Source organism: Benincasa hispida, chromosome 2 (assembly GCF_027475165.1).
Source record: "Benincasa hispida cultivar pf3 chromosome 2, pf3_genome.v1.1, whole genome shotgun sequence".
NCBI lineage: Eukaryota > Viridiplantae > Streptophyta > Magnoliopsida > Cucurbitales > Cucurbitaceae > Benincasa > Benincasa hispida.
The window spans coordinates 35,667,081-35,739,169 of record NC_143479.1 but is presented as its reverse complement, the minus strand read 5'-3'; the positions used below and the strand labels follow the sequence as shown (position 1 = coordinate 35,739,169).

At 35.9% G+C, this 72,089-nt stretch overlaps 2 protein-coding genes, 1 long non-coding RNA gene and 1 other non-coding gene across 9 annotated transcripts; all 4 read right to left on the bottom strand.

Annotated features, from left to right (window-relative positions):
* Positions 1 to 4,874: 4,874 nt before the first annotated feature.
* Positions 4,875 to 9,246, bottom strand: GONST3 (golgi nucleotide sugar transporter 3). Of its 4 annotated transcripts, none has more exons than XM_039023574.2 (3): positions 8,920 to 9,083; positions 6,849 to 6,907; positions 4,875 to 6,196 (listed from the first exon to the last, which is right to left on the bottom strand). In XM_039023574.2, the coding sequence occupies exon 3, from the start codon at positions 6,194 to 6,196 to the stop codon at positions 5,051 to 5,053; it is 1,146 nt and encodes a 381-aa protein (XP_038879502.1). In that variant the 5' UTR covers positions 6,849 to 6,907; positions 8,920 to 9,083; the 3' UTR covers positions 4,875 to 5,050. The 4 variants fall into 4 exon arrangements, with proteins under 4 accessions (XP_038879502.1, XP_038879504.1, XP_038879503.1 ...); XM_039023576.2 differs by lacking the exon at positions 6,849 to 6,907 and having other exon boundaries at positions 4,875 to 5,562; positions 5,686 to 6,196; XM_039023575.2 differs by lacking the exon at positions 6,849 to 6,907 and having other exon boundaries at positions 8,908 to 9,246.
* A 22,596-nt stretch (positions 9,247 to 31,842) lies between these two features.
* LOC120071509 (F-box protein At3g07870) lies at positions 31,843 to 32,811 on the bottom strand. Its single transcript, XM_039023832.2, has one exon. The coding sequence runs from the start codon at positions 32,809 to 32,811 to the stop codon at positions 31,843 to 31,845; it is 969 nt and encodes a 322-aa protein (XP_038879760.1).
* A 24,935-nt stretch (positions 32,812 to 57,746) lies between these two features.
* On the bottom strand, positions 57,747 to 57,853 carry LOC120072436 (small nucleolar RNA R71). Its single transcript, XR_005480495.1, has one exon. It is a non-coding gene; the product is annotated as a small nucleolar RNA R71 (small nucleolar RNA).
* A 1,570-nt stretch (positions 57,854 to 59,423) lies between these two features.
* Positions 59,424 to 62,157, bottom strand: LOC120071675 (uncharacterized). Of its 3 annotated transcripts, none has more exons than XR_005480309.2 (3): positions 61,821 to 62,157; positions 59,786 to 61,724; positions 59,424 to 59,637 (listed from the first exon to the last, which is right to left on the bottom strand). It is a non-coding gene; the product is annotated as an uncharacterized LOC120071675 (long non-coding RNA). The 3 variants fall into 3 exon arrangements; XR_005480310.2 differs by having other exon boundaries at positions 61,223 to 61,724; XR_016527654.1 differs by having other exon boundaries at positions 59,424 to 61,724.
* Positions 62,158 to 72,089: the final 9,932 nt, after the last annotated feature.

The window sequence follows — 72,089 nt, the reverse complement described above, 5'->3', positions numbered from 1 at the left end:
AAGATAGCACATTATTTTAGCCATACAAACATATTATAACTTTAATAAAAAAATGCTATCAAATGTTTTTATAGCATAGTATATAAGCTGTATCTTCATACTTTATAATAGCATCTTTAGAAAAACGTTATAAAAAGTCTCAGACTTTTAATAACATGGGTTGTTAGGACTTTCGGAAAATGCTATAAAAAGTCTATTATAGCTTTTTTCGTTAGTTGTCGTATATGTTATTTCTTGTAGTGACAAATTCTAGATATTTATCTAATCCACACAAAGCTAGATCTCAAATAGGTTACCTGTTCACATGTGAGGAACTACTATATCATGGCAATCGGTGAAACAGACCATAATGACCGCTTCCTCAAATCATGCTGAAATTCTTGCAATTCATGAGACTAGTAAAAAATGTGTATGGCTAAGATCAATGACTCAACAGTTCGTGAAACATGTGGCTTGTCTTCTAATAAAAATCTTCCAATAATATTATACGAAGACACCACAGCTTGAATAACCCAAATCAAAGGAGAATATATTAAAGGAGATAGAACAAAACAAATTTCACCGAAGCATTTCTACACTCATGATCTTGAAGAAAATGATGACATCACTGTACAAAAAGATTGTTCGAAGGATAACCTAACATACTTATTTACAAAGGCATTACCAACCGCAACTTTTGAAAAATTGGTGCACAACATTGGAATGTGACGATTCAGAGATCTTAAGTGATGTTTTCGTGAGGGAGAGTAAATATATTGTATTCTTTTAGGAGTATATATAATATGAAATATGTACTCTTGTTTTTACTATGGTTTTTTCCTATTGGGTTTTTTCTAGTAAGATTTTAACAAGGTATATTTCATATATATATATGGGCATCTAAGGGGAAGTATTATAAATATTATAAAAATAGATGTCCAATGCTTAGTGTCCTAAAAGCCATGTATCAATCTTCGTGTTGTCCATGTGTCTTGTAGTTATTCATGCTTGGTGTCCATGTAAGACCACATTCTACTTGCCACTTTGACTATAAATAGTGGCATTTGTAGATCTTAAAAAACACACACATTGGTGAGAAAATTCACTTCGAAATTTCACTCATATTTTCATATTATCTAATTTTCATAATTTTAGTTAATTATTTAATTATAATATTATATTATATTTATTTATTTATTTATTATATTTATATATATTATTATTATATTATATTTTCTTCATATCTGTGTTCCGGTTGTACTCCTCAATTTTACAACAAAATTATACTTTTTCTTCTCTACTTTGAGCCTAGAGCAGCTAATCCCAATCTCCATCGCTAGGTTCATGGCAATACTTTTTTTTGGTAATGGTCAAGAACTCAAATGATAACATGGGCGTAATCAAGGTTTAAAATGTTGACTTCGACGGAAATATCGGGACCTTAGTTTCGAAAATATTGATAAAACGTTGATTTTGATGGATATTATTAAAACAAAAAGTTAATTTATAATAGTAAATTAATATTTTATAATTTTTAAACATGTTAAGATGTCTATTATTTAGGATTAGTTGCATAAATGGAATTCAAGCCCGAAATAATAGAATATGTAGTACATGGATAAAATAATTGCATATATAGAACAAGAAATGCTAAAAGACTAAAAAACTCATGCCTAGCCACCATTTTGCTCGCTTCTTCCCGATTTCTCAAATTGAAAGCTATCATTAATAGTAACTATCAATGATAGCCACTGATAGCTAATATCAATTGCTATTACTGAGAGTTGCTATCAGTGGTAGGTTTTAATTTGAGAAATATTAATACAATCTTGAAATATTAGCTTTTAATTTTCTATTAGTTATCAGTGGTTATTATTGATATATTTTCATCAATTGGAATCAACCTTGAAATGTTAACATTTAAGGTTATCAGTGACTATCAACGATAGACTTTTATAAGTAGTTGTCAACATTGAAAGAAGACCAACAACTTTGAAAGATTGAGCTATACCAGTGATGGAAAATTATTAGTGGCTATCACTGATACACCTTCATAAATGACTATCAACTTTGAAAAATTAACAAATAGCTATCATTAATAATCTTCTATCATGGCTATCATTGATAGCAGCTATTAGTCACTATCACCGATAAACTTTCATCAATTAGAATCAACCTTGAAATATTAACACTTAATGCTAGCAATGATAGATTTCTACAACTAGTTTTGAACTTTGAAAGAAACTCGATATATAGTTATCACCTAAGTTCTATCACTAATATCACTAATATCACTAATATCACTCATATCGTGGTTATCAATGATATTTTTTTCATTGATAATATCACTAATAAGATGACATCAATGATGTCACTGATATCATGCTATCGATGATCTCATTGATATCATGCTATCAGTGGTAGCTTCTATCACCGATAATATGCTATTAGTGGTAGCTTCTATCACGGATAACGTGCTACCAGTTAAGTAGTCTGTTAGTGATAGAAGCCTATCATTGAGAGACTATGACTTAGTCTATCGGTGATATCATAGGCTATTAATGATAATAGTTTATTACTAATAGACTTCTTACTTCTAAAGTCCTACAAAAAGAAAAATAAACTAAAAATTATGGACTTGTTTGATAATATTCTCGTTTCTCATTTTTTTTAGAAACAAACTTGTTTGATCAATATTATTTTGTTTCTTATTTCAAAATTTTGAAAAGCATTTCTAAAAAATGTGCAAGTTTGATAACTAAAAATAAGTAATTTCTTTCACATTCGTTTTTATTTGGTATTTATATTTAATATTTTTTTAAAATATAAAATTCAATAATTGGCTCGTTGGTGTTAAAGCACTTGTGAAAATGATTACAAACTCTTAAATCTTGGTTCAAGACTAAAACTTGTCTTTTTATTTTTTTAAAAAAATAATGATAGTAATTACTTTTTAAGAAAAAAAGAAAGATGCTTTTATAAAGGAGAGAGAAGGAGATAAAACTAGAAGTTAGAAGTAGGGGTGGTCATTCAAACTGCAAAAATCGTACCATTTCTAAAAACCGAATCGAACTGAACCGAAAACTCAGTGAAATCGAAAAATGCGGTTCAATCCAGTTTGAAGATATTTTGAAACCGAATTAATTCGGTTCGGTTCGGTTTCATTTTCGAAAACCGAATTTGAAACTGAACCGAACCGTTTTTAACTAATATATATATAATAAGAGTAAAACCGAATTTAAAACCGAACCGCTTTTAATTTAAAGAACAAAATCGAATTTAAAACGAACCGAACCGAACCGTTTTTAATTAAAAAAGAATAAAACATGGTTTTTTAAAAAATGCCAAAACCGGATTTGAAACTGAACCGAACCACATATATACGGTTTGGTTTGACCACCAAACCGAACCGTTTTCACCCCTAGTTAGAACTAAAAGGGAGAGAGGGAGATAAAATTGGGGGACAGAATCAGGAGTGAGAGAGAAGGAGATAAAATCGAGAGTGAGAGAGAGAGGAGATAAAATCAGTGAAAGAGAGAGAGAATAAGATAAAATCATGTAAAAGGAGATCAATCGGTGAGGGAAGCTAGGGAGACAAAAGGGCAAATTTTATAATATTTAAAAAAATTAAAAGTTGATAGATCAGTTTGTAATATATCTGCAAATATTTTAAAGATGGATTATATCTTTAATTATTTTTACGCGATTTTAATATCTACTATAATTTCCCTATTATGTATGTTATGTGTATTTTTTTTATGATTCATGAGTTTTTCAACAAAAGCAAAAGCTAATATAAGAAAGAATAAGATATAGAGAAAAACTAACCTTAAATGGAAGCCACATAAGTAAAATCTTAGTAGAAAGAGAACAGAAGAAGAGAGGTTTTCATTTGGTCAAAATGAGGATGAAAGGATGAGGGTAGTTCGAGGGGTATTTTAGTCCTTTTAATATAATATCAAATTTCATAAGGATTCTCGATCACCACAAATTCAAACACTTCAAAACCTAATCCAAGCACGCTTTTATACTTCTTTTTGTAATGAGAAAAAAGAAAAGGACTAAGGTATAATTTCCCAATTATAATAAAATCTTATTAATGTTTTAGACTCAAATCCATCTTATTAACTTTTTAGGCTCGAATCGACTAAACTATTCTTCATTCTGATAACATTGATAATCTTTAACAAAGAGCTGTTGCTACCTTGGACTAGACATGTGTCTCATAAGCTAGCTTATTAATTGTAATATCAACCTACTTTCTTACACTTCTTTTTTTTAAAAAAAAATGTCTAATTAAATATAGTAATTTATCTAGTTGCCCTTTCTAGTATTAATTAAAAGTGTAAAGAGTTGAGCTAATATTAGAAGTTGCAAGACAACAACATTAACGTAACTAGTACAAATATGACAAGTTGCAAGACAACAATGTTAATCTAACTAATAAAACCGACTATAGATTTAAAAATTACCCAAAAATTTTCAAAACTTTTGATGATGAAATTAACTCATCATTTCCCAACGAACTTTTTTGTTTCTAGTTTCCATTTCCTGAAAAATCATAAACTGAAGTAAAATTATAGGATTGAATTATATGCATTTTCTCTATATGTTTCCTTGGTATATCATTTTGACCTTTGCATTTTAAATTTTAATCTTAGTCCCTGTACATTTGTTAAATCTTATTCATTCATAATCTTTGGTAACTGCTCTGATAAAAGATTGAATTAGACAGGTAAACTAAGATTTAGAGGGTCTTTCTCCTAGAAAGAAAAAATGCTGATAAAAAAATGGCAATGGCAACAGACTTAAAGTGGGATTTTAAGTTCTAAACAAGCATCATCAACTCATCTCATGCAATATTAAGATACATGTATATTCACTTCCATGTAGGATTTTGAAGGAAAAAAGAACAATTTCAATGAATAGAATAAGATATACATCAAATGCAACTAACTGCTGTCAAAGAGCCTTGTAAAAAACTAAATTGCCATGTTACAAGTGATAAATTTGAATCCCAAAATGCAACCAAATACAATTTTCTATAAAAGCATTACCGTTTGTAAACACCTCATGATTTCCCATCCTCTGACTGGCTAACTTTGTTCTCCGCATTGTCGCTATCTGAAACACTTTGCATTTCAAGTAGTTTTTGTTGCTCTTCGTCCACTGTTTCGTCTACTCTTACCTCTTTCGTGGCTGCCTTCGGCTTTGAGCTTGTTGATTGTTGGTACAAGATTCCACCGAACATACATATCAACAGCCCCACGGTTCCAATGAATGTTGAATGCTTATCCCAGATTACTAAATTGATCACAACAGTCAGGAGTTTATTCACGATCCCAAGTACAGTGAATCCAGTTGCAGAAATCGCCCTTCGACAAGAGAACCCAAAGAAAGAGATCGACAAACCAAATAAGCATGATAACCCAACAGGCAAAACCACCGCAAACGAGTGCCAATCAGATTCATCTGAGATTTCCTGCTTGATTTTCTTGAGTTCACCCATGATAAGAAGTTCCAATGGAAACAAAAGAAGTGCCTCTAAGTTGTTGTACAGCACAAGGCCCCATGTATTCAGCCCTATGGTCATAACAACATGCTTTATGTATACAAAATCGATGGACATGCTTATGAGATAAGCCAAAGCCCAAAAGTAAGCAGTCAATGTGAATTGATAATCTGTCAGTACATAAAGAACGCTACCAGCGAGGATCGTAGCAAGTGAGAACCATGTCTTCATTGATGGCCAAGGCTGGTGCAGGAAAAGGGTCTCACCAATGGCAACAAAAATTGGTACTACCGAGCGGAAAACGATGAATGTATCAACATTGGCATGCAAGAGAAGCTCGCTGTTGGTGAATAGGGAAAGATAAAATATAATTGCAGCAGGTAGGAACCGCCACATTGTCAAGAGATCAAGACGATCGTGTTCAATAAATCCAGCACAACCACAAACAAAAACTCCAGCTGCACTAGTGAAGTATTGTAGGGCAGTCAATGCACCTGGGTAAGGGAACTTCATGACTGCCCATTTATTGATGATGGAAAGCAGGGATGCAGAAACACAGTACCCGACTGCAACACCATATACTGAGACTTGCTGCAGAACAATAGCGTACCAGTTTGATGGGCTCTCACCCGATAATGCAGAAGCCCCTAGCCCTTCCTGGACCATATCAGCTTTGGAGCTCTCAATATCATCTTTATTAGACATCTATCAAGAATGAGAAACATAGAGTGATGGAGATGAACTAAGAGACGAAGGAAAAACATAGACCCTTAGCCCAATATGCCAAAACCTCATGGATATAAATTGCAGAATACAGTTTTCAAGTCAGTATCTCAATATAACATGTTCAGATATAATCATAGAGATCTTACAAGTTCAAACAGTTTTGGACAAATGACCACATACATATAAGATAAGACTGAACATAAGCATAATAAGATAAGAAGAGTTGCAGTATCACAAATGAAGATTTTACGGTATAAATGATATGGGTCGATAGCACATTGTCAATTGTCACATGCGAAGTTAATTCTAGAGATGAAAAGGCTATAGTAATGGCATGAGCTAATGTTTTGCCAGAATACTGTAAAACTCATTCACAGTGTTCCTAAAACGAACATGCAAGGAGTTGGCAAGTTTTCAATCTCGAAATTGAGTTGTAATCAACTCAACTCAATATTTTGCATGTTCAATCTTAGGGATTGGTTACAAAATCTAGAGTATTGCCAGAAATGTACATTATAGATGTTAAAATATCTGTAGAGGAATTTGGCATCAATGAGATTGTAAAAAGAAAGTGACAGATTTAGATCCCAATGCTTTTAAAGTAGCATAAACAGTTGGAAGAAATTTTTACCTTTCAGGGGACAATCAAATGCTTGTTTGGCTGAATCAAAACCGTTACTTGGCCTACACCTTAAAGAACATATGTACTTTCAGAGCAATGCAATTATAAGGTTTTGATAGACTACCACTAGCTGGAAAGTCTATGGTTGAGCGGTTGTAGACAGTGGTGAGGAAAATCAGGAATTAACTATACTTTTCACTGTTTGTGTTTACTTTTCATACTTTGATTTCTACATAAGTTTTTAAATAATAAAATAAAGGGATTTCCAATTGGAAACTAAATAAGAAAGACTCAAATATTTAAAAGGTTGCTTAGATTTGCACCAATAACAATAATATCATATTATAGTATTATATATTCTTGTAGTTGGTGGGGTGATTCTGAATTCTCGGTGAAGTTCTTAATTAGAAAATTATATTATAGTACTATATTATATATTATTTTATTCATTTCCAGTGGGAGGGTTGAGAAATTTCTTAAGTTTAGTTTCTAGTCTCAATATTTTATTTGAAACATCATATTGAAACTTTTTTGCATGTTACTTCTTCAACAGTTGCATCTAGGTCAATTTCAAAAGGTTAGTACTTTAGTTTCTATTATTTTATTTTATCTAGGTGATTTTTTATTTTGTTTCTAAGTAAGTTTTTTTTCATTGTTCATCTTAACAACTTTAGTATTACCAGATTTTATTGACATTTGGATATTTTTACTATTTAGTATTAATCTTTAAGGTTTTAATAGTCTACATGTCTATATTATATAATTTATGTTCTCTATAAATATATTATTTGTTTATTTATTGTGCCTCACTTCACGCCTTTTTGTCGCCTCTCGTTTGCAGGCGATCAAGAGACTTATCGCTTGAGGTGCGCCTTGCACTTAGAAGACACTAGTAACAGTCACTCTTCATGGAATTACAAACTTCAGATTTAATGCCCGACAAAATTTATGAAATCCTTCACTTTCTATAAACCTAAATGGCAATTCCTCTAATATGCCCATACAAGCAAGCATTATTCTACAATTTTTTTGAGTGAAGGATGCAGCCACCAAACTACCTTCAGAATTTCCCTCTCCTTGAACAGAATCTTCTGACTTATTTGTATACTTCTTATATTTTCCTAAATGTCTTTTTAGATTAGTTGTACCATTTCTTTTCGAATCACAAGCATGTGTAGCCCCACAGTACTTACAAGTAACCCTAGGATATTCAGGAACACATCCTTCTACTTTATAAAATGTTCTCATCCCGATGAAGCTAGCTCAATAGGTTTTCTTTTTCCTAACAATCTTACTGGACTAGAATGACTTTGTTTTGAAGTCTCATTTGCAAACGATCAAGTCATCCAATAAAAAATAAAATTAAACACACTATTTTTAAAGCTTTAACTAAGATGTCAAAATCTATGACAAAGCAGCACAAACATGAACACAGACACGAGATACAAACATGAATATGATACAACATAGACACAATAACAAGTTATTTCTAATCAAATCTAAGATACAAACACAGTAAGGATAAGAACATAAACGTTGATTAACATAGCTGGTAATCAATTAATGTAAATTACTTTCTTTTACTTTCTAAACTTTTCCATTTCAGTCTTTCTTCCTTTGCATTCTACTCCTTCATCTCTTTCATATTTTCATTTTAAAAAATCGTATTCCAATACGAAACAGCTAAATTCAATTGTAATCAATAAAATAATCGAAAATAAACACTGAGGTATTCATCTTGAACCATCTAAACTTCTCTCTGTTTTCAGTTATCCCACAAATTCTTCCCCCATTTTCCTCAAATTTCAGAAAGAATTGGAAGAAAAATTACACAATCAAACAAACCCAGAAATAAAATTGAAATCCAAGCATGACCCAAATCGCAAGAGATCGCTATGAAACATAAGGCAAAAGGGAAATCAATCATCATTGAAAACTATTCATTAGGAACAACTCAAACCCACATCCCCTAAAACAGAAAAGATAGTAATCCATGAAAGTCAAGAGACCATATGATCCAAAACCACTCAGAAATGCAAAAGAATTGAATAAGGAACGGAATTATAACCTAACTGGGTACCTAGAAAATCCTCTTATCTAGCTGATAAGAGTAAAGTGGAAGTGGAAGTGGAAGAAGACCGAACGGAAGGCAAGCGGCATACGGAGGCGAGCGGCCGACGGAAGCTGAGAGAGAGAGAGGCAATGGTAACAGAGCAGTCGGCAAGTTGCCAACTGAGTGAGAAGGAGACAAATCCCTCCATTACCCTCGTATAAGCGGGCCGGTCGAAGTATTGAACCGAACCGACCATATCGGCTGGTCCGGTTCGATGCAATTCAGTTTCTTACAAACCTAAATTACTCGGGATGCATTATTTAAATAAAAGGTAATTTTATTTGTTCTCTATTCAAAGACAAAAGATAAAGATATAGCATATTATTTATTAGAACTGTATGTTGATCAAAATCGTTGGTGTGTCGTAGAATGACTACTGCTTTGAGAGCAATTATGGTACGAATTTGGTGCTAATAATCTCATGAGTCATGCAGGTATTCTTCAATTAGTTAGGTAATTTTACAAAATTATTATTATTTTATTATGAGCGCATTGCTTAAATGAAAACTATTTTTTTTTCTTCATTCCAAGACAAAAGATAAAGGTATAGCATATTGTTCGTTAGAACTGCACTTTGACCCGAAATTTTAAAAATTTGTGTTTTATTCTTAGAATTTAACTAAAAATGCAACTTTTTTTTATTTAAAATTGATAAATTAATAACGAAATGATTATCATACGAGTGCTTATTTAACGAAAAATTGTGTGGTGCGTATTAATTAAATTTTTTAAAAACACACCTATACACAATTTTTATTTATGTTTTGAATATTTGGAAATAGGACACAGGAAAAACCCGGATTTCATGATTAAAAATTTTGCATTCAATCTTGATAATCATTTTCTTAAGGAGACGAGAAGCAAAAATTTATTGTCAATTACACATGTTTCTTAAGAATTGAAAACAAAACTAAGAAGGGAGAAAAGAGAAATGAGAAAAAATTATCTTACAACCAAGGTTCGAAATATCGAGGTCTCGATTTTATAAAGATATCGATATTGATGGAAATTTCGAGAAACTTGATTGAAGTTGATGGAAATTGTTATAATTTGTCACACCCCCTTTCAGATTTACCTCTTTCACCTAAGAGGAGGCGTGAAGAAAATACCACTTTTTTGTGATACTTACTATCCGCCTTGATCTGTTTTGCCCAACAACTTATAAAACCAAGTAGATAACTTAATTTGGAAATTAATTATTTTATTATAGACAGCTTAAAGTTTACACAACTTATATGTTCGTACAAATTGTTTTACGAACTCCAAACCCAACTTCACACTACCCAAACTTCCCATAAAACTTATAAAAAGAACATTAATTTTATGGTGTGATAGACCTCATCCTTGTGTGGTGCATGAAAATCAACTCTTTCCGCTACCTAGGGGAAAAACAAAACATTTGGAAAACATGAGCTGGGAAGTCCAATGAGTGGTGATTTTATTACAAACATAGGTTTTTCTTTCAAAAACATTTATGAAATCGTTCATAACGTAAACCAGCAACCCAATATTGAAGTAGCCAGATAAATCCCAAAATATGAGCATCAACATATAAAATATTGCAAACAGTAAAATGATGTGATTGTAACTTTACTCAAACATATCTAAGAATCAAATCCACATAAATCTTATACAGGATACGAAAACCATAACAAGCCTTATACCCAAATCTTAGTTGGGGTAGAGTGAATCCACTACACCAATGTCAATGTCTCGATCTACATACACATGGTCATGCCCCCAAAAGGTTAAAAACCCCTGCACATGTTCTAAAGTCTACATTTGTACTAAGGTGGGTCCCAAAGCCCTGTACTTCTCGGATACCTTTATCTTCTTGAGTATCGGGAGCTCTGCATTTCCTCTATACCTTTTCCTCGTCCTTGAGTATAGGGAATCCTTATTTTAAGGTACATAGTTTGAAAACCATTTTTACATTTTAAAAACCACCATAAATACGAGTTTTCAAACCAAACCAAGAGACTTTAATCCAAATCGTTATTTCGAAAGAAATTAAATAGTAGGTAAATTTTGTTGTAAAACATGCTTTCTTGCATATTCGGAGATAAAACATATTATCAGTAGAGAAATATGTAAAATAAATCATGCCAAGTTTTTCCTCAAACATACTTACTATAATAGTATATACATAGAATATAGATTAAAGTATTTGAAAGTAAAACAACTCACTATTTATTGGTGAGGATTCTTCTTTCTCCAAGTCTTCCTAGCTTCCTAGTCTACTCTTGAATTCCCGGTTTTCTCCAATCATCAACGTTCCTGAATTTATCAAAAGTTTTCTTAGAATCCCATAGTTAAGGCTAAAATAACCTTAGAATACCTTATTGGCCCTAACTTTAGCTTACCAACTCCAATGAATGTAAAACTAGGGTTTTATCAACCCAAGACAGTTGTGGGCACATAGATGGACTTATTCAGACCTTTTGGACATGCAGTCAGTCTTCCCCAACTAGGTTGGACACATCCCTCCTCCAGTTGGATGCTTAATCGACCTTAGCTTATACTCGCCTTGTTGGATGCCTCTTGCTCCTTAGTTGAAACGCATAGCTTGTCGACAAATGATGTCAGTGATGGTTTGCCTCCTCTTTCTCACCTCAATTTCCTAAGTTCTTCCTCTCACACCTCTCTCTTGAATTTCTCAAGGGCTTCACGAGATTATGAAGTAAAATTAACTCTCCTTCTTGGTATTTATAGACTTTTCCAAGTCATCCTTGTCACCTTTTCTTCATCTCTTTGGTTGATAGCTCCTAGCAATTTTGTCTAAGCGTCAACTCTTAAAGCATTCTCACCCCAGAGTTAGCCACTTCACCTGCATGCACCAACTCATGTTTCTAAGTCTCAATCACCTCAGAGTCGACCACCTCTCTTATACTTAGCCAATTTTTCTTCTCCTTTTGCCACCTTCTACTTCCAACTCCAACCTATATGGCTTCAATTCCCGATTGAGTGATCAAATTTGGACGCATAGTCCATACCATGCGTCCACCCTCCATTTTTTCTCATTTTCTTGGTTTTTTCCTCCCTTTCGACACATGGTTTCTCCCTTATTTATTTTTCCTAAGTGTCCAAGCACACTCATCCTCCTTATTCTTTAAGCATGCGCCCAAGCATAGTCTTCTTATGCGTCCAAGATGTCTTTATGTGTCCAAGACATACCAAAGTTAACCCCTTGAGGTCATGCATCTAAGATGACCTCCCCTCTCTTGTCTAATGTTGATATCTAGTGCATCATTCCCAAACTATGCGCCTAAGCTCATATATTCTCCAAGTATGCATCCAAGTGCTTCACTTAGGGTTTCATAGTACAACTCTCCTCAAGGTAGATGTTCTATACTTGTTAACCTCTCATGTGTCAAGATATTGTCCAAGAATATCCTTCTATGCATCCAATCGTGCATTCAAAGTTATACTATACAACCCTCTATTTATTTACCAAGTTTAATGAGTTGATCATACTCTTATTCTGTCCAACACTTTGCCAAATTTTTATTCTTAACCAACCATGTGTCCACAACGCTCCTTCTATGCGCCCAACTATGTTCCCAATGCATCATTCCTTTAGATGAAGTATCCAAGACCAATCTCTTAAGATCAAGTGCTCAAAGTGTCCCATCATGTGTCCTAGGTAGAGTCCTATGCACTTAGAATTGCCCTATCATGTGCCCAACACTTAACTAACTCTTAACACTTAAGATTCCAGTCATAATTTCCCCTCATATGTCCAACCAAGCTTCCTAGATGAGCATTTTCTTTGTCTACAAGGTATGAGTCCAAAACTTCTCAACTACGCTTCCAACCTTAGGATGATGAATTGTTAGGATTGGTGTCCTAATTCTCCCGGAGTACACATTGTTTAATCAATAAAAATAAGTATTATTTAATTCTAGAATTTACTCATATCCAATAAACAAAGCTCCTTGGTTATCTTATGTGAACTTAAGCATGTATATGTGATATACAAGTGGATCATGCCTTAAATGATAACCTAAATAGGTCTGTAGTATAAGAATTAAAGTGGGATACCTGATCCTGTGACACTATGGATACGACCCACTTTGTAGAGGTTTATAAGTGTTGTAAACTACTACAGATGGTTGATCCGACCATTCATGTGGAGACGTGCGAGCGAGGGTGTCCTATACAAAGAGTTTGTATAAGACCTGAACCACGAGATGACTAGAATCTGTATATAACGCCGTTGATACTAGAGACTTGCATCTCACCTAAACGACCATAAGTGACACGACCTCAATACTGAGTGTTTTGGGAACTCCTGCCTTTGAGGGCGGTCCTTTGATTAGTAGGGTGAAAGCGGCTAGATTGCCAACTCAATATACCTACCTTTTTGGGGACTTGTCTGATCTAGGAGTTGGGAACTCAATCCACAAGATGAAATTCACTCCTTTCCCAAAGCAGGGATAAGTAGAGAGATTGTTCCCTTAAGGGTTGATTCCGGGGCTTGAACATAGTGGCCACAACTTCTCTTTGGAAGAGAAGACTCAGTCATAGTAGGATTATGACTTATGTTCATTAGAGGGATCAGTGGTACTTAAGGAGACAGATGTAATTACAGGGGCATAACGGTTATTGGCTCAACTGTACTTACGAGCGATCTGTGAAAGGTTGTCGCACTGCTAATTGGTTAAGATGGACACATAATATATTTGTGGTAAGGAGAGTTCAGCTGTTAATCTTTAGGGAGTGTCTGGCAGTTAACGGATGATAGATCATGTAACTACAGAGTTTAGTCAGTTATTCACATACCGTTGGAGCTTTAAGCTATAGGTCCATGAGGTTCCCTTGGTAGTTCAATGGATTCAGTTAAGGATTAGTTCTTGGTGTTGATTTGAAATGTTCAAATTGGCAAGAGGTTTTTTTATTATATATGATATAATCGGTATGATGTATGAGATATACCTAGTGGAGGATTGATGTAAATGAGATTTACATTAAGTACCATGGAATTGAAAAAGAACTATGGTTTATATGTTTCATGAGATGAAATATTAAAACTATAGATTATAAATATAGTATGATAAGTTGGTTATCATTTATATTTATAATAATATTAATTATTGGATAATTAATTCTTTTTCTTTAATAACCAAATGAGTGGGTGGTTATTAGATTCATGGTAACCATGAGTTTAAAAGGAAAATGGTTTTCCTAATTTTAAAAAGTTTTACAAAGGCTTAAAAGTTTTTCCCAAAAAGTTTTTGAGATTTCTCTCTCGCGCAAAAGAAACTCACGGAGTCATTAAGTAAATACAGATTTACTAAACGATGACTAGGGCGAGCTAAACAATCGTGTAGTGGTGAGCTAAACGATCGTACAGTATTTACCAAACGATCGCATAGTTTTACTAGACGATTGCTTGCCCAAAATAAACGATCCTGTAATGTCTGTAGACAACAAACTGAGCTAAACGATCACATAACTTTTGCTAGACAATCGCTTAGCTTTATCTAAACAATTGGGCATCGACCTATACGATAGGTCTCCACCATCTCCCACTTCCCAGTCGTGTACACGATCGGTGTTTCCTCCTTCGTCTGCCTCATACCAAGTCCGAACAGAGCCCACCCTCTAGATTTTCACACCGAGAATACCAAGGTAGACTTGTTGGTGGTGTCATACATAACTCGACACTGTCGAGGTTTTATGGAGGCCATTCGTGGTGCTGTGGAAGCCGTTCGTGTTGCTGAGGAGTTCGTGACCGAGGCGATCGTTGAGGATGAGTGCAAAGAGTTCGTGCTGTGTTGTGGTCGTGTAAATCAAGTGTTCGAGGTTGCTATTGTTCGAGTGGTCGTGCACGAAGGAGCGTGGAGATGCATCTTCAAATGTGTGTAGAGTTTGTTCTTTGTGCATTTGTATTTTTCATGCTGTAATTTCTGTAAGAATTGTATAACCGCTTGTTTGTAAGTTGACTGTAAATGTAATATTCATTCATTGTGATTTGGAATAATCTTGTTTCTGCTGCTCATGGAAATCTCGAATCCGATTTCCTTTAGAGTTGAAGTTGTCCATACTCCCAATAAAGATTTAAGTTTCACTCCTTCTCTACTAACACTTAATCAAATTGCCAGACTCCTTTGTGCCATGCATCCAACTTTATCCTACTAACACTTAATCCATTTTTCTCCTCATTCTCTTCTAGCCAACATAAGCTCCACTCCTAAGATAAGTGATAGCACTAAAAATGTGCTATCTTCTTCTGCTTAACTCAAGGTTGTTTAGCTACTTAATTTGGTTAAATTGATTATTTTGTAGGACTCGAGTGTACAAATAGTTGGATTAAATGTTCGAGACAAAAAGGCGCTAAAATGATGAAGTTGGGAGCTAAATTGATCAAATGGCGAAGGAATGAAGGATGTTGTCTTGTCAACCGTTGCAATGCTCTCATTAAACCTAAGTCCAATGCCAACTTAATGCTATTGGACAGAATGCTCAGATGTAGGGCAGCATTGCCCCAAGCATTGCAACGCTCCGGAGATAACCCAATGCCACCGTTGTATCCCCAATGCCACCATTGAATCGCTCACCAACACCGCCTTCCAACACTCTAAGACAAAATAGACAGCGTTGCAATGCTCCTCTAGAGCGTTGCAATACTACGTGGTTTGATGGGCATTCAACCTTAGTGCACGCGCAACATAACGTCAAGGAAATGCTGTAACGCTCGGCCAATTTGCGTCGCAGCATTGCAACGCTTTTCCTGATGTTGTGACACTGCGACAGTTTTATAAAAGAACAATTTGGATCAGCCGACTACATCATACCAAGTACACCTGATCTTGAGCACTGCCACTTTGTTCCAACCTTGTTTTAGTTCCCTTTTGCACTAAAATTCTGTAAAAATTTCTTCCCCTTTGCCAATTGTATTGATTTCGAACATGTTTTGAGGCTAAGGGGTAAGAAATTAGCTTGAATTAGTTAGTTTAATTTCGTTCCAATTCAATTCTTGAGACTTGTATTGTAATTCTGTGAGTTTATTATGAATTTATGAGATTTATCTTGAGCATATTCTTCAATTTTTGTGTATGGGATAATCTGAAAAATTAGTTATGCATGTTTAATTGATTACTTTGATTGGCTCTAATTTGTAATCGTTAGGTAGTTGTCACCTAGAAGCATGAGTTAAGTTAGTTTGTTGTATGAAATTGAGATTTCATTTAGCAAGCATTTACTTTCTAACTTAGATAAATCTCGCTGAATTAATTGGTTAGACGATGGAAATCGATTAATTGGCTTAGCTTTACCTTGAATCTTAATGCCTGTTTGTTGATTGATTGGTTGAGGATTCTCGCTTTTCCTATTAATTAACTTGATTTTTGGGACTACAGGTTAGGATTCCAATTGAGTAGGCTAAGTTTTAATTCGAATATTTTCATGCATCTTTTGAATAGTCTATGATAGAGTTGATGAGGAATGAATTAAACCATAAATACCCAAGCTAAGTAATTTGTTCGATTGATTATCCACACATTCGTTTGCATTGTGCACTTTTCGTTTTCGCAATTTTATTTCACCATTCTTCAGAACCCCTCCTTCCCTCCCCCCTCCTCGATATTGCCTGATGAAGTCAACCGTACAGAGAGAAGCGCATAGCTTTACGCACACAAATTCCTTAGTCCTTCGATTTTTCTTTAAGTTTTGTTGTATGAATTACCAAATAATATTGATTGCTAATGATATTGATTACTATTTAATTATTGACGGATCACGATTTGATAATGATTATTAATGATAAAACCAAAATTAAGACCCTATTAACGAAATGTACACCCTCAATCTCTTCAAAATCACATTGTTATCTTATTGAATAAGAAGCCAAACTTGGAATCCACCTCGCATTACCAACCAGTTTCATAAGTCTGTTCAAAATCTTAATAAATTAATTATATTTTATTTTATATCATGAAAAGAAATGAAATGAAATTGTATAGTGTTTCTTCTTGATTTAGGCAACAAGAAAGAGGAATCAGAGATGACAAAGAGATCAAAGGTAGATGCATACTCCATGGCCTGAATCTACATTTTTTCGTACATGTCAATTTCTTTCATGGCGTCCTTGCCTTCCGACATCTTTATTTGTGGCTTCTTTCTTTCTTTTGTGTGTAATTTATGAATGAAGGAAATTAAAAAAGGAATGTAAATCTATAGCTGCCAAATTGAAATGAGAATGGAATTACATTAGTCAAAATGAGAAATTAAAAATACTTACTTGATGATGATTGATAACGGGCAGAAACGCATGTTATCATAGTGCTAAGTTCTTAAACAATATTGGCTTGCGTTGATAAAATATATTAAATTTCATCCAAAAAGTAGCAGATTCATAATATTGCGGTCGCATGCGTTCATTGCATTAGAACAGTTGATTTTTGTATTTTTGTGCAGAATATGCGATGACGCAAGGAGAAATTGCGATCATAGGAAATTATTGGTTGAGCGCAGCATCACCACAAGGCTTTACGATGATTGTGTTCACAAACATTTTCTCAAGAAGGATTGCCGCAACTTGGTCGACGCAACATGGCGAGCACATCTGGGTGAAAGGTTAATTAATCGCGATGGAACAGAAAGTTGATGACAGTCGAATCCGAATTAAGTTGACAGCCGCTAACGATAACAAGTACATTTAGCTTTTCGGTGACAAATATTCGGCGCATCAATCAGGGAATTAAAGCCGTCCCATTTGTGCAATCATGCCACCGTTCACCCTGGATGTTCTATAAATACCAAAGGCATCCTTCAGAAATGGAGTTCATCGTTCCATCAGTTCATGAGTTCACCATCTTACGAGTTTAGCTTGGCTCTTAGATTTTCTTTTACTTCAAGGCGGACGTGAGAGAGGACAGATCATTCCGGTAAGCTTGGGAGAGTGTTGGAAGCTGCAAGGATAGGGAGAGGGCCAACGCCTGTGGAAGCAGGAACATCTTTGGAACAAAATAAAGATTTACAGTATAAAAGCCTCGGTCAGCAAGGAGTTGCTACCAGACTCTCTACCTTTAACTTCCATTGTTATTTTGTACTCCACTCATTTATTGAAATGGAATCTACTTCTCTATATCTGTTCACTCTCTGTTATTTACGCATGAGGCTAAATCAGTTGAATGGGTTGAGAAGTATTTAGCTAGCACAACTAGGGAATCTTCATTCCATATGATTATCTTGTATTATGTATGCTTCATTCGTCCATTAGAGATACTCGGGAGGGTAGTCTAAGGACATGATCTAGGCTTGGGAAGATCAGGTTAGAATCTAGGCTTGGGAGAGCTAAATTAGAAAGCATAATCAAGAGATAGGAGCTTAGGAATAAACACTGTTTGCTATTAACGCATCACATGCATCCTAGAGATAGAATATGATTGTGTGCGGTCACCTTGCCTTTATGCATTTGCATCATCGCATAGGAAAAGAGTAGAGACTTAGGAATAAGCTCTATGGATACTTTTGCATTCAACACATGCATCCTAAACTTAGGAGCATCGTATTTGCATTGGAAAATGACTTGCTCTGCATGGTTGTAGCATGATTGCATAGTTTGACGCATTCCCAAGTAACGCTAGCTGAAGACCTTTTCAACCCGTTCACCGCATACTTAGTGCATCTATCTTACAACTGACTTTTCTCAAATTTGCAGCATTTGTTTATTTTTCATTAACGCAAACAACAATCCCAACAATTTATTTATTTATCCGGTTCTTCCAAAGTTTTCATAAAAGTTACCAACGTAACCTGTTTTCACAAATCACTGAGTTCAACCCTGGACTTACCAGGAAACTCAGTGGAATTTACACTTGGACTCCGCTGAGGAAACTTGAGTGCTCAACGCAATTTCACCATCGTATATCATCCATAATTCACTCCATAAAATCAAGCATCAATGATCAAGGAAGACAAAAGAGATAAATGATAAAGAAGAAGGAAAATTAAAAGATTGATATTTAGTTATATCAATCAATTAATATTTTTAAAATGATGTATATCAGTTATGTGATACTACAAAAACGGAAAGCAGAGAGAAAAAAATAGGAAAAGATTTTTGTTTACTAAAATGGGAAAAATTAGAATAAACAATAAACGAAAATTAGGGTAAAATTAAAAAATATAGTGATTTTTCAAACTAATGACAAAAATGGTAGATAGGAAAGAATTTTAAAAAATAGGTGAGAATGGAAAGTATTGAAAAAATAGGATAGTTTTTTGGGGAGGATAATCGTGTACCCAGTACATGATTAGCTTTCAATCCAGTCAGCACTGTTGGGGTTAATGCCTTAAATCTCGTAGGGTCCTGTAGTTTGTAAACATTTGTATGAACAAACAGTTTTGTGATTTATAATATGAGATATTTTATTCACTTCAATCTATAAAATATGAGATATTTTAGTTTCATTAACCACAAACCAATAAACTAAGATCCCTGGTTATCGTTGTAACTTAAGCATATATGTAGAGACATACAAGTAGATCATGCTTTAAGTGATAACCTAAATGGTCTATAGTATATGGATAAAGGAGGGAAACCTTATCCTGGTGACACTACAAGTATGACCCGCTTTGTAGGTGTTACAAGTATTGTAAAGTGCTACAAATGGTCTGGATTAGACCATTCGTGTATTAGACATGCGAGCGGGGATGCTCTAGATAAAGGAGTTTGTATAAGACCGGACCACGAAATGTTTAGTCACGTTATATAACGTCGTTCATGATAGCGACTTTCATTTCACTAGGATGACCACAAGTAACATGACCTTAATCCTGAGTGAGTTGGGAACTCTTGCCTATGAGGGCGGTCCTTTGATTTACATGGGTGCAAGTGGCCAAATCACCAACTCAAACCTACCACTTTGGGGATTCGTCTGATTGGAGAGTTGGGAACTCAGCTACACAAAACGGAATTCACTTCTTCCCCGAAGTAGGGGTAATAGATTAATTGCTCCCTTAAGGGCAAATTTCAGGGCTTGAATAATGTGGCACCATATCTTCTCATGGCCCAAGAAGGGTTTACTCATAGTGGGACTATGATGTATTGTTCATTAGAGGAATCAGTGGTACTTAAGGATTTAAATGTAACTGTAGGGGCAAAACGGTAAATTGGTCCAGCTATACGTACGATCGATTTGTGAAGGGTCATCGTACTGTTGATCGATTATATCCAATGGACACAGAAATATATCTGTAGTGCAAAGAGTGCAGCTATCGGTCTTTAATGAAGTGCCCGGTAGTTAATGGATGGCGGATATCGTGATTAAAGAGTTTAGTCAGTTATTCACGTACTGTTGGAGCTTCAAGCTACAGGTCTAAAGGTCCCCTTGGTAGCTCACTAAATGCAAGTTGAGAATAAGTTTCTGAGTTAGTTTGAAATGTTCAAATTAACAAGAGGGAATTTAATTATATATGACATAATTAAATTAATTTAATTATATGTGATATAATTGATTTGATGTATTTGATACATTAATTGGATGAAGGAATTAATATAAATATGATTTATTTAAATGCCATAAAGGAGAAAAAAAACTATGGTTTATATATTACATATGATGTGATATTAAAACTATAGGTTATAAATATAATATGATAAATTAGTTATTATATTTATTTATAACAAATTAATTTTAAAATAATTTGTTATTTTTTTCTCAAATAACAAACTTAATGGGAAGTTATAATCAGTTTTTTATAATTGATGGATAAAATAAAAAACGTTTTCATTTTTTTCGTAATCCAACGTGAATAAAGCAAGTCTATACGATAGCTTTGAGAGAGTAAATGATCAAGGAACGAGTATCCTATACGATAGTCATTCTCTACTAAATGATCGAGTACCCAAGTCTATATGATAGACTTTCTCATTCTCCCACTTACTAGATCGTTTACTTGATTGTCCAATTCCTCCTTCCCTCTTCCAAATCCATATAGAGCCCACACCTCCAAGATTTTCACACCGAGAATACCAAGGTAGCCTCATGGTAGTATCGAGTTTGCATTCAAAGGTTGAGGATCGAGGATCTTACAGTTCGTGTTGTTCACTGGTTTGCTCATGTTGCGTTGCGCTGTTGGACACATTGCTGAGTTCGATCGAGGAAACACTAGAAGAAATAGTTCTTCAAAGGTATGTTCACCTGATACTTTGTATTTTATTCTTGAAGTGTTGTAATTTAGATTCGATGCATAACTATTCTGTTAGAATGTAAATGTTCATGTTCTTTCACAATGGGATTTGGAACGATCTGCTTCCACTCATGGGTTCTCTAAATTTAGAGTTCTTTTAAGCACCAAGTCAGCACCATGTCAGCATCAATGGACCGGTCAAAGACATACCATAGACCGGGTCCACGATTTGCCTTTGTGTTTTTTTTTTTTTTCGATTTTGATTTTTTTTTATTTTTTAACTAACAAATTTCTTCATTACTAAACTTAATTATATATATAATCTGCAATGAAAACTTAATTAGTCTACACCCATATTAAAAATAAAATTTTGACTTGACTAAGTAGTACATCTCTCTACAAATAAAAAAAATAGATAAACGAGAAATGAGTTCTTTAATTTCAAAATAGAAATTTACATGAAGTTTAAGACAACCCCCCTAGTGCTTACCCCACACAGGGTTGTCTTTATGTGCCTCTAAATTAGCTTCGTCTTGATACCATTGTCGTCTACGACGAATACGTCTTTGATTAGTGTCAGTCGTTTTGTTTGTTGAATAATACTTTCTACGTTAACCAATGGTTGGTCACACATTGTACCCAACTCTGGTAAGTTGTGTTGTACTGAATATTATTGTACATCTTCAATAAAATTATTTTGTATGATGAAAAAAATAATATTAAATAATATTCATATCATATATTTGGGAAATGTAAAATTATAATCTCTTACCATGCAGTAATAGTAAGTGCCGCCAGGTGGGATAAATCGCCTCGTGATTGAATTGTACGAGGGAAAATAGTCATCTGATACAACTGGTCCATTTTTTATTTCTCCCTGTGCACAACAATCATGAATGCACGCTAATAGGATATATATTTTGCGTGAATTCGACGCCAGTCTTGGTCGTGCTTACCTCTCAAATCAATCTAGTGTAGTGTCCAGTGTGTATAACACAACGAAAATACCGTTTGTCGCAGACCGAACTGTCTCAACACATAGTCTGAATGATGTCACTCTACTATATGGAAGCATATAAGAGGGCTATCGGTCAACCGGATGTCTTGACCATCATGATAATAATCAGGTAGTGATGACCAAATATCTTTCGTGTATGGCATCCAATTAATCTGACAAAAAAAAAAAAAAAAAAAGAAAGATAATTATACAACTAAAAAATTTTAAATATTCATTTATATATACATTTATTACCTAAGTCTATCAAATATTTGTCAGTATACTAGCAACTGTAGGAATGTATCAGCAACAACAGAAGCACAAGGATCTTTTAAGCACTTTAATTCACTAATTTTGGCAAAATATAAAGCATGTTCTTGCAGAAAACAAGTGAGTATCAAGACATACCTTTTGTAGAACTTCTTCAAAGTTTGTTCTCCAACTGCAATCTTCTCCAAATCTTGTTGTAGATCACCTCAAGATCTTCCCCACTATTCTCTTGGTGCTCTAGATTGAGTTGTGGGACTCAAAACAAGCTTGAATCAAGGGATGACGGATAAATACTCACAGCAGCAATTTGGTTGAAGAACTCTTTCTTCAGCACGAATTTTCTCTAAAATTCTCTCTTGATTGCATGCTCGAATTTTACTCCAAACTCTTCATTATATTGCAGATCAACATACAAGGGAGAGAGTTGCATGAATTGCAGCTCATGTTTGGAGTAAGACAAGGCAAAGTTGATGCCTTTTGTGTGAGCAAGTAGAAGATGGATAATGGAAAACCAAGTTTTTTCATTTTGTATTTTGCATTTTCTAATTTTCCAATTTTACCAAAAATCAAACCTTGATTTTTAAAATCCATTTTGATTTTAAAAACTAAAAAATAAAATTAATTTCATAAATTAATTTTTAAACAAAATTTAATTAATTTAATATCAAATATTAAATTAATTTTTACATACATCCATCTTTATATATTTAAATCATATTTAAATATAAATTCTCTTATTCCATTTAATTCTCAAATTAAACACGCAATTATATTTCATATAAATACTAATTCCGTTATTATAATTTGAACGTTTCAAATTAACTTAACACATTATTCTAGAGCTAGTCTGTTACGAGCTAGTAGAGGGACCTCGCGGACCTACAGATCATGGGCTCCAACAATCCGAGATTAATTGGCTAAACTCATTAGACCAGATTAATCCTCATTTGTTAACTAATGGGTCACTCCACTAAAGCCCATAGTTGCACTCCCCTCACTATAGATATATTATGTCCACATGATTTAACCATAATCAGCAAGTCGACCGGTTGTTCGTAATAATGGTTGGGTCAAATATTCCCCGAGATTACGTCTTACTCCTCAAGTTCCTACTGATCCTCTAATGAACAATTGGTTTGTGATCCAATCACCAAACCAAACTCTCTTAGCCAAGTGAGAGGGTGGGGCCCCTTGTTCAAGACCTGGTTCAGTATTTGAAAGAACAACCTTTCTCCTATCCCTAAATCGGGTAGGCGTGAACTCCATCTTGTACCCTATGTCCCCAGATATCTATTAGGTCTTACCCTTGAAATGGGAATCTTATTGAGCCAACCCTCACCTATGCAAATCTAGGGACAATCCCAAATAAACAGGAGTTCATAGTTAGCTCAAGTTTAAGATCGAGTTACCTAGGTCATCTAGGTGAAATAGTCAGTCTTATACAGTAAACAACGTTATAAAGTAAGAGTAACTTATTTCTTGGTCCGATCTTATGCAAACTCATTGCATAGGATGCCCGCACTCCTCATGTCATAACATGTACGAATTAGGATCACATCGTATGTAGCACTTTACAACTCTTTGTAGCAACTACAGAGTAGGCCGCATCCAATGGTGTTACCAGAATAAGGTACCCAACCTTATTCATGTACCATAGATCATTTTGACTATTTACTCAAACCTGATCCACTCTTATGTCCCCACATAAAGTTCAAGTACTCATGCAATAGTCATGGGTCTTAGTTGATTGGATTTAGACTTTCATACAATTTATGAAATCAATAATAAGTATATTGATTTATAAAAAATGTTTATCATTTTACAAACTGCGAGTTTTAAGACATAAAACCCAACAACAACATATTTGTCGACTGTTAAGAGACAACTAATACACCACTCAATCTAAAATTATAAAAAAATATAATTAATTTATATTCTTACATAAAGTAATAATGAAATAAATATATAAAAATCAATAATACCTGGCACTGAGTGGACGATGACCTGAGGCTTGTAATTGGGCTTGTGATGCCATAATTTTAAATCTATCATAAGCCCATACCTATAGTAGTATCAGTGGCCACATTATTTCCAACGCTTTTGCATTAATAGATTGACAAAGTTCTCTATAAAGCCATGCAAGACAAGCACCACCACTCGAAATCAGACAGTAGAGGGATAAACATAAGATGTACCAGAGTGCTCCAATAAGGTGCATAATATATGCTCGTGCATACCTACGTATGCTAATGTCTTTGACATCAAGAGACAATTTTGGAAATTGGGATGTTAACCATGGGATACTCAATCTCGAGTCTTTCAGATCATCTGGTAGAATGCCTAATAGCTCGTCACAAAAAGTTTTCTAATCATATTGTAATGAACCTGTCAAAGGTTCTCCATTTACTCATAACCCAAACCGAATAGCAACATTCTGCAATGTAATTGTACATTCCTCACAAGGCAGATGAAATGTATGGGTTTCTGGTCTCTAACGCTATACTATACTAAAGTAGTTATGAGGTGCAAGGAGCGTGCAAGGAGCTATTGAACGTAAGGAGTAATCCGTGGATCACATAGGATAGTATGTTATGTAGATGTCTCCCTTCTCCGACAACTCAAAACTACGGTAGAAGAACTATCCCATATTGATTGGGAACGGTAGGTATTTTATTGATATAGTCGCACAAGATTAGAAGGATCAGACTCCATTACCTAATAAGTTCAAATTATATTACATGACAAATAAAATTATATTACATTGCATAAAAATAAAATTCAATTAAATAAAATTCCATTACATTACATTTTACGTTGTACATAAAAATTCCATTACATAAAAATTAAAATTCCATTAAACAAAGTCCTGAAGAGTAAGCATCTAATGTACGTTGTGGACAAGTACACTTGTCATGTGCAAATAGTACCTAAGGCAGGTGGTAGATCAGCTCACAGTGATGGAGAAGGTGATCGACAACAGTTATAGAGGAAGGAAGTTGAAAAGGTTCGGGAGGAAAGGTGAGGGGTCGTGAAGTTTATTGGGACCACTGATAACGGACAGAAATGCACGTTATTACAGTGAAAAGTTATAAAACAATGCAGGATTGCGATGGTAAAAATATACAATATTGCGTCCAAAAGCATTAAGTTCACAACATTGCGATCGCATGTGTCTATCGCATTAAAACAACTAACTTATGTATTTTATGCAAGAAAATGCATTGACGAAAGGCAGAAATGCGATCCAAAGAAATTAACGTTCGAGCGCATTAAGAGATTGCGGCCACAAGGCTATGCGATCGTTTGCGCTCACGAAAATCTGCTCGAGAAGGTGGCCGCATAGAGTCGACACATCAAAGTGGGTGCATCTGGATGAAAGCTTAATAAACCATAATGGGACAGAAAACTGATGACGATCGATTCCGAATTAAGTTGACAAGCCGTTAATGACCTACTGTAGCAAGTACACTCAACTTTTCGATGATAAATATTGGGCGCATCAGACAGAGAATTAATGTCATCCCATTAGTGCAATCATAAGAGAGAAGAAGCTTTTCACCCTTAAATTCTATAAATACCAAAGGCCACCATCAGTGAAGGAGTTCGCACAGATACAAAATTCACCATATAGATAAAAGTTAGCCTTGTTCATAGTTTTTCTTTTACTTAGAAGGCGGAAGCGAGTGAAGGGAGATTACACCGAGAGATCGTCCCGGTGAACTCGGAAGAGTGCAAGGAGCGTCGAAATCAGAGAGAGGGCCAACTCTTACGGAAGCAAGAACATCTTTTGGGCAGAGTAGAGATAACACGGTGTAAAAGCCTTGGGAAATAAGATATTGCTACCAAGCTCTCTACCCTTATTTTCCATTGTCATTTTGTACTCTGAACCTATTTATAAACTAGAAATCGTATCTTTATATCTGTTCACTCTCTGTACATTACACATGAGTAGCTAAATCTGTCGAATGGGTTGAGAAGCACTTAGCTAGCATAACCTGAGATCTTCATTCTATGTGATTATCTTCTATTATGTATGCGTCATTCGTCCATTAGAGATACTCGGGAGGGTAGTCTAAGGATAGAATCTAGGCTTGAAAAAGTCATATTAGAATCTAGGTGTCACACCCCCTCCCAGATTACCCTTCTTAATCCAGAAGTGAATGTGATGACAGTAGTTACCAACTCTTTTGTGGCACTTATTGTCTAACTAACATCCTTAACTTGCTTAGATCCTTGGAATGCATATATAACATTCACCAAACTAATGAAACTTTAAAAATAACCTCAAAACACCAGGGATCAACAACAACATAACTACATTATATTAATAGGTACAGAGTTTAGTGGGTCCTAACATACTTTACTAGTCCTTAATATGAGCAACACATATGTACAGAAATTTACAAAATAAACACCTAAAACTGTGCTTTAGACTTTTGGACTTTTAACTGGAGTCCTTGAGTAGCAGAGCAGCATGACAGCTAACCTCTAGGGAGATAACCACTATCTGGGAGAAGAAAAATATTTGAAAGAATTTGCTACACGCCCAGTGAGTGACTTAATCAAAACATAAATCTCATGCTTAAACTGGAAGCTAGAAAACAGAATACTGGAACTAAAACATGCCAAGCAAATGTGTACATAAAACTTTTAAAACCAGTGTATCTAGACAAATAGCTGAACTGATTCCCAGTTGAGAGAGAACCTTTTTGCTCGATCTCTCAACGTCGGATATCCTTGTTTAAGAGAGAACCCTTTTGCTCAATCTCTCAAACATAAACCTGGGTCGGGGTGAGAACCCTTTTGTTCAACACCTTTCAACCAATGCTAGGAAAGAACCCTCGTGGTTCAATCCTAATGAACTGATTAACTGTCATACGTGCACGTAAAGCAAACTGGATTCTGACGTCAAGGATCATAACTGAAGCAGGATAGCACTGCTTATTACTGAATTGAGTGAATTATTCTGATACCTTCTCTATGTACTTCAGTATCAGAATCATAACATAACTGAAACCAGGTAGTACAACTCAGATATCTTCTCCTTGTACTTCAGTATTGACCTGAAAATACCTGATAGGAAAACATTTTCATAAAACAAGCTTACTGAAAGCTTGATCTCATAAAACATAGCTTTCGTAAAAATATCATTTGCTAACGCATGCTCAACAACATTAAGAGCACATATACTTTAAAACATAATACAAATACTTGTAACTTAAATATGTCATAGAATCTTCTTTTGAAAACTACCATGGTTCCACCATTGTACCAAAGCATATTTCATAAACTTTGTAACTAGCATGCGTTTATAAACTTTAGGGAAATGGGTTACTTGGAACTTCTTGTAAAATAACTAGCATAAAAGTAACTGTCAATGAAACATGGATTATTAAAATATTTATAAACCATTTATAAATCATTTATAGTCACTCACAGGTCCTTCAAGTTTGCTTCCTTAAGGCTTGATAGGCTTCTCCAATGGGCGTTAAACCTACACGTATAAGCATACTACTTAGTGTCTACATTAGCCTTCCATTTAGGCCTACTCAATGAATCAAGCTCATATGCCAAACCATCACATTGTGCCTCCTACCATTCACTTATAGGGTCGGACACTTAGCTAATTTGGAGGGCTTGAGTGCTAAAAGAATGCACCCTTTGATCTCCTATACTCCCCACACAAAAAAATTTTGGAGCATCAAACTCTAGATTCAATTTCAACAATTCATAACTAAATTTCCAGAACTCATCTCAAGGAACTTCCTTCTACAAACTTGCTTAGAATCAAGTTAACAACATTACCTTAAAATTTCAGCTTAAACTCCCCGTCGTTTGATTTGCAGATTCAAACCTTCATCATTGGCCCCAATTCAAGCAGCTGCCTGCTTGTTCAACAACTTCCAGTTCAAACTTCAAAAATATATAACTCGAATTCCATGCCTCATCTTAAAAAGTTTCATTCTACAAAGTTGTTTATAATCGAGTTAACAATATTACCTCAAATTTTTAGCTCAAAAATCTTCATGATTCGTCCTGAAGCTTTAATTCTTTATTGATGGCCTAGATTCACCCGAGAAACGAACCCTTCGTCCTTATTTTGCTCCTCCGGCCTTATTTCGGCGAGTCTTCCCTCCAGCAGCACAGCTACAGAAAGTAGACATACAGAGCTTTCGAATGCCACTAGAATTACACAAATAGCTCAAGTAATCTGTCCAAACCGTTCAAATGAATTTGGCCTTTCTTCCTATGCGACCGCCAAACTACTTGTATGAAATCTCCTTGGGCTACTTAGCCCACTAATGAAGATTAATGGCTGAAATTCAACAAATTTTTCCTTCAAATTTTATATCCTAATGTAGTATTTAATAATTTATTTGATGGGTATAACATTTTCCTTTTAAGAGAAACAAATTCTTAATTTCCCACTTTCTCTATTTTGGGAATTCCAACAAATTTTGCTTTACATTTTAGTTAATCTCTCTCCTTAGTATAGTTAACCTATATTCAAAATTTCTCACTAACTCGTGTTTGATACCTCATGTCCAAGTCCATTACGTGAGCTCCATCCTTAGCCAACATTTAGTGAAATTCAGCCAATCAATTCACCCTTCATTCACTTTGCCAATCTAGGTCATCTACCACATCATGGCTTCCTTCTTTCTTCTATAATTCCTAAGGCATGATTCCATCATAGCTCATTAGAAGACATCACATTACCTACTCTTACTTAAAGTAATTAGGGTTCGGGTTTTACACTAGGCTCAGGAGAGTCAGATTAGAATGCATAATCAAGAGATAGAAGCTTAGGAATAAGTTTTATTTGCTATTAACGCATGCACCCTAGAGATAGGATATGATGGTATGCGGTCACCTTGTCCTTGTGTGCATCTTGCATCATCGCATAGGCAAGAAGTAGAGACTTAGGAATAAGCTCTATAGACATTATCACATTCATCGCATGCGTCCGAAAATTAGGAGTCATCACATTTGCATTGGAAAATGAATTGCAATCGCATGAGTGTAGCATGATCGCATAGCTTGAACGCATTCTCAGAAAACGCTAGCTAAAGACCTTCTCAACCCGTTCCTCCACATACTCAGTGTATCTGTCGTATAATTACTCTTCCCTCAAATCCGCCGCATACATTTTATACCTTAAACATCAAATCAACCAACACTTGATTTATTTGTTACCACAAAGTGAGCTAAAATTACCATTGCATACTGATTTCCTTAGTCCTTGCGTTCGACCTTGGGCTTCTCAGTAGGATTTATACTTGGGTCTTGCTGAGAAAACTTGCTTGCACAACGTATATTCCACCATCGCATTCTACACCATTATTTCATCGCATAAAATAACGCATCAATCACTAAGTCGTGTACCCGGTACATGACTTAGGGCAATCATGGACCCCGTCCACAATTACCTGATCAACGACTGTCTATATGGCCGTCACGAGTCTGAAGGAAATCGTGTACCTGATACACGATTTAAAAACTTATTTTTGCCAATAATTTCAACACAAAACTGTTTGGTTAATAATTATTAAAATAATATTATTTAAAAAATTCTGAAAATTAAAAAAAAAAACATTTTGTCATATTTGCATGTGGCGGCCTTGGTTTCTTCAATTATATTTGCCATCCAACTCAATTTTTCATATATGTTTTTCTATTTCAAAAAGTAGTTAGTATTATCTAGTAATTGAAAAAAAATTATTGTGATTAAGATATATCTCATTCCCTATTTAATTTCAAACTTAAATTAAAATTAAAATATTACTTAAAAAAAAATTGTAAAAATAATCTAGTAACTAATTATAATTTGACATTTTTTTTTTATTAATATTCCAATTTTGAAAATTCAGAAGAGAATAAATATAGAGAGACAAAATTTACACAGATTAAACAATAATCAAAATTATCAAAAAAAATTGTTTAAAGAAAAAAAATCTTCATAATCTGAAAGTTTAAATCCTATTTTGATCTCTAAATTTTGAATTTTTTTATATTTTGATCCCTAAATTTTTAGAATATATCTCTAAACTTCTATAATGTGTCCATTTTAGTCCTTGTTAATTCTCTGTTAATTTGTTAATTAGTTAATAGATTGGTGATGTGATATATAGCTTAAAATATGTATGTATACAAAATATTCAAAAAATTGTAAAAAATAATGCGTTTAAGTTTTTACCTTACAAAACTAGCTCTTTTTTTAAAACTTGTAAAAATAGTTTCTCAACCATCTCGAACTCGACCACGAGATTTTAGTTAAAAAATAAAATTTTTCCAACTTATCTATTGTTTGAGGTTTTCTCGAGATTATATGTATCTCGATGTTAATCCTGAATAAAACAACACCGAATATAATTAACATCAAGTTTCTATATATATCCCGAATCTTACCGATTTTTTTTATAAATATTTTGATCTTTCTCAAATTTTAAAAATATTGAACCAATTTGAAAAATCTATTTTGATAATTGAAAAACACACTTGGTACTTTGGAAAATTGTATAATTATGAAAACATAAATTATGCTAAAGATTTGAAAAATTACATAATAATTGATATAATATTTAGTAAACATAAACGAATTTGGAAAAAATTTGAAAATAATAAAAGATCTGATATAAGATTTGGGAAGATTGCATAATAATTTGGGACTGAAATAATCAATAAGTTGGGAAAAAAATTTAACTTTTTAATTAAAATATCGGTGGTCGATCTCGACCGAGTAAAACTATTTTTACAAAATTAGTTTTGTAGAGTGATAATCTAAACGTACTATTTTTAACAATTTTTCAAAATATTCATGGACATGATTTGTTGCCACGAAAATGTGAATTTTACTTAGGTGGACTTCTCGGGGTAGAAAAAAGAGTCTCAAAGAGAAATTACAGAGCACACATTTGTGTTTCCATCAATTGTTAGATAAGTTTTTCAAGAGGGTAATTTGTATTTCTGCAAGATCTTGAAGAAAATATAAAAAGGGAAGGAGTTTGAGGTGCTTTCAACTTTTGTGAGAGAGAAAAAGAAGGGAGAAGTTTTTGTAACTTTTTAAAGAGAGAAAAGAGAAAATAAATAAACTTTAAAAAAATAAAAAAAATAAACTAGATGCCACATCACAAATCTATTAATTATTAGTACATTTTAAGAATTTAGAGACTAAAATATACATTTTAAAATTTTAAAGATCAAAATAGGATAAAACACAAAGTTCTGCTAGGGGAATGCTTCTCATTGGGTTTGTTTTTGCTTTCTTCTCATCATTCTGGTTCTGCTTTAACTCATTCTAGTTTCATCACCTGCCAAAATGTTTGGAAGAGAGCCAAAATTCAAAGATTCTATTTGAAAAATGCCCATATATACCTTATTTTTATTCTTTATTGTTATGATCTTCTTCCTCCCAGTTAAAGGATTATACAACCAAAAAAAGTATTGTCCGACCATAAACAATATCTCTCCATTTTCATAGGCTTTCATGGGGTAAATGAGCCCAAATCTTTTAGATTCTCATCATCAATAACAAAATCTCTAATCCATGAGTCTTTTTCTTCCATCTTCCACACTTGAATCCTCTCATTAGTTGTTGGTGGGAGGATGTGAAAAATTGCATAAACACTGCCATTAAATTGTTGTATATACACTTTATTGTAATGGGAGAAGGGGCCAACTTTCAAGACAGCACTCAATTTAATTTTCTCAGACTCAACATCAAGAGTATATATGACATACTCATTTTGTTCATCTTTTTCTCTTCCCAACCAATAGATGATCCCATTAAAGTAAGCCCCCTTACAGCAAATGTCAGAAGGAATGGAGTAAAGATGTCTCCACTGGTTTTGACTTTGTTTAGGGTTAGGGTTGATTCCACCTCTACCAAAGGTCAAAACCTCCATTCTGGAACTATAACTAGGTTCGTCTTCTATGGTAATTCTAAACAATTTGTAATGCTTCGTCGTAGGGATGAAACCAAATCCGTAAACATATTTATTAGCATCAAAATTATCACGAGGTACTCGAAAAAATTCATTGGTCATAGGATTGAATATGCCCATACAAGAACAGTAAAAAGTAGATTTGGAAATAAGTAGAAGGCCGTTGCAGGATCTGATGGGTAGGATAAAGGACCAATCGCCGTCAAAGCGTAATGAGGCGAATTTATTCACTTCAAATTCCATATCAGAATCCACATCCAAATCATCAAGACGGAAACAATGCATTTTGGGATTGTATAAACTACTAGATCCACAAATGGGGTTTCCATCACGGGTAAAGAGAATAAAATCGTTTGTAAGCAATTTAGAAGAGGAAGAATAATCTAAAATCAAAGAATTCCAAGTTTTACAAACAACTCTACAAGTAGCTAAATTGGAGACAACGAGTCTACCGAAGATTGACTCACCAATATCCTCTTGAAGTTCTCTTCCCCAATTCACAATCTTCATCGCTTTCTTTTACGTTTACAGAGAACAAATTAGGGTTTTTTTTTTTTTTAGTGAATCTCTTTCCCATGGTATTTAAATACCTGAATTTGGGGAAACACTTGGGCCATTTATTTCGAGTGGGCCTTTAATTGGGTATCTTTCTTTTACTAAATTATCATGTCACTTTTTCAAACTCCATTTTAAGGAGTCGAAGTCTTCTCCAAATAGGTGTTTCGTCTCTCAAATTTTAAATGAGTCATTTTAGTCTCTAAATTTTTCAATAATCAGGTATATAGCAATTATTACACTATCATTTAAAAAATAGCAAAATGTAGAGTACTTTTAAATATAGCAAAACACATGAATATCCTATGAGTCCAACTTTGTAAAATCCTAAAATGTCTTTATCGTCTATTTTAATTGCAATATAATTAATTCGACATCTCTATTAATTAGACTATAATTAATTGCTCAACTTTATATTCTAACAGCTTTCAACGCTAACTAACATCGGATAATTTTACATAAATCTCGCATTGAACCCGTGTTTTGAATTTTTGTATCAAATTTAATAGTTAATTTGAATATTTGAATCTTCTACCACAACTAACTTTTAAATCTTAGTTTGAAATTTAAAATATCATATTATCTTATTTTTGAATAGTTTGTAATATTCTCTTATTTTGGATTTTCAAATCTTTTATTATATTAGTTTTCCTAACTAACTTTATATTTATAGTAGATTTTCTCTTAATCATAATTAAATCTTACGTTTTTAAATTGTTTATTTGATTATCTTTATTATAAATTTGTTTTAGATGTGGAATATAAAAAAAAATCTCATTTTTATTAATTATTCTTTTTTATAATCTTGAATCATATTGTTTTTTGTTTTAAAGATTCTATTGAGAAGAATAGCAAAACAGAAATTTCATTAAATTTATAGCAAATACTTCCTATTTTTCTAACCCTAAAATGCCCTTATCTAGATTTTCAGTTACACTGTAACTAATTCTGCCCTTTGCAAATTTTTTAGTTTGAATCTTGATTTTCTCCTAAATTATCTCCCTACACTTTTTGAATTTTAAAAATCGAATGTAAATCTTTTTTAATAATCAAATGTAATTTTTCTTTTCAATTATCATACTTGATCTTATCTTCAATTTCAAATTTTATTTTATCTAATTTTTCAATTTTCATCTTTTTCTTGTTGATTTAATTTTTGTTCTCAATCGACGACAAGTCTACTTTGGAGGTTTGACTTAACTTATCAAATCCAAGGAGGAAAGGTTTGACTTAATCGACCATGACCAATAGTTCAAGTTGCAGAGTCTTTCTTTCCAAAGTGACTTCTATCGAGTCATTGTGAAAAGGTAGGCCAAGCATGTAGATAGCATTGGTATTAACCTGTTTGCCTTGAGGTTTTATACCCAGATTCGATCAAGGAAGGTCGAAGGATGTACCATCGTCGAATATTGTTTGTTTCTCTTATATTCATGATATCTCCACGATTGACATGAACACTATATTGTTGGGGTTAATGCCTTAAATCTCGCAAGGTTCTATAGTTTGTAAACATTATTGAACAAGCTCGTTGTGTATTTAATAAAATATATGTTATTTTATTCATTGTCTATAAAATATATGATATTTTAGTTGCATTAATCACAAACTAATAAACTAATATTCAAAGTTATATGTTTAAGTGATAACTTAAATGATTTGTAATAGATGGACAAGTATTGGTACAGAAGTACTGGTATAGAATTTAGATAAAGTTTTTATCAATTCAGCCCTCACTTTCTAAACTAATATTTTGGTCTGGAACGAAGAAAAAGTATTGGTACAGAATAAGTTCAAAAGGGATCTAGATAGTTTGGTTAAATGATTTTCAATTGTTGTGTATTTGTTTTTAAGTTTAGTGTATTTGTTGGGTGTAGTTTGGAAACTAATTAAACTATATTTGTAGGTCACATAAATATCCTGTCATCACCAAAAACTTTCAAAAGATCTTTGATGACCACAAACTTTCATCCGAATTACGGTGTAATTAATTTTTCTTTAACCCTAAAATGCCCCCATCTGAATTTTCAGTTCTGTTGCAACTTATTCAAATCAAATGTAATCTTTTTAAAAAATCGAACATATATATTTTTTTCAAATATCATATTTGATCTTATATAGAATTTCAAATTTTATTTTATCTAATTTTTCAATTTTCATCTTTTTCTTACTGATTTTATTTTTTATTCTCAATCGATGACAAGTCTGCTTTGGAGGCTTGACTTAATCAATCAAATCCATTGGTGCGTAGACAAAAAGGCTCGACTTAATCAACCATCGGCCAAGAGTTCAGGTTGCAGAGTCTCTTCTTTCCAAAGTGATTCTTATTGAGCCATTATGAAAAGGTAGACCAAGCATATGGAAGGTATTGGCATTAACCAATTTGTCACACCATTATTGGTGGAGGAGCCCATTTCGGAGAGGAAAATGACGGCAACTTGGTTGGAGAAGAGGTTAGTGCAGTGCTTAGAGCCTGGCCAATTGATAATCTCTAGATGTTTGTTTTAATTACAATGTAATTACGAATATTTCTTAATAAGTCAATTGCAATCTCATTTTATATAGTTGGAGGTTGTTTAGACTTTTATAAATTCTTTATTTTTAATTTTTAATTTTTTTACCATTTTTATGAATGAACCAATGATTTGCAATTTTTACAAATGAAAAGTTAAAATTCACTATTTTTCTTGTTAGCCCTTAAATTTTCAATAATAAGTTTAAAAGGTCCTCTTTAACAGAATTGTTTAAATTAACAAATCTGTCCAAGTAGATTATTTAGAGAGGAAAACTTAGGTGCAAGCTGGGCTACTCCTATCTTTTACAGCCCAGCCACGTGTCAAACATTTATTAGCCTATAAATTATGGTTTTTTAATAATATACTTTTCGTTAAAGTTAATGTCTGTTAGGTTAGGCTAGAAAAAATGATTTAGGTTTCCCTCTTTTCCAACTTTTCAGACGTTTAAGTGAAGGGACCCACCATGTGAAATGACAATTTTGCCCCTCACTAAATGGTCATTTCAAAGAGTTAAATCAAATCTAGCTCATCTTCTTGTGGAACTTAGGGCTTTCCATTATTCTTCTCTTCCTTGAGTTTTCTTCACCATTTTTGGAATCTCTTATTGCAAAGACTCTCGTTCCTTTGTAAAAACGACCAATTGTTCGTGTTCATTGGATGTCTTCCAATTGAGTTCATTGTTGTAAGTTACTTCACGAGACAAACTTAACAATGAACTCAATTTCACGAGAGACACAATACAGATACTTGTACCTCTCGTGAAGTTGAGTTCATTTCTCTCTTGTGAAGTGTTCATTTCTATCTTTTGTCTCGTGAAGTTACTTTATTCATTTATATCTTTTGTATAAGACCGGACCATGAAATGATTATTTTCTCTTTATAACGTCGTTAATTGGAGAGATTAATATTTCATTAGAAGGACCATAAGTGACTTGACCTTAATACTGAGTGAGTTGTGAACTCTTGTCTATGAAGGCGATCTTTTGATCAATATGGGTAAGAGCGACCAGATTCGCGGACTCAATATGCCTACCATTTTGGAGATTTGTCCGAGTAGGGAGCTGAGAACACAACTATACAAGATGGACTTCATTCCTTACCATCTTGAGGGTAAGTAGATGAATTGCTCTCTTAAGGGCTGATTTTGAGTCTTGAACAATGAGACGCCTCACCCTCTCACTGGCCAGAGAGTGATCTAGATTATAGGTGGACTATAACTACTTGTTCATTTGAGGGATCAATAGTACTTAAGGAGTTAGTTGTAACTATATGGGTAAAACGATAGTTTGATCTAGCTGTAGTTACGAGCAATTCGTGAAGGGCCAACTTACTGTTGATTGGTTATATCCGTGGACACAGAAATATATCTAAAGTGTGAAAAAGTGCAACTGTCTGTCTTAGTAGAGTGACTAGCAGTTAATGAATATTGATTAATTTAATTAAAGAGATCAATTAATTAATCTCTTATCATTTGAGCTTCTAATCTATAGTTCCATAAGGTCCCCTCGTTAGCTAACTAAGGATTGAGAGCTCTTAAAAAGAGTTATTTTTCCTGGTTTAATTTGGGCTCGTTATTGTATGTTATGTGTTTATTGTTCTATTTTGTAGGTACCGAGCAATTAAGAGGTAGAATTGGCGATTGCTAGTGTTGAAATGCCTTGAATCTGAGAATTCTAGATCACGAGTAGATCAACCGAGTATAGCTCGTGATAGAACTAGAAGAGTTGGTGTTGGACCTCCTGTGAGGTATGGTTTTGAAGATATGGTTACTTTTGCATTGCAGGTTGCTGAAGAGGTAGATCCTCATGAGCCATCCACCTATAGAGAAACTGTGTCATATGGTGAGTCTGCTAAATGGCTTGTTGCTATGGGGGATGAGATGGAATCTCTTGACAAAAATCAGACTTGGGAATTAGTTAAACGACCAAAGGAGAGAAAAATTGTCACTTGTAAATAGGTTTTCAAGAAAAAGGAGGGAATGTCACCTTCAGAGGGCATTAAATATAAAGCTCGAGTTGTTGCTAGAGGGTTCACACAAAGGGAAGGAGTTGATTATAATGAGATCTTCTCACCAGTAGTCAGACATACTTCTATCAGGGTGTTACTAGTTATAGTAGCACATCAAAATTTGGAACTTGAACAACTAGATGTGAAGACAGCTTTCTTACATGGAGAGTTGGAGGAAAAGATATATATGACCAACCAAATGTGTTCTAGTGTCCAGGTAAAGAAGATTATGTTTGCAAGTTGAAGAATCTTTGTATGGGTTAAAGCAGTCTCCAAGGTAGTGGTACATACGATTTGACAGCTATATGATTAGACTTGGCTATAACAGGAGTCCATAAGATTGTTGTGTATATCACAACAAAGCTAATGATGGTTCGATGATTTATCTACTTTTATATGTAATTGAAAAATCTTCTTAGTGTTGAGTTTGATATGAAGGATTTGGGTGCTGCCCAAAAAATTCTGGGTATGGAGATTTATAGGGACAGAGGTAAGAATAAGCTCTTCTTGTCACAGAAAGGATATATTCAGAAAATATTGTTCAGGTTTGGTATGTCATCAGCTAAGCCTATGGATACTCCTAGTGCTGTAAATGCTCGTTTGTCATCTGAGTTTTCACCACAGTCTGAAGCTAAAAAGAAGTACATATCTCGAGTTCCTTATGCTAGTGCAGTGGGAATTTTGATGTATGTTATGGTCTGTACTAGGCCTAATCTTACCCATGCTGTTATTATTGTCAGTGATAACTTGTAGAAATACAAGTTATTTATGCGACCTTATCTAGATATTGCAGCCAAAAGAGAAGGAATATGCGTCGACAATATGAAAATTAGCTCAAAAATACAATAAATATAAATTATTGCAATTACACCCACTAACATCATCAAGATGGTAGAAGAGGATATTTCTATTCTGTTTTGCAGGAAACCAAGTCATCACTTGCGATCAAGGCTCAACGAGAAACTGAATAACCATTCTCTGTCACATTGCGCCCATCAAACAACAATAAAGAGACGATTAACGTAATGACGGTGTAATGCGACAGTCGATCCCAAGCTGAATGTCAACCACATGCGGTAATAAAAACAACACCGCATGTGAGCAACCGATCAAAAGATGCAGCTGAGTAACTCAAATGCGGAGGATTGCGACACGTGTACAACTAACCGTTGTGCAAATTTGACGGTCTGATTGCATAACAGAAGGAATATTTATTCCTCCATCTTCGGAATTTCCATAACAATAAGTGGGGCCCAGAAGCAAGAGTCAAAGCTTTTCACCCCACAAGCAAGAGTCAAAGCTTTTCACCTATAAATACCCCCATATATACTTGATACGAATATACTTGATACGAGGGCTAATTGATGCTAGATTATTGAGAGAAAGGCTGAGCTAAGTACTGATCGGAAGAAATCCGGGAAGAGAAGAGACAAGGCCGAGAGGTGAGTCTCAGTGCAATTCTGCCAAATCTCAGCCGCGAAGCTCTGTGCTTAGATCCCTGCTACCGGTTGAGCAAGCCTGAGAGGGAAGCTCATCCTTCCGCACGATCCATCCACGCCGACAAGCAAATCTCCATCTAGATCGGCGCCAAGACGTTGGCGTTTATTTGTATTTGTTTCTAACTCTATTTCATCAATTGTATTTCATTATCTTAATCTCTTCATTCACAAATCATGTATCAGCCGTTAAATAGTTTTGTTGAATGTCTCAATCATTGACATTTCCACTCTTCTGTCTATTTTCGTTCTTCCATTAATCATTTTCTCAATGAAGTTTTCTTAATCCCTTGGTAATTAATATGGATTAAACGAGTAACTTAATCTGTGCTAAAGAGATAAATGCGTTTAGCTAAGGCATGCTAGATGACATCTTCACCTGTGAGAGCAGAAGTGAAAATGTCATTCTGATATGTCGAGAGAAGGTTGGAAGAATGCGTTAACTAAAGTGAGGAGTACTTCCAGAGATGGAAGCAATCTTGCGTTCATTACGTTCGTCCTTGTTTCACCACAGAGATGTGGGAACGCGGCCGATCACCGAGAGGTGTACGCCAAGGGAAAAGTGGAACAGTACTTATATTTTTAATGCAATTGAGGAACTTGCGTTATTTATATTAGTTATCTTTTCTCTTTCTGCTTCGTACATAAGACTTGTCACCACATTACACGATCTTTGTATAATCTTCACAGCCAGCCTTGACCTCAGTATCTTGTATCATGAAACCTGTATCTTGTATCATCTTAGCTTAGGTTTATTTTATCGCAATTTACTTTATTATCGTATTTTTACCGCTTTACTTTACTTTATCGCATGTTACATTACTTGTACACAAAACTCTTTTATAAATTGAAAAACCCCTGGTCGCATGTATCACAAACATAATGCAATAACCTCAAACGGTCCCTGTGTTCGACCTCGGATCACATTGAGAAACTTGCAGTGAAATTATACTTGGTTTCAACGCAAGGAAACTTGTGACAATGCAATAACCTCAAACGGTCCCTGTGTTCGACCTCAGATCACACCGAGAAACTTGCGATGAAATTATACTTGGTTTCAACACAAGGAAACTTGTGACAATGCACAACATACTACAAGAACATTCATTAATAACTCATATCTAAAAGTAGTATCACATATCATTGCATAAAATTTGCGTTATAAGTCTATGGCATGGATTTATAGCTTTGATTAAAAATTATGTCAACAGTCAGCAACTTCATGGGTCAACCTGGGAAGGAGCATTGGCAAGCCGTTAAGAGGACTTTTCGTTAACTTAGAGGTACATCTGATGTTGGTCTTGTTTATGGGAGTTGCACAGAGTGTTTGGTGACTGGTTATTCTGCTTCTGACTATGCTGGAGATGTTGACAGTAGAAGGTCTATAACAGGCTATGTGTTCACTCTAGGTGGTTCTGTTGTTAGTTGGAAGGCAATCTTATAGCCAACAGTTACTTTGTCTACTACTGAAGCAGAGTACATGGCCTTGACAGAAGTTGCTAAAGAGGGAATATAGCTAAGGGGGTTAGTTGGTGATCTTGGTTTGCATCATGATCAAGCTATTGTATATTGTGATAGTTTGAGTGCAATATGCCTAGCCAAGGATTAAGTTCATCATGAGAGAACTAAGCACATAGATGTAAGATATCACTTCTTAAGAGGTGAGTAGAGAGTTAAAATGATGAAAATTAGTACTGCTGATAACCCTGCTGATATGTTCACCAAACCGGTTCCACAAGGCAAGTTCCAACATTGTTTGGACTTGCTGAATGTTTTGAATTGTTAGTGGTCCCCTTTGTAGGACACTTTGAGGCATGAGGGAGAAGTCTGAGTACGTCTGGCGATATTGATTTATGTTGCATTTGGTACATCTGTTATCTGGGAGAGAATTCAAGTCAAGGTGGAGATTTGTTAAAATGCCTTGAATCTGTTTGCTGGCACTTCGAACAACCTAGTACGGGGGTCTCGAACAACCTATTCAGATTTTATATTCAGCATATTTATTTATTTGCAGTTATTTACGATTTTGACCCTAGGGTTTAGAGAAGTGTGATATATAAACTCTCTAACCTAGAGGCGCCATTCTTGATGTAATTCTGAAAACATTCTCTCGAAATAATATTGTACTCCCTCTTCCCGTAGACATAGCTAACACACTATTAGTGAACCACGTATATCTGTGTGTTGATCTCCCCTACTCTACGTTCCTTTTTATGTTCTTTAATTGTCAATTTCGCAACAGCTAGGATGTAGGGGAGCATTGCAACACTATCCCTAGCGTCGCGAAGCTCCGGGTTTGGCATAACGCCAGCGTTGCAACATTTCTCCTGATGTTGATGGCTTATTTATTGAGTGTTGCAAGTTGCTCCTAGCGTCGCGACATTGCGATTTGTTCTATAAATACTACCCTTCATCTTTTGGTCAAAATATGCTAACTTTTGGGGGTCGAATTAATGGAGGTCGAGGTTAACCTTGTTCCTTCTTCTATTCCCTTCAGAATTTAGTGTCTTTAGATTAGTTTTTTTTTTGTTTCATATTGTAATCGATGGAACAGATGCATATCTCTGATTTTTCCATGAATTAAGAGGTAACTTCTATCTAGTTTCTTCGAGCAAGAGCCTTATGTTTAATTTCTTGAGAATTCTGTGATTAAATGTTATGTTCTTCAACTCTATGTTTTTCTTTGAATCTTGGTGAATTTAGATTTGCATCTATGTGTTGGACTGACGACCCTATTATAATTGCATGTCTCCGCTAGTTAAATTTGAGCTCACACGTTTCCTCGTAGTTTGTCTATGCTTGATTTTACACTGATAGCAATGGTTGAAAGTGTATGCTTAAGATTTATAGGTTGTCCTTGAATTTTGGTATTGCATGTTTAATCCAGATTCTAAGAATAAATCAGTTATTTGAAAAAGGTTTTTCTTGACATCTAATCAACGCAGTTGAATCCTAGTTCTTTATGCATATATTTTCCAATTCTATATGATTGCTAAGAACCTAGTAGAATTGAGAGCATATAATTTAATTATGGCATGGTCTCTCTGACCTTAATTAATAATTAGGACGCTAGGTTGATTTTTATTTAATTGATTGTTGGCCTTTGTAAAGATTAGTTAAGTCAAATCAATTTACTAGTCGTGCATGCATAGAATTGAACATTCGTTTAATTATCAACTTCCATAATAGAAATTGCATAGGAAATTCTCTCTTTCTCTAGAAATTAGATAGACTCCTTTCCTAGATTACATTTACCCTTTTATTTCAATTTCACGTATTTTATCTTTTCCACACCAAAACCCCCCATTTACACTACAAGAAAAATAGCTTTTAGTGACGTGTAAAACGTGTTTCTAAAAGGAAATAAAAAGCCACTAAAAGTATTAGTAACGCGTAGAGGCGTGTCACTATGAATGTCATGGTAGCCACATAATCAAAAGTTTTAGTGACATACTCATTGTGCACCGTTAAAACCTGTTTTAGCAACACATGTTTTGTCGTTGTTTGTGTTATACAGTGACGTTGAAAATTCGTCTCTAAAAGTTAAGTTTTAGCAACATATAAGATTGTTGCTAAATATGGATCATTGGTCATTGCAAGTATCTTTTGCAACATATGTGAGCGTCGATAAAAATATTTCAATAATTAAAAAAATAATATTCAGTTTAATATATAAACATGTTATCACTAGTACAAAACCATGCTATAATGTCAGTCGAAAATCGAAATTATAGGGGTATTGACCGACATCGAAGAAGGTTGACTAACAAATATTTATATTGATATAATAAAAGTAATAAGCTATTTGTATACACAACTTTCAACAAACATAACAAATAACTAATTCACTTCGAAAAAAGTAATATAATCATTTGTTCCTCCAGAAGCTATATTCAACTTACAAAGGTAAACAAAATCAGTAATCATAATAAGTACAAGACTCTACAACCTTAAAATTACTTGTTGACCCAAAATAATTGTCTTTTTGAGCTTAAATACTTCATGAAGTCTCATTATCAATTTCACCACACCTAGTTTTTTTTTCTAATGAAGTCATCGATATCACCAAACCTAACTTGAACTCAAGCAAGCAACTTGAGCCTCTGATTCTTTAGCCTTTTGGTAACTTGCTTCATACCTACAATAGTTTGTTCTTAGTCCCCGAAAGAAGGAAAACACTATTTAAAATTAGTCATATATTTTCCACACTTAATCTAATCCAATACTTTAGAACAAACTAGAATTTTTTGATCGAAAAGAACAAGCTAGAATTTTAAGATGAAAGTAATAAAATGAATTCAATAGAAACCATACACAACTCAATAGAAACTACTTAACAATCCAAACAAGCATATCAAACTAAAAAAAAAAAAGAACTAATAACAACCATTTTCATTTGGCAAAATATATAAACTTAAACAAAAAAACTTATAAACACATACAACTTAGTGGAAACCATAAACAAACTTCATAACAAATTCACTTGGAAAACTTACCAACTATATAACTATTTTCATGATAAATTAATGTCATATAATCATGACCTCTTAATTTCATGTTAAAGAGACCGTAAAAAAAAACTATCCTAAATATGATGGGGGTAGGTGTAACGCTTGTGATTTGATGTTCTTAAATAAGCAGATGGATAGTGATGAATGATGGATCATGCAAACTCATGTTGCCCTAAACTTGATGACTTGGGACGGAAATGGAATGTGGATGATGTGTTATGCTTATTCATACTTTATGCCCTAACTAATTCACTTCTAGATATGCATTATTAATGAAAATCTTGTAGTATGCTATGCGTTGTCACAAGTTTCCTTGCGTTGAAACCAAGTATAATTCCAACACAAGTTTCTCGAAGTGATCCGAGGTCGAACACAGGGATTGTTCTGTTAATGTGTTACATTCGTGATATATGCGACCGGTTTTACAGTTAATAAAAGAGTGGTTTGTACATGAAATTAAAGTGCGGTAAAGTAAAATTGTGTGGTAAAATAAAGTTGCGATAATAAAGTAAAAGTACGATAAAAGTAAACCTAAGCTATTATGATACAAGATACAGGATATTGATATATTATACTGAGTTTGAGATAGACTGTGAAGATTATACAAAGAGTCGTGTTATATGGTGGCAAGTCTTTATATATGAGTCAGAAATAGAAAAGATAACTAATAAAAACATCGCAAGTTCATTAATTGCATTAAAGATATAACTACGGTTCTGCTTTCCCTTGGCGTACACCTCTCGGTGATCGGCCGCATTCCCACATCTCTGTGGTGAAACAGGGATGAACGTAATGAATGCAAGGTTGCTTCCATCTCTGGAAGTACTTCTCGCTTTAGTTAACACATTCTTCTAACCTTCTCTCGACAGGCAGAATGACATCTTCACTTCCATCTCTGAAGATACCGTCTAGCATGCTTTAGCTAAATATATTTATTTCCTTAGCACAAATTCATTTACTTTCTTAATTCATACTAATTACCAGGGGATTAAGAAAACATCGTAGAGAAAGTGGTTCATGGATGAACGGAAATACACAGAAATATGAAGATGTACATGATCATGACATTCAATACTTAAATTTAGCATCTGATACATGTTGTGAATGATAAATATTAAGAAGATGACTACAATTGATGATAAAGAGATAGAAACAAATACAGAAGAGTGTCAATGTCTTGACACAGACCTGGACGGTGGATTTGCTTGCCGGCGTATGGAATGAATGGAAAGAAGAGCTTCACTCTCAGGTTTGTTCGTTCGGTAGAGTTGATCTTGGTATAGAGCTTCAACGGCGAGGATTGAAAGGATTTACCCTGAGACTCACCTCTTGGCTTTGTATCTTAATTCTTTCCGGATCTTCTCCGATCAGCACCCAGACCAGTCTCTCTCTCAATATATAAGTATCAAAATATGCCCGTATCAAGTATATCTTGCAATGGAATTGAAGAGGCTATTTATAGGCTCAGCTTTGACTCTTTGCAGTGTGGACCCCACTTTATTGTTAAGGCAGCTCCGGAAATGGTGGAGTGAATATTCCTTCTGTTACGCAATCAATCCCGTCAGAAATGCACAATGGTCAGCTGTACACTCTGAATCCTCCGCAATTGCGTTGCTCTTTTGCATCTTCGATCGTTTGCCCGCATGCGGTATTGTTTTTTATTACCGCATGCGGTTGAAGTTAAGCTCTGGATCGACTGTCGCATGCGCCGTCATTGCGTTGATCGTCTATCCATTCCTGAATGATGGGCGCAATGCGACGTAGATGCGTTGTTAGTTTATCTTGAGCCATGAACACATATAGTGACTTGATTATCTACAAAATAGAATAGAAACATCCTTTTCTACCATCGCAATGGTGTCAGTGGGTGTATTTACGATAATTTATAATTCTTGTATTTCTTAGCCAATTTTCATACATTCGACACAACTTTTATCTCTTTTAACCACAATATCTAAATAAAACAGCATAAATAACTTGTATTTCTACAAGTTATCAGTAGGTCAAAAGCACAACCATCTTCTAGAACAACACCAAAAACATGCTCGACATTTCAAAAGCTCAACATACTTTAATTGAAATAGGTATCATATTAAACAAAAGAATGCACAACTAGCAATCAACATTTCAAAAGCTCAACATACCTTCTAGATCATTTGTTTGTAATACTTCCAATTACCTTACTAAACATATGCATGGGAAAGTATGATAATAAAAGTGGAATAAGCTCGATACTATGCACTAAATCCTCAACATACCGTTATTGAAATAGGTATCATATTAAACAAAAAAGCTCCTACCGAAGAGAGATAACCGAAAGCTCATACCATGGGCCTTCCTCTGGATGTTGCACATACCATAGCTACATGTACCAAAAGAAAAACTTACATTCAATAGGAATACAAAAGAATGCATGACTAACCATGAGTCTTTAATCAAATGGAGAGAAAGAGAGACATCATAAACTGAGTAGTAACAAAAGCAGACAACTCCATGTAAATTTAAGAAGTAAAGAATCAAGATAACAAGCTTTGAAAACAAAAATATTTGATTGAACCTTTCCAACTTAATAATCCTCCACAAAATAACAACCACCACAAGTTGAAAAAACAAATACATAGGACCATTTAACTTGTTGACCATTACATCCATAGCTATAAGTTTTTGGTTCAAGGACACCCCTTATCATTCCATGCTTGGTTTCATTGCCTGAAAAATAACAAACATGCAAAGTGAACGACAAGAGAATTGAATAGAGCTATAATAAGCGAGACTTGGCTAGGATTACTTCGTACGGGATTGATAGCTGTAATTTTTTTCGATCGTTCATAGAGGGGATGGGGGTTGATTGTGCAATAGGAAATGTGTTCATATGGGGGTTGGTAGTTGTTATACTTTTGAAATTGTTCATATGGGGTTAATTATAATGTTGGAATTGTTCATATGGGGATTTTCATATTCTTTTAGCTTAGAAATACATTTTATGAGATTGTAATATTGATAATGTTAAAGAAGTGAAGTTTTTATAAAGAGATATTGGTAGAAATTTGGTTGATATATAAGATTGAAAATGCGTGTATTGTTTATTTGTTGATGAATGTATGTCATATATGTACCAAAGGTGGTTGTTGGATCAAAATACAGAAGCAATTATAAGTAAAAATGTCAACATTACAGATTTTTCTAAAAAAAAAAAAAATCACAAAAAGTTGATATATAAGATTGAAAATGCGTGTATTGTTTATTTGTTGATGAATGTATGTCATATATGTACCAAACGTGGTTGTTGGATCAAAATACAGAAGCAATTATAAGTAAAAATGTCAACATTACAGATTTTTCTAAAAAAAAAAAAATCACAAGCAGACTTGACATGTTGAACGTGTCAAGATTATAGATATTCTTGACATGTTTAACAGGTCAAAAACTCTCATATTCTTGACATTTCTAACATGTCAAGTAGGATATATCTTGACGCTTTTTCATTATCAAGTTAAGATTTTTTTTTTTGACATTTTTTTTCTTGTCAAGAATGTTCATATTCTTGACATTTCAAACATATCAAGTGTCAATGTTTCTTGACGGTTTTTAAATATCAAGTGTCACTTAAACGTCAAGAAAATCAACATTCTTGACACTGGCTTCCTTGACCTTTTTTTAAAACATCAAGAAAAGTGACACTTGACATTTAAAAAAGCTCGTCTGTGGCCTTTTATGAAGACGACCAAGACTAAGATTGATGTGGATGAGGGCACTTCGCCTGTGGAGTTCGATGGTGAGTTGTTTAAGTTTAATATTTTCGATGCTATGAAATCTTCCACCATAGGGTAAATGCATTCTTTGTGCCAAATTGATGTGTTTGACTCTCTTGAGTAGGAGGTTATATGGGATGTCTATGAGGATGACTCAATTGATTTGATCCCACTTGGAGAGCTTTCCACCTTATCTATGATTGAGATGGTAGGTATGTCTTCATATTCTGATGATGAATCTTCAGACAAGGTGCTTCCTTCTATTTTGCAGACACCTAAATTGGAGTTGAAAGAGCTTCCAAACCACCTGAAATAAGCCTATCTGGGGGAAGCTGAGACCTTGCCTGTTATAATTTCAAAGAACCTGACTGAGGAACAAGAGAAGCAGTTGGTTGAGGTATTGCATAAATACAAGCTGGCCATTGGATGGACGTTGGTCGACATAAAAGGTATTAGCCTCACTGTGTGCATGCATCGAATTTCTTTGGAAAATGGAGCCAAGCCTTGTCGACAGCCTCAACGATGTCTAAATCCTATCTTGAAGGAGGTAGTAATGAAAGAGATCTTCAAACTCTTGGATGCAGATATTATCTATCTTATTCCTGATAGTGAGTGGATCAGTCCTATTCATATAGTGCCTAAGAAAACGAGTATTACTGTGGTAAAAAAATGATGAGGGCAGTCTAATTCCTATTAGGGTTCAGAATGGGTGGAGGATGTGTATAGATTTTAGAAAATTAAATGCTGTAACTAGAAAGGACCACTTCCCCATTCCCTTTATCGATCAAATGCTCGAAAGGTTAGCTTGTAAGTCTTTCTTCTGTTTTCTTGATGGATTTTCGAGTTTCTATCAGATCCCAATTAACCAGGAGGACCAACAGAAGACGACCTTTACATGTCCCTATGGCACCTTCGCTTTTAGAAGAATGCCATTTGAACTATGTAATGCTCCTGACACCTTTCAACATTGGATGATGTCCATATTTTCTGAGTTTATTGAAAAATGCATGGAGGTTTTTATGGATGACTTCACTGTGTATGGAGACTAGTTTGTTGATTGTCTGTCTAATTTGTCTAAGGTGTTAGAAATATGCATTGAGTCTAACCTGGTTCGTAATTTTGAAAAATGTCATTCCATGGCCTCACGTGGCATTGTATTAGGACATATAGTAGCTGAGCATGGCATAGAGGTAGACCCTGCCAAAATTGATGTTATTTCTAAGCTCCCTTACCCCACAAATGTGAGGGAGGTTCGTTCGTTTCTTGGTCACACAGGTTTCTATCGCAGGTTCATAAAAGACTTTAGTAAGATTACTCAGTCGATGACCTCTCTCCTTCAAAAGGAGATTCAAAGCCTCACATTCAAATTTTGTTATAACTTATACTCAAAAGAAGAAAAAGAAAAACTATCAGCCTAAAAATATAAACAAAAGAAAATGAAACTTAAAACATCTACCAAAATTTTTAAAGGTAGATTTTTAGTATTTTTTCCCCTGTTGGAATAAGTTAGCGCTTTTATACACTTAATTAAACCTTTTTTAAGAGAAATTTATTAGCATTTTATATTAAATAAAAACAGGTTTATATACGTATATATGAGACAATTGAAAAATAAACTAAACTTTAACCATTTAAATGTCAATTTTGATGAAAATATCAAAATCTTAATTCTATGGAAATTTCGATGAAAATATTGATAAAATATCGATTTTGATGGATATTTCTGGAAAAAATTATAAAAAAATTTAAAAATAAATCTAAATTACTAAATAAACATATGATTTTCAAATAAGCTAACATGTCTATTAATTATATTATATTTATATTAGTGGTATTTTGATGCTTATTTTTTTGTGTTTCGTGGATTTCTTCTACGATGTAATGAAAATATCGACTCACCAATCATTCAATGTCAAATCCATGGAAACGCGAAAATATCGATATATCGACGAAAATTTAATATTACGTTTGTAGTGGCCTAAAATTGAAATAATATATGTGTTTGTATATGATTTTTAAAATAAAAAAAAAAAAGGAAGAGAGAGAGAGAGAGTTGCAATGCCCATGAACAACAAACCACAAAACTGTTGAGGTGAATTTTTTTTTTTTTTTCAGTTATGTAAAGTGAGATTCAAATCAATTATATTATTGTCTATTCATTTAGGAAAATTTAAAGGGATTTTTCTTTTCTTAGCATCAAAATAAAATGGATAAAAGTTTTTTTTCCTAATGAAGAGATGGATAAAACATTAGGTTAGAAAAGAAATTAGTATTTTGATAGAAAGTGTGTGATTTAATAAGTTTACCTTGTGACAAGATAGTCAACGTAGTTCCATTGTACACTCTCATTGGCCAATTGGTCACATTGTTTGGATCTAACGTTTTCAATACTTTAAAAATATGTTTAAGAGTGCACATCAATCTTCGATAGATAGTTGGTTTGAAGTGCATAGTTCCTTATTGCTTGAAGCGAGATGTTAACAATTTTTATTGGAACACAACCAAACCTACAGAAAATCTTAGGCTTTGCCCATGTAAGATCGGCCCATTATAAATGTTTGTTTACTTTTTCAAATACTGGTAAATGATTACATGCATATATGTAGGGACGAGTATATAAAGAGGCCGATGGCACCTACCTCGTGTTGTTTTACATATATATAGTTTTTTATTAGATATAAAAAAATATATTTATTTAAAAAGTAGATATATATAGAAAATGTGTCTCCATCCAATAGTCGTACTATGGCCTTGATAAAACCAACAATTAGAATTCGAATCTCTAAGTAGTCATTTTTTTCTTTTTTTTCCCTTTTTAATTAAAAACCAGTTTTGTTACTAAAAGTATATTTATTTAATTCTTTTTTTTTTTTGTTTATAAAAGAACCAATTTTTTTTACTAAAAGTATATATGATTATCAAGGAATCTCCCCCATATACCGACATCTTTTCAAAGATGCTGTAGTAATCGGAAATGGGGCCCAAGGTGCATGGGCCCCATCTCAGTTTTTTTTTTTTTTTAATCTAATTCTATAAATGATAGAGTTAGAGGTTTTATAAATGATACAATAGGAGATCTCAATGCAATTATATTTGGACTCTTTAAGAGAAAACTTGTGTTTTATCACGGAAGAATTGCACATGATTGAGCAACATAACAACTATTGATTACTTAGATTAACTTGAATTAACACAAGTTTTTCATAACCAAGTACAAAGTATAAGCTTGATTAGAATATCCTGATGAGTACCACAGTCGAACTCAGGGATTTTAAATCAATAAACTAAAATTGGTCCTAATTATTTTCACGTAGTAAAATTAATCAATATGAATGATAAACGTTTGAACAAATAAATGGAAATACTACTTAAAAAAGATGGGGTATAAGACGATGATAATCTCTTTGAATGTAACTATATGGGTATAACGATTATTGGCCCAGTTGTACTTACGAGCGATCTGTGTAGGGTTATCGCACTGTTGATTGGTTGATATGGGCACAAAATATATTTGAAGTAAGGAGAGTGCAGCTATCAGTATTTAGTGAAGTTCCTGGCAATTAACGGATGGTGGATCCTCTAACTAAAGAGTCTAATCAGTTATTCACGTACTGTTGAAGCTTTAAGCTACAGGTCCATAAGTCCCTTTGGTAGCTCAATGGATTCAAGTTGAGAATTAGTTCTTGGAGTGGATTTGAAATGTTCAAATTGACAAGAGAAAATTTGATTATATATGATATTCCCGGTGTGATGTATGAGATACATCAAGTGGAGGATTAATGTAAGTGAGATTTACATTAAGTACCATGAAATAGAAAAAGAACTATGGCTTATATGTTTCATGAGATGAAATATTAAAACTATAGGTTATAAATATAATATGGTAAGTTGGTTATCATGTATATTTATAATAATATTAATTATTGGATAATTATTTCTTTTTCTCTAATAACCAATTGAGTGAGAGGTTATTGGTGGTTTTATGGTAACCGTGAGATAAGAGGAAAAAGGTTTTCCTAAATTTGGTAGAGTTGCTATTTTCAGAAAAGAACTCACAGTTCTATCAAGTGAATTGTTTCACTAAACAATAGCTGAAAGAGAGACTAAACGATCGTGGAGTATTACTATATGATAGTTCATTCAGCTGGTCGTAGCTAAACGATCGCTGAGCATTATCTATACGATAGGTTGCTGTATTCTAAACGGTTGAACATTCGTCTATATGATAGACACTTCTCATCTCCCACTTGCTCAATCGTCTACAGGATTGTTATTCCTTTGGTCTCGTCCTCTAACCAAGTCCACACAGAGCCCACACTTTTGGATTCTCACACCGAGAATACCAAGGTAGCACTTGTGGTGGTTTCCTCACTCAACTTGATTGAGTTCGAGGTTTTGGAGGCCGTTCGTTGTGTGTTTGTGTTGTTCGTGTGGTGGTTGCTTTTGATCATGTTATGTTATGGTCATAGTGTTTGAGCGTTCGTGTATTGCCATCTTGGAGACTGATCGAGTGTTCGTGATCGAGGGAGTTTGAAGAATGAGTCTTCAAATGTATGTATTTGTTATCCCTTGATTATCTAAAGCATTTTGTAATTTCGTATTGTGCATGATCTATAAGTCCATTTATTGACTGTATTTGTTTTCTGCATTTGCATTTAAGTGTTAAATGCTTTTGTGGTTGCCGTTGATGAATGTTTACAGGTTAATTACCTCTGTTTAAAGCTTTCTTTTGATTACAAAGTGTTAATTTGTATGGGCCCTTTTTTTTTTGGGCATAATTAACAAGCAATCGAGTCTGTAATTCAAACTGTTTAAGTTTGTTTAGTCGTTCGTGATGAAGTTTCGAAGCATGGAGATGCAGTTCTCAGCGAAGAAGAAGACCAAGAGTTGGTCGTGTCGTGTAGCCTTAGGTAAACGATAGTTGGGATTTGGCTAAACGATCGTGTAGTATTTACTAAATGACCGTTTAGCTAATGCTAAATGATGGGGTAAAGTGTTTTCTCTATCACGTAGCGTTGGTTTCCCGATCGTGTGGAACTAGAGGTAAACGATCGAGTGGGAGCATTTGATGCTCATGTTTAATTAAAGACGTGCGCACTAAACAATCGTGTAGTTAGCATGCCTCATCACATAGTTACTGACTACACGATAACGCAGTATATGATACTTTGGCACTCACTCAACAATCGTTTAGACGATTGTGCTTCACCGCATCATTGTCATTTACACGATCGTCTAAAGTTTGTGTTATGCGCTGCGCGTTGCACGATCGCATACCTCATGCTTCATCGTATAGTAGAAGGTAAACGATCATTGCTAAACGATCGTTTAGCTCTGGAAGCATACGTAAACGGTTGAGTAAAGTGTTTACTCTTTCGTGTAGATGATTGCAAGGTTTTTGGTACACAGTTAGTGGAGACGCGGACTTCAATCGGACGGTTCAAGACCCGGTTCACCTATTTGAACTGGAGGCTCTTTGCTTTTGTAATAGTTAGCTTTAGTTTTGAGGATTTGAGGCTAATTATCCCGGTTCATCAATTTTTGCTTAATATACATGAGATGTATGTGGTTTATATGTCATAGTGTATGACATATAGATTTGAAACCCACTTTAGGGTGTGCAATTATATATGCATCATGTATTATAAGAGGTTATAATATGGCATGATGAAATTACAAGAGAGCATGCGCATGCATCATGAAAATATAAGGGTTATATTTATGCATGCAGTAAGCATATTCATGCATCATCTTTATATTATAAGTGTTATAGTATGAAGTTGAATGGAAACATGTTTTGCTTGGTTCGTTGCTTGGTTATATAAGTGCTATATAAAAGTAGCAATGAATAAACAATGCATGGAGCATGACATTTAGGCTAATTTGTAAAAGTTATGAATGCCTTGTAACAATTTGCTTTACGTTGTGAATGGTTTTTGTTGTTTCTGTTATAAGCGTCATAATGGAAATTAGAACTAAAATCGATATTAAAAAGTTGCATGCGGACTTAGGCGAATTCATGTTTTAAAAGGGTTTTAAAATTGGATTGAGATAGACCTAAGTTTAAGGTTCTAATGGGATTAACAACCTAATTAAATCTTTTTAAATCGATTTAATAGGATTAAATTGATCGACATAAAAGATTAAAATTGTATTAAATCTATCTATAAGGGACCCTTTGTTTAAGGCAGGTTCTGTCTAGGCTGGGGTACTTAAGTTGACAGAAACGGAACACCCCTACTTGGGAACCTACCTGGAAAGGTGAATTAGATACATTTTCTGCAAGCATGCGACAATTGGTCAAAGACTCCACTAAAGAGTTTAATGGATGATGATCAAAAGTTGTTCAACTGTCCAAGGTAAAAGTTACTCTTGGGCAAACTGATAACGGGCAGAAATGTACGTTATTATAGCGCAAGTAAGTAAAACGATGAAGGAATGTGATGGTAAAAATATACAAAATCATGTCCAAAAGCAGTAAACTGAGAATATTGCGATCGCATGCGCCCATCTCATAAAAGCAACTAATTTACTTATTTTTGTGCAGGAAAAATGCGTTGGCACAAGTAAAATTGCGATCCAAGGAATTCGGCGTTCGCACGCATTGAAAGATTGCAATCGCAAAGATATGCGATCATATGCGCTTGCGAGAAGTTGCTCAAGAATGTGACCGCATAAAGATGGCGCATCAAGGTGAAAGTGTTGTGGTGTGATTTTGGTTTTTATTATGATGCGATATATTCGAAACATGTAAACGTGTAACAGAAATGCACGCAAGATACAAGTCCCTATTATGCGCTACTACTATGGCCTTATGCGATATGTACTTTTAATGCGATAGTATGCCCTGTTGCGTCACAGGTTTTCTTACGATGAAACCAAGTGTAATTCCATCACAAGTTTCTCGATATGATTCGAGGTCGAACACGAGGAAATACGGTACCGGTTTAATGCGGTGTTTTCATGTTGTTATGCGACCGGTTTATCAAATCTTTGGTTTGGAGTGTGTAATATACACAAGCGGTAAAATTGCGGTAAAGTAAAGTAAAATAGTAAAGTAAAGCAGTAAAAATACAGTAAACCTAAGCTAGATGTATTTGATATAAGCGCAATGTACAAGATGCTAAGAGTTAGGCTAGCTGTGAAGTCTGTGCAAGGACATGGATTGCGGTGGCAAGGCTTATGGTGAGAAAAGAAAAGAAAGAAAAGTATACAAATCATGCAAGTTCTTAAAGAAAGTAAAGAGACGAATATTGTTCCCTTTTTCTCATGGCGTACACCTCTCAGTGATCGGCCGCATTTCCCACATGTCTGTGTAGAAACTAGAGTTAAACGTAATGAATGCAAGGTTGCTTCCATTTCTGGAAGTACTACTCACTTTAGATAACGCATTCTCCTGGCCTTCTCTCGATAGGCCAGAATGACATCTTCACTTTTGCTCTCACAGGTGAAGATGCCGTCCAACATGCTTTAGCTAAACGTATTTAGTAACTTTAATTTACATTGTCCTAGGATGTTTATAGTGCTTATTGAAAGATAAATAAAACATGATGAAGACAGTGTATATAGAGGAAACAATGATAGACAGAATATGAAATATGGTCATATCAAAACAACTAATATTTCTAGTAATTATCTGATACATGATGAATGAATACATAGATGATAAAGATATGGAGTACAAAGAAAGGGTAGCGTAGAGACGATCAGTGCCAATGTCTTAGTCACTAATCGGTGGAGATCTGCTTGGCACTTATGGTTGACAATGGTAGGAAAAGCTCCCCTCTCGGGCTGGCCTTCCGGTAGCAGAGTCCTTGGACAGAGCTTCGCTCGGAGATGGTGATTTATGGCTCAGAGATTGCACCTTTCGGCCTTATCTCGTCTTCTTCTTCCCGGATGTAACGTTAAGCTTTCAGCTAAGCTCTCTCTTCTCTTTTGAATCTTGCAGCACTTTGCCCAGCACCAAATAACATATTTTTCATAGAATTCGCTGGGGTATTTATAGGCAGAGTAGCTTTGACTCCGACCAAGTGGTCCTACATTCAGTTATGGAAATTCCGAATATGGAGGGATTTTATTCCTTTCCGTTTTGCAATCAATCTGTCAATCATGCACAGCCGTTAGCCATACATGCATCATGATCTCCTTCACTTGCGTTGCTCATCCGCATCACTTGATCATTGGTCCACATGTGGCGTTTGTTTTTATAACCGCATGCGGTTGTTAGGAAAAACAAGATCGAATATCGCCATGCGCCACTTCTTCAGTACTTGTTTTGTGCGTTGACATTCTAAGGGCGCAATGGTGATGGGGATGCGTTGATGAAATTCGGTCGAGCCTTGGTCGTAAGTGGTGACTTCGATTTTCTTGCAAAACAGAGAAAATATTCGCCATATTCTCCATCTTTTGGCGTTAGTGGGTTTTCTTGCAATCATTTGGAATTATTAACAAACTAAGCTAATTTTTATACAATCGGCGCATAATTCTTCACTTTTGGCCGCAAATATCTAGATAAAGTGGCATAAATAACTTGTATTTCTAAAAGTTATCAGAAAGCTTAATAAATCATGATAGGACGAAAAGCTGATAACGGTCGAATCCAAATTTAGTCGACAAGCCATTAACGACACACTATAGCAAGTATATTCAAATTTTCGGTGACCATTAATCGACGCATCAGAACAGAAGATTTAATGACCTCCCATCATTGCAATCATTAGAGAGAAAAGTTTTTTCACCTTGAGTTCTATAAATACCGAAGGCCACCATCGTTAAAGGAGTTCGACAGATAATATAGAGATCATATACAAGATAGTTAGTCGTTAGTTTATTCATAGTCATTTTTATACTTAGAAGATGGAGACGAGTGAAGAGAAGAAGACGCCTAGTGATCATTCCCAGACAGCTCGGAAGACTGCCAAGAAGCACTACAAAAGGAGAGAGGCCCAGCACTTGTAGAAGCAAAGATATTCTTCTGGGCAGGGTTATAGTGAAAAGACAGTGTAAAAGGCCATGGGAAGCAAGACATTGCTACCGGGCTTCTTATCTCTATATTCTATTGTTATTCTATATTCTGTATTTAATCTATAGACAATGGAAATCTCATTTCAACTTATGTTCAATCTCTCCACACTTCGCATGAGTAGCTAAATTCCCAAATGGGTTGAGGAGTACTTAGCTAGCATGACCTGAGATCTTCACTTTATGCGATCATCTTGTCTTATGTATGTGTCATTCATCCTTTAGAGATGCTCGGAAGAGTGGTATAAAGATAAAATCTAGGCTTGGGAGAGTTAGATTGGAATCTAGGCTTGGGAGAGTCAGATTAAAACTGCATAAGCAAGAGATAAAAGCTTAGGAATAAGTTTTGTTTGCTATTAACACATCACATGCACCCTAGAGATAGGATATGATAGTATGCGGTCAACTTGTGTATTTGTGCATCATTCACCATCGCATAGACAAGAATAGAAGCTTAGACATAAGTCCTATCGACATTATCGTATACATTACATGCGTCCTAGAAATAAGAATTATGGCATTTGCATTGGGAGATGACTTGTTGTTGTTTGCGTGTAGCATGATCATATAACTTGAACGCAATCTTAGGAAGTGTTAGCTAAATCCCTTCTCAACCTGTTCACAGCATACTCATTGTAACTCTCGATTTCAACTCTTTTCTCGAATCTGTCACATAGGAAATACACTTAAACAAAACACCATCTAAGTTTTTTTTTTTTTTTTTGCCACCGCAAAGGAATCAAAATTTACTATCGCATAGTAACTCAGTAGTCCCTGTGTTCGACCCTAGACTTACCAAGAATCCTAGTAAGATTTATACTTGGGTGTTACTAGGAAAACTTGCATGTGTAAAACATAACTTACCACCACAAATATACACCATAATTGCATCACATTTACAACACATCAATATTTTGGTGTCGTTGTCGGGGACTACGGCAGTACATATTGCGCTAAGAGTAACTTTTTTTTTCTTTGCAGCTTTCGACCTCTGTGCACTGCCATTCCTTTGGTTAGGGAAGAAACAGGTATCGTATGAGTGAAGGACACGTTCCTGAGCCCAACTACAACCTAGAGATTGAAAGAACGTTCAGAAGAAGATAGAGAGACAACTGCTGACAACAATAAGAGAGAAATCCTAGAATGGTAGAACAGCCAGAAGACAGAGCAGCAAATGTGAATAATATCATGGTAAACCCCATTCTCCTGGCGAACGATCGCAATAGACCCATCCGGGACTATGCATCGCCCAACCTCTATGATTTCTCCCTAGGAATCATGAGGCCAGCTCTGGATGGATCGAGGGTTGAAATGAAGCCGATTATGTTGTAGATGATTCAGACGACCGGACAGTTTGGTGGAAGGCGTGGCGAGGATACGCACGCCCATCTCTGGAGTTTCATCGAAATCTGCAATACTTTTGTGTTCCCAAATATTTTAGCTGAAGAAGTTCGACTAACGTTGTTCCCATGTTCGCTATGCGACCAAGTAAGGAAATGGGCCTATTCTCTTGAACCAGGGGAGATAACCTCGTCGGAACAAGTAGTAGAGAAGTTTATGAAGAAATGCTTCCCCCCTACCGAGAATGCAAGAAGAAGGAAGTTGATTACAAATTTTGAACAAGAAATTGATGAATCGCTCAGTGATGCCTAGGCGAGGTTTAAGAGACTGGTGCAAGATTGTCCGCATAATGGCTTACGTGACTGTCTCCAGATGCAGATATTTTATCACGGTTTGAACCCTGCATCGCAGACAACTGCCAATGCAGCAGCTTCTGGTGGTCTGATTGACAAAACTTATGATGAGGCTAAAAATATTATTGATCACATATCAAAGAATCACGAAGATTGGAGGGAAAGCGATCAACGACTAAAAATTCGAGAATGTGACGTAAATAATGGGACCATCGCATCACTACAGAATCAAATGAATGCGATGATGAATCTAATACAGGACATCACAATCAAGAGCCCTGGAACGCAAAGGGGGCAGGTCAACGCAATTGCTCAGACGAACATGAGTTGTGCCACTTGCGGAGAAGCACTGTCACACCCCGCACCAGATTATCCTCCTAACCTGGACGGAGTAGTGACTGCAGAAGTTACCAACCTTTTTACTGGCACCCACTGCCTATCTCACCTTAAAAACCATACTCAAACCCTGTATAGATGCATATCAACACTGATGGAACACGAGACACACACAGCGGAATTACGATCTAATTACACTCTAATTTCTCTTAAATTAAAGGAAATAAGCATGCATCATGAGTTAGTAGGGGAACCTAATGGACCTATAGATCATGGGCTCTAACGATTCGAGATTAGCTAGCTAAACTCTTTAGACGGAGCTAATCAACATTTGTTAACTAACGGGTCATTCCACTAAAGTCCCGTAGTTGCACTCCCCTCACTATAGATATATTTGTGTCCATTTGATATAACCATGATTAGTAAGTTAATCCTTCACAGGTTGTTCGTAATCTCGGCTGGGTCATAAACACCGTTTTACCTCCAAGACTACATCTTGTTCCTTAAGTTCCACTGATCTTCTAATGAACAATTGGTTTAAGGTCCAACCTATAAAACGAATCCCTCTCGGGCCAAGGAGAGGATGGGGCCCCTTGTTCAAGACCTGGATTCGGTACTAAAGGGAACAACCTATCTACTATCCTATAATGGGTAGGAGTGCATTCTGTCTTATACCCTATGTTCCCAACTATCCACCCGATCTTACCCCTGAAATGGGAGGCTTATTGGGCCAGCGATATTGAGCTGCCCTCACCTATGCAGATCTATGGATAATTTCGAGTGAACAGGAGTTCATAGTTAGCTCAGGATTAAGATTAAGTTACCTAGGTCATCAATTAACGAAATAGTCAGTTTTATACATAAAAAGGCATTTAGAACGTAAAAAGTGACTATTTCATGGTTCAGTCTTATGTAAACTCTTTACATAGGATGCCCCCACTCACATATCTCTATATGAACGATTCAGGATTACATCGTTTGTACTATCTACAAAGTGGGCCGCATCTATAGTGTCCCCAGAATAAGGCGCCCAACCTTATTCATATACTATAGACCATTTTGGCTATATATTTGAACTTGATCCACATTTATGTCACACATAAAGTTCAAATTACATTAAATAGCCTCGGAACCTTAGTTTATTGGATTCAAGATTACAATTTCAATAACAACTTTATCGAAAAACAAAACAGAATATATTTATTAATTTACAAAGTACGAGTTTTAGGACATAAAATCCAACAAACACATAATTCAATACATTTACATTACAGAGTTTCGCAACATTGTTTACACATGAATAATACAACCTAGTGAGCCCCATCTAGAATACTCGTCACTAATCAGACACGTGTGTACTAGCTAATACTATCTTCAATTGCACTTCCTTTAACTTGTCTCTTTGAGTGGCAAAGCAGTATCAGAAACGTCTTCTGAGAACTAACCGTTACCTGAAATAGAAAATATTTGAAAACATGAGCTAGAAGCCCAGTGAGTGACTTTATAAAACATAAATCTCATGTTTAAGAAACATAGCTTGAAAGCGTAATACCAAAACAAGATTAAACCTAGCAACGTTTACATAAAAACCTTTAATACCATCGTTTCAAGAACTTGAGACATAGTTGAGAATGAGCACACCCTGCTCTAATTCCAACGTCAAGCCGTGGCCAGATAAAACCTCTTCCTCGACCTGTTCACATTAAATTGTAGCCAGAAGAGATCCCTACATCGATCTCTTTAAACAATCCGATGGTGTCTCAGACAACGTCCTTAAGACATAAACGTAGATAACAACTTCTATACATCAATACTCATTAGATCTTGGATGAGAACGAGCATACACCACTCTAGCTCTCAACGTCTGTTATTAGCCAAGAGATCCATATCTCGGTCTCGCATTCACACTTGCCTACTTACATGTTGAGTTTACTATGTGCCGTCAACATCTTAGGTACATTTATTCAGATACCTTCCTTACCAGTATTTCTACTCATTTGTTCTTTGAAATACCAACACATGTACCTTGGGAAGTTTAGATATTTAAACGTAGTATGTTAAGCTTCCTTTAACCTTAGCCTTAACCCTAACACATGCTTCATATTTGGTGAAATAGCTAAATTAAAATATATTCGACTAGCTTATGGAACCACCAGCATGCATTAGACATGTATATCATGCTTGGAAAACTCATACATTATTAAACATCAAGCATTGATGATCATTCTCAAGCATTAACAACTCTAGTCTATCCTTCTAGCCTAGAAGGAAGTATGACTATCTCTATTCTTAGTTGACATTGACTTAATACATCTAACCCTCAATCTCAACCTTAATCATGGAGAACTCTTTTGCTCAATCCTTCGACGTCGTATTACCTATGCGCACGTAGTTATAACTAGGTACCGTCGTACAATATATACCTGACTAGGATACCTTCTCAAAAGTCCTTCAGTATCCTCAGGTACTCCTGCTCAGATACCTTCTCAAACGTCCTTTAGTATCGAGCTGTTAAGATACCTACTAATATGTCCCTCGGTATCAATTTGGCCGGATACCTTCTCAAAAGTCCTTCGGTATCAAGTTGGCCAGGTACCTTCTGAAGTGTCCTTCAGTACCATGTTGGTTAGATACCTTCTCATATGTTCTTTGGTATCAATTAGACCGGATACCTTCTTAAAAGTCTTTCGGTATCAAATTGGCCAGGTACCTTCTCAAGTGTCCTTCAGTATCCATTACACAACAAGCCACTAACATTTTGTTGAACATTACAGTTTAGTGCTCAGACCATAATACCAGTTCATCTTTCATACAGAACCATCATAAAAATGGAGTTACTTAACCCTACTGTAAGTATTTGAACAATGTAACCCATTTACATCAATCCCATGGTAAACATACTCTACTCAGTATGAGAAACCATTTCATAATCTTATTGCTTGGCACATCATTTATTTACTTAGCATGAGAAGTACTTCCAGTGATATCATAATTTACTAAACCAGTAAAACAATAAGAAATCACACAGTCACTCACAGTTTCTTGGTCTCTTAATGGGTTACGAGCTTCTACTAGCTCTTCATGGCCTGAAAGAATATATTTCTCCAATTAAACTACTTAAATTTCCTAGCAAAATATCTTAAGCAGCTCATTAACCAACGGAATTTCCATCCTCAACAAACTGCCTTACTAGCGAGATCACCAAGAGCAGAACCAGCGAGATCAACTTAAGCGACACTGGAGAGAGCCTCACCAGCGACACTAGCGAGAGCCTCACCAGCGAGAGCCTTACAAGCGATGCTGAAGAGAACGACACTAGCGATTCCTTCTCATTTCTAGCGAGATTTGCCCCGAGAGCGAGATCCTCTTCACAATTCCCAGCGATACTCTGCCCAAACCACACCATCGATACCTTCCTATTTCCAGCGAGATTTGCCCCAAGAGCGAGATCCTCTTTACAATTTTAGCGAGATTCCCATTCATTTGCAAGCTGTTTGCTTGTTCTTCCCAAGCAGCTGTCTGCTTATTCACAAGTTCCCTGTTACAACTTTAAAAATTCATCACTCAAAATCTAGACTTCTTTTGAAGAAACTTCCTTCTACAAACATGTTTAGAATTGAGTTAACTTTATTACCTTAAAATTTCAGCCATCAATTCCTTGTAGTTTAGCCTAGAACCTTGAATCTTCACCTCGGGCCCTGTTTCCCCGAGATTCTGTTTCTCTTGCAACTTCATCACTTTCCCCCTCTTCTTCTTCTGCCATCTTCCTTTGGCACAACAACTTAAGAATTAAGTCTTCTCAGCTTTTCAAATGGCACCGATTTCTCCAAACTTGTTCATGTAAATTGCCAAACCGAACTTTTGAGGTTCCCTTTCCTCTTTAATCCTCTTGCCGCCTCTCAATTCAAGGACAATTTGCCACGTCAACACATTTCCAATGTCTCAGCCCAAGTCAACAAGTGAAATTCTTTATTCAGTACGTTTTCTTTCCCTTCCTCTTAGCCTTATAATTTGCATGCATTTCCACCTACATGATATATTATATTATTTTTCTTTCCTTATCATTTATTATTCATTATTTTATTTTTTTATATATTTTTTTAAATACCCTTATCTAAGGAACCTTAGTTCGGGTTTTACAAGCACATCCTACTGAAGAATGCCCAAGGAACCTGCAGTCAGTATACTTCATAAAGAACAACCCTTTCTCTGATATATACAACCCTGGGCAGAGAAATCACCCCAATTTCACGTGCAAAAATAATCAACAGCGTTATCAACCTATGGCGCAAAAAGACGGCCCGCCAGGATTTTTCCCACGAACGAACGGTCAACCGCAACATCAAGCTAGCAGCTCACAAGCACTGCCATCTTCCTCTATGGAGAGCCTATTAAAGTAATACATTGAGAAAAACGAGACGGTCCTCCACAACCATGCGACTTCTATCCGCAATCTTGAAATTCAAATAGGACAAATTGCAGGTGAGTTGAAGAATAGACCGCAAGGGACGTTGCCGAGGTCAACTGATCTCCCTCGCAACCCAGGGAGTGCATGAAAGGAAAAATGGCTAGCAGTCTTCTTGTTAAGCGGAAAAACGACAACGGTAGAAGGGAAAGACCCATCAGGACCAACCTGAATGTGGTGAAAACCAAGAACCCATTGACATATGAATCAAAAAAGCTCGAAAAGATGAACTCAGAAGTTGCATCCACCTCCAGGCCCTCTAGAACACGAAACAGAAGAAGTACAGCTACCACCATTTCCACAAAGATTGAAAAAGAAATAGAATGATGAAGAAAAGATCGCTACGATGGCAGTAATGCAAAGGTCAAACACTGTAATCCCACCGAAGATGTGTGACCCAGGAAGCTTCACGATAGCTTGCTCAATTGGAGGGGTCTACATCGGTCAGGCACTATGCGATCTTGGGGCGAGTATAAATTTAATGCCAATCTCAATTTTCAAACAATTGAATGTGGGAAAACTAACGCCTATGTCGGAGACTCTTCAACTTACGAACATATCCCGAGTACACCCTGAGGGAGAGTTGAAGGATGTCTTGGTCTCAATTGACAAATTCATTTTACCGGCAGATTTCATCATTCTGGATCATGAAGCAGACGAAGATGCGCCCATCATATTGGGATGACTGATAACTTGTAGAAATACAAGTTATTTATGCCACCTTATCTAGATATTGCGGCAAAAAATGAGGAATTATGCGCTAATTGTATGCAAATTAAATTAGTTTGATAATAATTTGAAATGCTTGCAATAAAATCCACTAACGCCAAAAGATGGAGAATTTGGTGAAAATTTACTCTGTTTTGTAGGAAGACCAAAGTCACCACTTGCGCCTAAGGCTCGAGAGAACTTCATCAACACATCTCTATCACCATTGCGGCCATCGAATGCCATCGCACAGACATTCATTGAAGAAACGGCGCAATGCAATAGTCGATCCTGATCCATATGACAACCGCATGCGGATATAAAAACAAATGCTGCATGCGGACCTATGATCGAGTGATAAAAATGAGCAACGTAAGAGTGGGAGATTCAGACGCGTGTACAGCTAACGGTTGTGCACAATTTACAGTTTGATTGCATAACAGAAGGAATAAAATCCCTCCATCTTCGAAATTTTCATAATCAAAAGTGGGGAGCACTTGGCCGGAGTCAAAGCTATTCTGCCTATAAAAATTATACTATTCGATCTGGGTGAAGTGCTGCAAGATTAAAGAGAGAAAAGAGCTTAGTTGAATGCTACAAAGTAAGATCCGGGAAGAAGAAGAGATAAGGCTGAAAGGTGTAATCTCAATTCATCCTATCAATATCCCTAAGCGAAGCTCTATTCAAGGACCCTGCTACCGGAGGAGCAAGCCTGAGAGGGAAGCTCTCCTTACCATTATTCCATCCACAACCGGCAAGCAGATCTTCATCGATCGGTGACCAAGAGATTGGCGCCTGATTGTCCTTATTCTACCTTTTCTACGTATTTCATGTCTCTTCTATCTTTCTGTTCATTCATCATGTATCAAACTCTTAATAGAAATATTAGTAGTTTCGATCATATTCAGTATTCATCTTATGTCTTTCACCGTTCACCCGTTATTCACTTTCTCCACTATGTTTTCTTAATCTTTTGATAAGCACTATAAATATCCAAAGACTTAATGTAAATTAAAGTTATGTAATACGTTTAGCTAAAGCATGTTGGATGGCATCTTCACCTGTGAGAGCAGAAGTGAAGATGTCATTCTGATCTATCGAGAGAAGGTCAGGAGAGTGCGTTAACGAAAGCGAGTAGTACTTCCAGACATGGAAGCAACCTTGCATTCATTACGTCGGACTCTAGTTTCAACGCAGACATGCGGGAGATGCGGCCGATCACTGAAAGGTGTACGCCATGATAAAAAGGGAACAGTATTTGTATCTTTACTTTCATTAAGAACTTGCGATAATTTGTATACTTATTTTTCTTTTCTTTTCTCACCACAAGACTTATTGTCGCAATCCATGTCCTTGCACAACCTTCACAGCTATTCTTACTCTTAGCATCTTGTACGTAGAAACTATATTGAACACATATAGTATAGGTTTACTATATTTTCAACGCATTTATTTTACTTTTATTTTATGTAATTACTTTTGTACAAAACATTCTATCAAAGTATTATAAACCGGTCGCATAACATCATGAAAACACCGTATTAAATCGGTATCGTATTTCCCCATGTTCGACCTCCGATCACACCGAGAAACTTACGATGGAATTATACTTGGTTTCATCGTAAGGAAACTTGTAACACAACAGGGCATACTACCTAATCTTAATAAAACATCGCATAATCAGTAGTAGTATCGCATTGCATGCATCACATATCATCTCTACTAGTTAACAAGTTTATATATGCGTTAAAACTACAACAACTTTATGGTGCCGTTGCCGGGGAAATTACTGGTCAACGGTTTATTATTTGAGTGTTTTTTGTTGTTTTGCAGGACAGATCTCATTGTACTGGCTATTCTACGTGGAGAACAGCTTGACGGTGTATGAGTTATGGTGCTGAGCCAAAATTTATCGCGGACCCTGAGATCGAACGAACCTTCCACGCAAGGAATCATCTGAACAGGAATCGGCGTAAGAAAGCAGCCATGGCGAATAACAACAAGACAATTCCTGAGAACCAAGGGATTGCGCGGCCAGCCCAAGACCCTGTATTTTTGGCAACTGATCGCAATATCCCAATGAGGGACTACACAGTGCCTAACTTATATGACTTCTCGCCAGGCATCTCAAGGCCAACTGTTGAGGGGAATGCCAGATTTGAAATCAAGCCGGTCATGCATCAAATGATCCAGAATGCGGGCAAGTTTGAGGGTCTACAAGGTGAAAATCCCCACGCCCATCTGACTAGCTTCATAGAGATGTGCGGCAACTTCTCCATTCCTAGCGACACTCCTGAAAATATTAGACTATATTTTTTTCCTTATACCTTAAGGGACGAAGCGAAGAAGTGGGCATATTCACTGGAGCCCAACGAGATTACTTCATGGAGGCAGTTGGTAGAAAGGTTCATGAAGAAGTTCTTCCCACCAGCCGTTAACGCAAGGAGACAGAAGGATGTGTTGAATTTTGAGCAGAAGGAGAATGAGACCTTGAGCACTGCCTGGGTGCGATTCAGGAGGTTGGTAAAGAATTGTCCGCATATCGGGATTCCCGATTGCGTTCTGATGGAAACCTTTTATAACGGCTTGAACCGAGCAACGCAGGCTGTTGCTAATGCCTCCGTTGTAGGAGGATTCATGGACAAGACCTATACTAAAGCTAAAGTCATCTTTGACCGCATCTCGCGGAACATGGATGACTGGATTGATGATGGATATGGAGGAAGGGGAAATAATCAAAGAAAGAATGAGACAGCCATTGTCTCTGCCGAGACAGTGACTGCACTGGCCGCCCAAATGGCCACAGTGAACTCTATCCTCCAGACAATGGCCATGAATCAAGGAGCCATTGCCCCACAATCAGCGCAACTTGCTGCACCAGCTCAAGTGGCCGCAATTGGTTGCGTCAATTGTGGTGGGGCTCAAGGGGCTGACAGTTGCCCGTTAAACCTGCAGCAGGTCTGTGCCATCCAAGGCAATCCCTTCAGCAACACCTATAAACCAGGTTGGATAAGTCATCCTAATTTTAGATGGGGTGGCAATCCTAACCAAGGGGGGCCAATGAACCATCAGGGAGGCAATAGGGGCAATTTTCACCAACACCAAGGGCAACCAAGACCTCAGAACCAGCAACCCTCATCATCAATATCGAATGCCTCGGGAGGATTCTTAAAGTCACTGCTAAAGCAATACATGGACAAAAACGATGCGGTGATGCAGGCTTAAGCATCCTTCATAAGGAACTTAGAGATCCAGGTGGGCCAGCTGGCGTCAGAGTTAAGAAGTCGTGCACCAGGGATGTTGCCCAGCAATTCAGAAGCCTCGAGATCAACTGGAAAAGAACAATGTTAATGAGGACATTGAGTAGGCAAGTTTGACCGCATACGATGATGTGGATTACGATCATTCAACACGACACATCTTTTCGGTCCATATCTTGATCAATCCTTTATCGACCTTCAAACAACTTCTTATTATTAATTTTTGGAACTTTATATTTTTGCATTAATTCTTTTTTTAGCATTAAATTCAGAATTTATTTTATCATTGCAATTTGCTTCTTCTGTTATTTTCAGCATTCAATTTATTCTCGTATTTATTCTCGCATTTAAGTTGCTTTTTGTAGTTAGTGTATACTTTGATGAATGAATGATTGGTTTTGAAGACAGTTATTATAAAAAGACAAGAAAAGCGTGAATAGAAATAAATGAAATAATAAATGAGAGAGCAGAATTTTTAATGGACGCATCTTGTGTATACTAGGAATGCGTTGCAATCATCTAACTCAACTATACTAAGTTGAAGGTTGCGCTCGCATATGAATTTTGCCCCACCTTGGTCGATGCACTACGTTGAGGTATTCTCCAGAACTGCATTGACTAAGGAAGTGTGTTGCGAGGTCATATGCGTTGTTGACCATCTTCAATAGATATATAGTTGCGTTAGTGAATGCGATGTGTTGAAATCAAATTTGCATCCATTCGAATAAAATATTAAAAAGTATTGTCTGGTAAAGCGGGAGAAAGTCTAAACGATTCGTATCCCGAGCATTTAAAGCTTGGCAGACGAAAAGACGTCCCTCTGAAAATTCCATAATTACGAGAGGTGGATCGACGCGCCTGTTGGACTGCCCAAGATCAGACGTCGCGCAAATCGCAGTGGGCCCCACATGGCCCAACCTATAAATAGAACCTTCCCCTTCAGTGGAACCTTTTTACCTGCATTCGAAAAACCTTAAGTTTTTTTTGCTCTCAGTCTCCCAGAATCCCTAAACCTTAAGTCAGAACCCCATTTTCTTCCCAAACAACTTCAATGGCCGACCAAACCCAAGCCCGTTCAACTTCACCTTTTGCCAACGATCAGGCAGCCATGCGAGAGGCAGCATTCCTAGCTGCTAGTCGTTGGCTGGCCGCCCAAGCCCGTAATGCCCCACGAACCACCAGAAGATCCCAGAGACACTCATTGCCCTCAAGACCCATTGTGTTCCAAAGAAGAGGCAGCACTGAAAGCCTACCAACTCCGACGGTCTCCACAGAAAGCGAAAGGAAGAGAAGAGACGACACGGAAGTGTTTGGCAACATCCTGAGCACCTTGAAGCAAGGAGAAGGCTTGCCCGAGGCAAGGGTTATAAATCAACCACTGCCTACGGAGGAGGAGATAGTGGTTGCGTTGAATGAAGCCACCAAGGATGGAATAGTGGTGGTGGTGGAAGAGGCAGTGGAAGAAGTGGTGGATGGAGTGGTGGAAGAGGTAGTCGAGGAAGTAGAAGTTGCAATCAGGGAAGCAATTGAGGCTGAGATCGTAATGGAAGCAACAAGAGAAGTGGTTGTTACAGTGATGACACCTGAAGTTGTGGTGATGGAGGTTGCGGACACATTGTCTAAAGTAATCCAGCTTGAGGAGTTGAAGGCTGCAGATGTAGAGGCAATAGTTGAAGTTGAAAAATAAGAAAAGAAGAAGAAGAGGAGTCGGGAGCACAAGGAAGGAAGGGTTGAGTCTTCACGTCATCGCAAATCAAGGAAAGACAAAGAAAAGAAAAATGATGATGAAGATGAGGAAGCCAGAAAGAAGAGAAAAGAAGAGAAGGAAGAAAGAAGAATGCGCCATAGGGAAAGAAGATGCTTGAGAGAAGAAGAGAAAGCAGCACAAAAGGCTGCTAGCCCTGCGAAGGACTGAGAATCAACCTCTGTGAGGGAAGATCAAGAGGAACAAGCGCAACCGATGGAACCACCGCAACCTGAAACAGTGCAGCCGATTGCGGTGGATGTAAATGAAGAAACTGAATGAACCCCTCTGATGCGGCGTCGCAGGGAGAATGTGCCCCAAGGGTCTGAAATCGACCCTTAAAGATTAATTTTGGCTTTAGAGCAAGAAGAAAGAAAAATAAAAGAAGAAGAAGAAACACAAGAAAAGTTGGAACGGGGCAAGCTCATAATCGCAGAAGGGAATAGGCAAAGAAGGATTGAGTTTGAAGAAATGAAGAGAAACAATGAGCCTACCCGGTTAGAGGCAATTAAGAAGCACGGGGAGGATCAACGCCTATTGCTGATCTCTTAGCAGTTTGAAGAAGAATTTGAGAGGGAAGAGAAGGAAGAAGAAGAAAATAAAAGGAGGAAGAAGGAACAAGAGGAAAGAAGATTGAAAGAAGAGAAGAAAAGGAAGCGCGAGGCCAATAATTGGTGCTTGCTCAAAAGCAAAGGCAAATGACTCGCAGAGCACAAGGAAGAGGAACGACGCAAAGAACGGGCAAGGAGAGAAAGACAAGCTGCCCGTCTTGCAGAAGCGCAAGTCCAAGCTCCAACGGTTAGTGAGCCCCCAGCGGCCAGGAAGAGATCAGTCAAGAGAAAGGAAAATGACAACATGTTGTTCGAGATGGGTTTCTATCCTGCACCGAACCCACTGCCTGATCTAGTCACGAGCGTGATAGTTGAGCATGGATGGGATACTTTCTGTCAATGCCCATCCATTATTGTGCCTCAGGTAGTGAGGGAATTCTATCAAGCAACTGTACGAAGATAGAGATGTGGTGACCTTTATAGGGACGTCTGTGCTCTTCAGCACAAAGGAAATAAATGAACTTTTTCAGTTGAGGATAAATCTTGATGCGCCAGGAAACGCAATCATTGAGGATCCCTCAGAAGAAATGATGGAGGAAGCGCTGAAGGTGTTAGCACAGCCGGGGACAAGATGGACTATCTCCCCAAAAGGCATTCACACAATGGAGTCCAAAGCTTTGCTGCCGGAAGGAAGACTTTGGGTGTACTTGGTCAAGAAACGGATGATCCCAACAACGCATGATCGTACCGTGTCAAGGGATCGGGTGATGGCCGCATACTGCATTGCTCGTGGCATCCCCATTAATGTGGGCAGATTGATCGCAGGACAAATCAGAGCCTTGGTGGGGCATATAAGAGGTCAATACTTCTTCCCATGGATAGTCTCCTGCTTATGCCTAAGTATGGGAGTAGGCATTGATGATGAACCCATGTTGGAAGTTCACGGCCTCATCAATATGAAGATTCTGAGGATGCTTCTCAAAGACTCCCCCCACTACTTGAAATTACTTGCCAAAAGGCCTACGATTGACCTTAATTCGCCGCAAGAACCAAGGACCAAAAGAAGACGAGAAGACAAAGGCAAGGAAAAAGTTTCTGAATCTTCAGAGTCTAAGCCCTTAATCAGAAGGCCTCGTTAGATAAGAATTTGTTCCCCCGGCCAGCCTAGCTCACCAATGTAACCTTCCTCTCCTCCTCTTCCTCAGCCTATTGATCCTCTTCCCCTTAACATTAATCTCCTTCCCAACCAGCAACCCCAACCTCCCACTTTCCGTACTCCCACTGCCACAAGTTGATGACCCACACGATTTGGGCGAGGGCACATCAGCCCAACCTCAAAACGATGCTGGCGAGACTTCGCAGGCGTAACCTGCACCCACTCCCCTGGCTGCCAAGCTTGCTGAAATGAGACAACTTTTTGCCCAACAGCAAGAGCTTATCAATTAGCAGCAGCTCTTCTTCAACCAACAGTTTGAGGTCGTTATGGAGCGCATTGATGAGATTCAGTGTAGTGCTGCCATTTCAAGGGAAGCACTAATCAACACCCAGCGCAACTCACATCGCATATTCCAGCACCAGCGTATGATAGCGGAACATAATCAAGAGTACTTAAATTTTCTCACCACCTATCTGCATGGGCCGATGGTGCCTCCCCACTTAAGGAAACCATTTTTATTTGAAGATGGCTCAACCTTAATGCCTTAACCGTCGCAAGATCCTCCAGCCCCACAGACTTAATTTTTTTCTTTCTTGTATCATTTTTGTATTCTTTTTGTATACTTTGAATTCATTCTTTTGTAACTTAATATTTCTTTGACTCTTGTACAGGCCTTAAGCTTTGAAGTTTGCATTCATTTGTAATTATTTGCAAACTTCTTTAATCTTCAATACAATGCAAGTACATAGTCACTTCAACTTTTTGCCTTTGCCTCTTCCTTTATCTTCCTTTGTAAATCTGTGCTTTATTTTTACTCTTATATTTTCACGTTCTTCATTGCGTTGCTATGATGCATTATATGTGAAACTTAGAAATATTTCTTATACTTAGTAGATTCCGACTAACACTTAGTTAACTCTTAGTTTAGCAGTACTTTACCTTTTAATTTTCAAAGTCCTACTCAAACCTTCTTTTTGAAATTTTCTTCTAAGTGTTTGTCTAGTCTATCCAAACAACGCAATGAGGACCTTGCTCATCTTTAAATTTGGGGGTGGGGAAGGTCTGAGTAGATGGATGCAAAATTATGTAGTATTAAAAGAAAATGCGTCCTTTGTTTAGCATAAAAAAATATATATTTTATTATGACAAACTCCACTGTCAGCGCAAGGGATTTCAAAATATTGTTCCCAACCTGATAAGAGTTTAGTTGTGAGAGGAACTTGCTCGTAGTTGGATGTTCGTATGACACTCATAGGAACAAGCCAAAACGAAGGTGGGTCACCAGGAACAACGCAGCATAGAAATGAAAAGAAAAAGAAAGTAAGGGACAACTCCTCTGAAAAACATGAGTTAAGTTGAAATTGGCACACTGACATAGTTGGATCTTCGCATGAAATCCATGGGGGCAAGCCAAAACGAAGAGTGTAACCATGCTCAACTGTGCCTAAATGAATAAACGACGCAAAATTTTTGCTCACAACATATAGCTTTATCAAGTTGTTTTGCCATGAAGAGATAAACATTCTATCCTGAAAACTAGAAAAGTGTCTTTGAGCAGGATTTTGTTAAGTAAAAGAATAAAATAGGGCTTGCTAAGAGTTAGCAAGGATAGAAGGAAATGCGATGTTCGGAAATGTACCTAAGGGTTACATTCGGAGCAATTAATATTTTCGTAAAAATATAGGATAAGATTGGAGCATGATTTCCTTAGTAGAAGATATGCTTGAGGACAAGCATATATCAAATTTGGGAGTGTGATAACTTGTAGAAATACAAGTTATTTATGCCACCTTATCTAGATATTGCGGAAAAAAAATGAGGAATTATGCGTTAATTGTTTGTAAATTAACTTAGTTTGATAATAATTTCAAATGCTTGCAATAAAATCCACTAACACCAAAAGATGGAGAATATGGCAAAAATTTACTCTGTTTTGTACGAAGACTAAAGTCACCACTTGCGCCTAAGGCTCGAGAGAACTTCATCAATGCATCTCTATCACCATTTCGGCCATCGAAC

What these genes read in the sequence shown, in the direction of transcription:
- GONST3 (XM_039023575.2), bottom strand. Translation starts at nt 6,196, where the DNA reads ATGTCTAATAAAGATGATATTGAGAGCTCCAAAGCTGATATGGTCCAG.
- LOC120071509 (XM_039023832.2), bottom strand. Translation starts at nt 32,811, where the DNA reads ATGAAGATTGTGAATTGGGGAAGAGAACTTCAAGAGGATATTGGTGAG.